Source organism: Cheilinus undulatus, linkage group 17 (assembly GCF_018320785.1).
Source record: "Cheilinus undulatus linkage group 17, ASM1832078v1, whole genome shotgun sequence".
Taxonomy (NCBI): domain Eukaryota; kingdom Metazoa; phylum Chordata; class Actinopteri; order Labriformes; family Labridae; genus Cheilinus; species Cheilinus undulatus.
Genome location: NC_054881.1, coordinates 5,715,259 through 5,769,287, shown reverse-complemented (window position 1 = coordinate 5,769,287; position 54,029 = coordinate 5,715,259). Strand labels below are relative to the sequence as shown.

The 54,029-nt window shown below is 38.9% G+C and overlaps 2 protein-coding genes across 2 annotated transcripts; one reads left to right on the top strand and one right to left on the bottom strand.

Annotated features, from left to right (window-relative positions):
* Window positions 1-2,132: 2,132 nt before the first annotated feature.
* On the bottom strand, window positions 2,133-10,375 carry tmed2 (transmembrane p24 trafficking protein 2). Its single transcript, XM_041810816.1, has 4 exons — window positions 10,006-10,375; window positions 5,874-6,066; window positions 2,778-2,885; window positions 2,133-2,692 (listed from the first exon to the last, which is right to left on the bottom strand). Exons 1-4 carry the CDS (start codon window positions 10,183-10,185, stop codon window positions 2,568-2,570), a joined length of 606 nt encoding a protein of 201 aa, XP_041666750.1. The 5' UTR covers window positions 10,186-10,375; the 3' UTR covers window positions 2,133-2,567.
* A 9,419-nt stretch (window positions 10,376-19,794) lies between these two features.
* ptpn11a (protein tyrosine phosphatase non-receptor type 11a) lies at window positions 19,795-53,636 on the top strand. The gene is made up of 16 exons (XM_041810242.1): window positions 19,795-20,041; window positions 24,510-24,632; window positions 31,750-31,944; window positions 32,211-32,403; window positions 34,627-34,746; window positions 34,844-34,957; window positions 35,241-35,337; window positions 35,442-35,539; window positions 36,903-37,061; window positions 37,608-37,739; window positions 40,721-40,875; window positions 40,991-41,058; window positions 43,220-43,371; window positions 43,458-43,576; window positions 43,684-43,789; window positions 46,356-53,636. Exons 1-15 carry the CDS (start codon window positions 20,028-20,030, stop codon window positions 43,751-43,753), a joined length of 1,809 nt encoding a protein of 602 aa, XP_041666176.1. The 5' UTR covers window positions 19,795-20,027; the 3' UTR covers window positions 43,754-43,789; window positions 46,356-53,636.
* Window positions 53,637-54,029: the final 393 nt, after the last annotated feature.

The window sequence follows — 54,029 nt, the reverse complement described above, 5'->3', positions numbered from 1 at the left end:
GTCAACACAACAGCAGAGAGTCTAAAAGACAACCTGATAAACCAAGTCCACCTTTCTCCACATGTTTACGCTGTGCTATGGTCACTGCACAGACATAAACATGTCAGTCAAACCAGCTGTGACTGATAAAGTCTGTTATAAAGGTTAACGTTTAAACATGTCAAAACGATTAAATAAAGTTGGTGTTATGGTTAAAAAAGTGACCATGTAGACTGGTGACTTTCATGCATAGCCGTCTGTATTATAGTGTTAAATCAAATACATATCTGATGAGGATATTTCTACAAAATAATGAAATACTAACACAGTCAACTGAAAGTCACCAGTTAACACAGTCACGAAATAAACCGATACACCCGAGAATGATGGAGAAACAAAGAGCAGAGGGTGCAGATCTAGCAACCAGTTAAAAGTCTAAGGTTATCTGTTCTAGTATTGACTTTTACGGACTTTCATGTCTGCTCTGAGCTCAGAAGATCTCAGCAGCACCTGCCCACTTTTTCAGCATCTCTAGTTCTTGAAGTAAAATTCGCCACTAAAATCCCCCATTTCGCCAAATCCTTACAACACTTTTAACAGCTGAACACTCATGACTGGAAGGAACATTTGATTTGGTGCAAAAACGGCATTCGAAAACAGAGAAGAGAGCAAGACTGTGTACACCTTTCTTTACAAGGATGAAGGAACTACATATCCCACAATCCAGCAATTCACTGCATTCATTAAGGATGGTTTTTCAAGCTTCCAAACTATTTATGCACCTTTTTTCTACACATGCACGTACTGTGGTGTAAATTTTAAACGATAATGTTGTAATATATCACAGTTTGAATATTCATTGCTTCATACTGCAGGGGCATGTACTGTCATCTCAACAACAGCCAACAGACTTAGTTTAACACAACTTTGTAGTTACCAGAGACTCCACCAATCAGAGACATTGCTGAGGCACTCTAGGATTGTGGGTATTGTAGTACTTTTGGCTGAGATCATGAATAACTCATGCTGCTCTTAAAAGAGGTTACAAACTTTTGCCTTCTACAGGAGCATATAGCATCATTTCACATGCCGGGTAGCTTGTGGTAAGCTTAATTTCTGACAATACAGCTGATAATCAAATCTACAATGGAGGAAATGAATGAGAGTTTCACTTCCAGAACCACACTGCTGAGCACTAATATCACCATATCAACTATATCCATGTTTGTAGTTTACATCCCACACAACAGGTAGTTGCAAACAGCCTGAGCTCTCTTGTGTGCCCTCTAGAGGTTTCCTCCAGTATCACATGTCATGTATAATTAAGTATATTTACAGAAAGACTTGTGACGCAGCTGGATGTCTATGCAAGGTGAAACAGAAGTGTCTCTCTTGCCTTTGAGGACAGAAAACCATGGCAGATGAAAGCAAGTGTATAATGTTGAGCTGATAAAGACCTGGCAGCGGTTGATTAAACTGAAGTTATTGCAAAGAAGAACAAAGAGAAGGCATCAGAGGAGATGGAAAGTGCCACCACTGAATCAGCTGATGGATATGGACAAGGATCTGCAATTCAGTATCTTCTTGATGCCATTAAGTAGGTTTGATTAATCGGTTCATCATCTGCAGCCACTGTTCTCTTAACTAGAGCAAACACAGCATGCTTGTCGACATACTGGCAGTCACCTGGTGCTGCCTAATCACTTGCAGTCTGCATCATTTGGAAACAGCATTCTGGAGAAGGTGCACATCAGGTGACGTGCACAAGCTTCTGTATAAGTTTAGGGCTATGCAAACCTAGCGCCTAGGCTTCGCTGCAGAAGTATAAACCAGGCTTAAGCCAACTTGTGTATTCAAAAGTAAAGAAATCACTCTTTGCTGCCATTTTTCTGAACTACGTAGGGAGTCGCATTGCTTCCCTGCAAATTAAGTTCACTGAAGCACCCCGTGGATCACTATGAATTAACAGACAAAGCCAGAAGCTAAAGTTTCCCTTAAAAACCAGCTGCAGAGGAAATCCTTCAGGTATCTAGACGTATTCATCAGGAGTGCAATTTGTTAGAAAGCATTGACAAAATGTGCAGATATCAACAATACCTGCCAATTCATTCTCTGACTTGGCTTAGACGAACAAAAACCTCCTGCTTCTCACATAAGATTGAATGATTTTCTTTTATTGTAGGAAAAAGGGTCCCATTTATATCTTATTGAGGGCTACATTCTCCCGTGGTTACTCCACACATGCCTATCCAAAGTCTTTGTATCTGACTGCCTCGACGCCTTACACAGCCAAAACTGCACTGGCAGGAGATTATCAAATTATATTCCACAAAAAAAATGTGATAAAACAAAACAGAATCCTAATGAAAACTGACATCTATCCCCGAATCTTTTGGCCATTTGCTCCAAACAAACACTAATTACAATTTTTAAAGAAGGAACCAAATAGGTAACAGGAGAACAAAACCATCTGAGATCCAATCGCAAGTACTCGAAAAACTGCCAGTCTCATATCCAGAGTGTAAATATCTGTCTCGGTGTTGGAGAAAAACAGTGGAGGACACAGAGGGATCGTCTCGTCGATCGCACTACACCACTCGTCGTACTTCGAAAAATCTCTTCAGGTAATAAATCTGTCCGAGTGTCATTGCCACCAGAACCAGAGCTTCGAAGAACGACCACAGCACCACTCTGCTGTTTGTGTTGTCGTTGACTAGAAGAGAAGAACAGAGGTTTAATGAGACATCCCGTTCAAACATTACAAGAAAAAGAACAACTCTAATTGGACGGTGACTCACTCGCTCTGTGTATCCTCTCCCGAACCTCCATGTACTCCTGCTCATGCTTTACAGCTGTCATGGCGGTTGCCAGCTCATTGATCATCTCCTCCAGCTTGTTTTGGTGAGCTGAAACAGACAGACGAGATCCTCAGTGACAGGACGCAATGTGCTGATTCTGAACAAAAACATGCATTATGTATGCAATTCATGCAGAAGACTTTTGTGACTCATGTCTCTGGTGATGCCTTCACATCAGCTTCGACCCCGTTTACACCTTGCATCTATATCCATGCTGGATGATCAGACATCGAGTGGTAATCCTAGCTGTGAGAAGATCTCAATACTCGATCATAGTTTGATATCTGGTAGCTCAGACTGCATATGGAGGTGGTCTGGGATGCTTTAGATAGAACTGGTTTGGTACCAGCTGACTGTAATGACATTGTATTCAAATGCATGTACTTTAAAATGGAGTTGGCCCCCGCTTTGCAGCTCTAACAACCTCCACTCTTCTTGAAGGCTTTCCAGAAAATCTTGGTGTTTCTGTGGGAATTTGTGCCCATTCATTCTGTAGAGCATTTATGAGGTCAGGCACTAATGTTGGACCAGAAGGCCTTGCTCCCAATCTCTGTTCTAGTTCACCCCAAAGGAGCTTGATGGGGTTGAGGGAAGGGCCCAAGTTCTTCCAAACAAAACTCAAACCATGTCTTTATAGTCCTTCTTTGTGCACTGAGGCACAGTCATGTTGGAATAGAAAAGGGCCTTCTCCAAACTGTTGCCACACAGTTGGAAGCATAGCATTGTCCAAAATGGCTTGGTATGCTGAAGCATAAGACTGGCCTTCACTGGAGATAAGGGGCCTAACCTAAACCCTGAAAAACAGCCCCATACATTATCCCTCCTCCACTAAACTTCACAGTTGGCACAATGCGATCAGGCTGGTATTGCGCACCCGACATCCGCCAAACCCAGACCCTCTCATCTGACTACTAATCAGAGAAGTGCCGCTTACCATCAGATGTGATTTGAGGCTTGCATGCAGCTGCCTAGTCAAGGTAAATGGTGTGGACAAAAAAAAATCTATACAGTGTTTATAACCATTTTTTAAGAGCATGTTTATGACAAAATGAAGGAGAAAAGCTGTTAAAGAGGCACTGCTGGCCTCTTAGCTGCAGCCACATTGCACCGACTCATTACAAGCCACTACACTGCAAAATAGCATGCTGGGATACCTGGCCAAGAGGCTAGTGGTGAATCTTTTAAAGGAAACCCTGCATATTAAGACACACTGAAGTTATCAGATTTACATTTTATACATCTTCTGTACAAGGAAACACAGCAGATGCCTACATTTTAGAGGATGTGTAATAAGAGACTTACATTTAGGCTGCCATTTTTGTGTTTTTGTGCAATGCACTCTGGGTAATGACATATACATTTTTCTTCTTCCTGCTTCTTGATTGAACTTGCCTGGACCTGCATTACCATTACTTTCTCCTTATTGTCCTCTTTATGAGAAAACTCACAAGATAAAATTTATGAAAAGTTGACACTGCATAGGAAGAAGGCAATACAGCCACATGACATCACTACCCAGAGTGCATTGCACAAAAATAGCAGCATACAGGTGAACCTATTTTTAAAGTTTTCTCCAACCTGTAGAACTCTAGTGTGTTTCTTTGTACATCAAGCATACCAAAGGTTACTGTAATGAAGTTAACATGTCCTTGTATGCAGAGCACCTTTAAAAAAGCTGTTGTCCCGCATTTTGTCAGAAATGTGCCTTTAAAGGTAACAATGATGGACTATTTAGCATATAAACCTTTAGAGGTGTTAGATAGACTGAAATGAGTCCTCAATTCAAGGCAACAATTAACCAGCAAGGCTGGACGGTGAGCCACGGTAAGCCTGAGAGCCTGAGGTCAAGGTAAGACAACCCTCATCACAGATTGTCAATCTTGTTTAGGGATGAGTACTGAAATCAGCGTCTGATACCTCTCACACCAAATCACAACATAGATTTCAGTGCCTCATTTTGGTACCCTGTGTCCTAAGCAATAACTTGCTTATTCCAGGGCAACTTTTCATCTTTGACAGTTCCACTAACTGACTAATGCAGCGCCATCAGGCCTATATGAATTCTGGATGAGCCTTTACCTAACTAAGCGTTTCCTTTTCTTATACCATATTCTATTGGCCTCATTTGTGTATCTTTATATGAAACCCATGAACTTTAAATATCTTGTTCGGCACACGCGAGCAGCAAGATGTTCTTATTGTACAAAAGTAGTTTTGAGAGCGATGCATCATTTTTCAAAACACCAGTTATGATTCCATACAGGAAAATCTGCTCTAGTTTATGCTCTCTATGGATTATATTTGGTTTACATTTATTGCAGAGGGAGAGAGTGAGAGATCATGGATGAGTGAGCTTGTCAACCTGATAGACGAGACAATTTAAAAACGATCAAACTTGCTTTAATAACTTTGAAAGGAGACGTGACTCTCAGTAGAAGCATCAGTCACTGTGGATTCAATCAATGAAGCCAAGCAAAACAACTAACCAAAATTTCCCCAGGTGAATGTTTAGTCCCTTCCCTTCCAGGTTGGCAAATAAGTCTTGATCGCAGAACATCACTGGAGACGTGTCATTAAAGCAAAGAGTAAACACGTCTACTAAAGTGCAGTCAACTTAGACTCTGATTACCCAGCATGGAAGTTAAAACAAAATGTAAACAGGGTCAGAGACATTTGCAGATCCTACACTGTGCAAATAATCAAACCGGTCACAATCATCACATCTACCTGTGTATTGTAGAAATGCAAAAATATTAGTTTATGCTAAAGAAAAAACACAGGTTAGGGAAAATGCTGCAGTGCATCACAAACTCAAAAGTCTACTCAAACAGCTCGTTTGCCCTGAACCCTACCATCCCAGCTGTCACCACCTAAAAGGAGGAGAAAAGGCCCCCAGAAGGAAGTCAAATGAGATACAAAGCAGAAAAATACAGATAGAAAACTGATTTACACTCATGTAAAAGAAGACTGAAGTGTATAAGACATAAAGTGCCTCTTATATGTAGTAATCTGGCCCCACATTCACCCTTTGTGTACCTTCCGTCTCCATGTCTTGGCCTTTGGGGGCCTCTCCGATATCAATGGTGAACATGACGATCTTGGGTGTCATGGTTGACATCTTGTTGCTGAAGCAGAACTTGTAGGTGCCGTCCATGTGTGCTGCGACCGAGTATTTCCCACTGGACTCTCTGTCGCCTTTGTAAATCTGCTTACCGTCAGGCCCTGTTATCTGGAGAGGGCACAGGTAATAAATATCTGCGTTAATAACGGTGCTGCATGAGGACACAACTCTAAATACATGAACAAAGGCTGTAATTGGGCCTGATACTTTGTGATGGTATGTATTTTAAAACCAACATTTAATTGCTTTAAAAATATTCAGGATTATCATTTTTAACCCACAGAGAGAGATTTAGTCTGTCTCTTTGTTAACTACCATAGAGTGAGCTCTATTCACTGTCAAACATTTCATTTGAGTGAAAAATCAAGCCTCACAACAATGCAACAAAAAAACCACTGTGCATGTCATGTTGACTTCTTTCTCTGCTAACAATCCCACAATGCAATGCTGTGTCTTTGGCTTTTGACTTTCTGCAAGGAAAATCTTGGGACACACCCAAAACCCAAGATTATTCACGTATTACAGTGTATAACTGCTTCAAAATGTTCTATACTATGGCATGCTTTGTAATGAAACAGGCTCTATTATTTTAATGATTTGATTGATAGCGTTAAAAAGTCGAGACAATTTGAAAAATTATTCTAGTATTCATTTCTAATACATATCCATCCTCTCCTATAGACCAATCATAAATGGAAAACTTCTACACAGTGTCCATACTGCACCATTAAATCAGCGACAACTCAACTGCAAAACACTGCAAATGCACGTGTGCAATTTAGTCAGTATGCAGGAACCTACTTGCATTTCTCTTTATAACAGGAAATAAGCAAGTTACCAGTATTGGATGACGAAGACTTCTGTTTTTGATGCAATGATAGTAAAACGGTTATCAATGTCAAACCCCTTTGCAGTTTAAAATCAAATAATTACACTGACAAACTCCATTTAATAAATACCTCTTTTTTGTAATTGAATCACTTAAACCCCTTATTTTCTTTGAAAATTAATTCTTTCAACCAAGAAGTTCAGAATTGTTCATTAATTTCATTAATCCCTTCAATTTCTCCATTTTTATTGTCCCTTTTGGTACTAAAATGTTGACAAAGTTTTGCGCAATTTATACAGCCTGCAAGAGCTGACTTGCAATTTTTAATAACTGAAAATTAGGCATGGCTAGCAAACCAATTTTACTGATTATTCCTATTTGTAGAAAATCTAAATACAATCTGATATTCTCTTACGCTTTCTCTCACTTAGGTATAGATGACTAGTTGGGAATGCTTCATCAGAATGAGAAAGATTTGGATCGTTCTCTCACCAGGCTGATCCCTTTACTCTCCCTTCTTAACACGTGGATAAATGCACACATTTATTTGTGCAGGTGTGCAGTGAAGAGGGAAGGCGATTCTCTGACTATGCAGCTCAAAGACTAACTGGGCAGCCAACTCGGTATATCTGCCAACCGTTTGAGCCTTTTTAGTAGGGATGAAAGATATTTGCCCTTTGCTGACATATGCTATCCAGATATTTCCCAACTCATTTTAGCCAATAATGATAGCGATACAGATGTAGACATCTTTTTCTATTGTAAAAAACTCCAAGTGTCTCCAGTGCACAAAGAGGCTAAGTCAACTGGAGCTGAGAGAGAGAAGTGGAGAAGCAGACAGTCTGGTAGTTGTTAAACACACAAGGCTTCATTCAAAATGTTCAGGGCTCACAAAGGGATTCTTAAGGTGTGTGGTGTCCTAGGCTACCACCTGTACCCGATGGTACATTTGTACATTAAGCCAATATTTAAGGCAGAAACATGATTTATACTGCCAATATGTACAGCTGATATGCCAGCTGTAATTATCAGAAGAAATAAGGGTTGTTCCAACAGTGGCAGCAGCAAAGAACAACCAAGGGACCCGATGCAGCAGCAAAGAACGCTGTCTGCATGACAGTTTTTCTCTGAATGTGATTGTTAAAACGCCTTCGTGACCTGTGCTGTCAGATAAGACAAGAAGTGACACGATTTATAAAAAGTTAAATAACTTTTGAACCATAAACCTGCACCTCACTTGTTCTTCCTCTTGAAGCTAGCCGTTGTGCTTTCCCATTGATGCTGGTGATGCCTTTGAATCTTTGCGGCAGCATTTTCAGCAAGCCTGGAACTCGTATGACTTTTGTGGACTTTAATGATTACATCCACACCAGTAAACCCGATATCAAAGGCCTTTTTATTCCTTTTAATCAATTATGATTATTTATTACCGCTAGCTCGAATGCTAACCACCATATTGTATCTCTCTGTAAGTGTCTGTCAGCCAATAGTGATGCTGCACAAAATAGCAGAAAGGAGAGATAGATTTCAATGCACTTGATAATTTATAAAACTCTGCACATTAAGTACATATCTGTATACAACAATTGTTAATATGCAAGTGGTAAGTTTTATATTGTATTTGGAAAAGTGCAATAAAGTTTGTACTTAAAAAAAATTAAGAGATAGAGAGAGCTTGTGATGCGGCCCCCTGAATTATTGTTATTTTAATATTTAGCATTAAAACTCAATAATCAGTAGAGAAACAACTTTAGGCTCACAGAGATGCTGTACATTATGATTCTATTTGTTTAGCCATTTTGAATCAAATATAGGTCTAAAATATTTTGCTAGTCTGAACAGTCAGTCCAGAAAGTTCATGCTGGTATTGGATCAGTCGTCGTTATCGGCTGATACCCAACACCATGGTATCGGAACGATCCATGGGATGAAAAAATTGTATCAGAGCATCCCTAGAAGAAATGTTCATATCTGCTGACCCAGTATCATGCTGATAATATCATGCATCCCTTATTTTTATTTCCTTTATCCACATGAAGATCACATATAAGACAGATCCACAAAACTTTTAAAACAGGTTTTATTTCTAGGTCACTTCGCCCAGCTTTACAAAAATAATAAAATGCCCAAGACTGAATCACCCCTGGGAAATGATAAAAAAAAATGCGTCTAAAAGTTGATGTCTTGTTGCTGTGGTATCAACAAGCATCAATACTGTCTGATTAACACTAATAAGTTTTTCACTCCCTTTCTCCTTTTGAATAATTTTCAGTGCAGAGGTTCCTTCAGGGTGTACACAATTAATGGGCCCTCTTTTGTTGACATTACTTTTACTTTTTCACTTCAAGATTTTCTCAAAAAAGGTAAACACGATTGTCAAAATATTTGATTCTTAAATATTTTAAAACACCATAAATTGTAAGGCATATATATCTTAATAATTACATAGCAATAACATTAAAAAGTAGTAAAGCTTACAACAAAACATCTATTAAAAAACAGGCAGCTAGAAAAGGAATAAATCCATTAAAAACTGCCAAAAAACCTTCAGACTGTATCAGCTTGTAATATTTGGACACTGTGCATGGGTTTCCCTGCAGTTTTGAGTCATCGACACCAAGAAAATACAAAAAACTGGGGCTTCTATTTTTGTAGCTGTGGTGTCAAACTCGTTTGGTTTTTATAAGCATTATATCAACGTGTAATTCAGCTATTTGTACAACCCGAGCTGTAACATATGGTGGCAAATGATGGGTACACAAAAACATCTAAGTGCCCTCTTAATATTTAACAGCAACACTGATGTAAAAACAATGCAATATACAGTTAGTATAATGGCATTTAATGCAGTATAAAGAGACTAAATAGGGTATTTGCTACGAACTCAGCTAGCACAACTTAGCCGGACTTAATGCTAATGCTGCACTTCCTGTATGGGTATGAATTATTTAGGCGTCTCTATGGCACATTTTTACGTGAAACTAGGAAGGCATCTTTTTCAGTAACAATTTAACCCAGAAAGCAGAGTGACTTGTGTTAGCTGACGAATTTATACTCATTAAGTCTGACAGAAACTAGTTTCATTTATCGCTCTGTAGACGGCGCAAGTTAGCTTCCGTTAGCACAGGCCTTCAGTGTCAAAACCAGAGCTACGTTACCAAAACTGAATTTTCCCTCTTGTTAGCTAGCTTTTTGATAGTCTACGTGACTGTTCTCACCTCCACGTCGATGTCCAGAAAGCCTCCTTCGGCCACTTCAAACATGAGGCCCATCTTCGTGCCGGAGTTGACCCGCTCGTAGAAGCACTCCTCGGCATGGGCGTCTATGCTAACGAAGTAGCCGGACGCAGTGGCAGACAGGACGGCCAGCAAGACAACCAGCTCCGACACGGTAAACATGATTAAAATATGTCACAGCCTGGGTCACAACAAACCTGACGACACACAGAGAGTCTCTGCTTCGGTGTATCCTGTAGGAGTGCGGGATGTCAGTTCGTATGAGTGAATAGTTGCGGAGAAGAGCCGCATCAGCCTCAGCTGCTGTGTGCTGCTCTCTGACTGCCACGTACGGGTTTAAACGGCAGCCTGCGAGGGACAAACTTCAGGGAGTGCGCAGCGCTAAGCTGTCAAAATGAAGCAGAGCGACTCTATCATGGGCGTTATAGAGGGGGGAAACGGGGGCCCAATGGTGACAGGAGCCCCTAAATAGATAGTTTTTAACAGTGTTGAAGCATATCACATTATTGTGAGCAGTTTTATCATTTCAAATTTATGCTTGTTATTTATTTATTGATTTATTTATTGATTATCTGTTATTTTAAGGGACAGATCTGGTAAAACATTCATGGGGTGGCGAGAGGGTGGCAGGAGAAACTAGACTAAGATGAACAAAAATAGATCTGTGATGACTAAAACGGACAAAAACTAAGTTTAGTTTTCATCAAGATGACTAAAACTGGACTAAAATGTAATGTAGGTTTCGATGGACATTGAAAACCTATAATATTTCTCCACTGTGGGTAAATCTGTCAAAATACAATGCATCTGTTGCTATTCAGCCTCTCAGCTGTAGAAAGCAGGGACCCCAGGTTTGGCAGAGTGCAGAGAGCACAGTACCATGATTTGGTACCAGATTTAGGCAAGAGAATAAATGCTTGGACTTAAAGTAAAGACTAAAATGTGAGGACTCTTTATGTATTTAAACTAGACTAAAATATTTTAAGTTTTCATCGACTATAACTGGACTAAGCTAAAAAGAAAAGAAATGACTAAAATGGGACTAAAACTAAAATGCATTTCATTTAAAGACTAAAACTAAGACTAAAATGAAAATTAGCTGCCAAAAATTACCGCTGTTATGCAGCAAATTCTAATCAATTACATCCTTTTTATTACATTTCAAAATTCTAATATTTTGTATTCAGAACTGTTTTTTTGTTTGACTTCCTGTTTGGATACAGAGATGCTTTTATTAGTAGATCAGAGATTTAACAGGAACTACAGTCGTGGACTGTAATTGGTCATGATTGATCTTGACAGCCCTAGTTTGAATACAACATGAAATATTTGCTTGTGTCTGCTGTCAGAGCTAACTGTGCTATAAATGTAGCGGCTAACATGTTCACTGTCTGTTCAGTCAGAGGAGCGGATCCGCAAGCAGATGAAAATCCAGCCAATGGAGACCAGAGAGGTCAAGCTGACGTCTCTGGATCAACTTCGGCACAAATGTACCAATTAATGCAAAAATGCATTTTAAAAAAGTCTCCTATTGGTGGTTTTAGTCGCTCTTGTTTCTTGAGTTCATCCCTGACCTTTCTCGCTGTTTCTCCTCCGTGTTCCAGATGCTGCAGTGACAGTCCGGAGGCCATAGACAGATGAATGTTTGTGGATCTGCTCAAAGGGATGCTTCAGCTTGACCCAGCCAAAAGGCTGACACCCCGTCAGGTGCTGGAGCATCCCTTTATTACCATGAGCCACATCGCCTGCATGGCCAGTTCAAGCTCATAGTAAGTCAGAACTCTGATTTAAGAGCATGATGAGTTTTCAACTAAAGATCCACTCCAATGGGAACAGAGAAATCCAGATCTAGCAGTCTAATTCTCTGAGACCAAATAACTAATATTTACCATTTATAAGTCAATATAATTTCCTCTTTCTCATATATATAGTGCTTAACAAATTTATTAGACCACCACCCAAAGTAAGGTTTATGCCACAGCTGCCCTAAATCAACAGCATTTTTTATGTTTCTGCAATGTTTAATACACCAATATGTAGAAGCTCTTTAACCCAGATGATATTTTTAATGCTAAAATATAATTACTATTGTTATCCATGAATTTTCAAATTTACTGATTCACAAAACAAATTTAAAAAAATAGTAAAGGACATTAATATTTCTTGATTCCTGAACAGAAAAATGAGTTTTAGTGCTTGAATGTTATGCTTGATTCATTTCTGACTTCTCAGAGAAGCCCAGTGAGCCGGCTCAAATTTGGGTATAAAAAGGTGAATTCAGTTTGAAATTCCTCATTCCTGTTCAAAATGGTAAAACGTGGAGAGCTCACTGAAAATGAAAGAGTCCGCATTAAAGCACTTCATGATACAGCTGTGGCATAAACCTTACTTTGGGTGGTGGTCTAATAAATTTGTTAAGCACTGTATGTGAGTAGATAGAGTCTTCAATCTATCAGTGTTTAAAAGGGAATAACTAAAACACTATTATTGTGTTATTAAATGGTTCCATTTGTAAGTTGATTTAAACTTTCTGCAAGATTTTGGGCAAGTAAACTGCAACTGAACCATTCTTAAATTGATTGATTGATTGAAAGTGGGTGCTTAAAATACATCTCTACTGCAGCAAATGTTCTGATAATGCAGTCACACTGTTGATAAGGTAGACTAACGTAATGATTTCTTGTTTTGCAGCGTCCAGTCTTGTTATGAGACTATGGCTGTGTGCCAGAGCCCCTTGGACTCTCAAGACTTGAATGCTGGGGGCTCCTTCTCTACAGAGGCTCACTCTGGCCAGCAGAGCTCTCACCGTCCTCCTGCAGCTGACCACAGAGATCAGCTGCAGAGTGTCAGCCCTCCCTGCACTTCCACACAGAGTGTCAGAGTGTCAGGGAGAAAAAGGAAGGCAGATGAAGACTTAGTCGACTCCCCTCATCTGTCAACGATAAAAAAGACTTGAGCACAGGTAGGACAACCTACACCAGCTATTTTATTATCAATAAGTTTGCGGACTAAAGCCGATTTTTGTTGCAGTTTTTTTTCCAAGAAGTAACTGTTGTGTTGTCAAATCACAGCAGGTCAAGCAGCAGCCAGGCTATGCCTGCTCTGACAGACCATCCTGCCAAAAACCCAGACCGGCATGCCAGTGTTGATCCCCTCCAAAGCAGCAAAACCCTCTTTCACACCAAGGCAGGAGTCAAGAGAAGGCTGGAGGATGATGGGGACAGCAGATCACCACCAAACAGTGGTGGAAGAAAGAGGCTCTGCATGGCCAGTGAGGCCCCTCAAAGTCAACGGCCTGTAGCTGCAGAAAAAGCAGCTCAGGACCGTTGCAAAGAGGACGAGGCCTCTTCAGGATGGCTGTAGAGAAACACCACAGTGACAAAGAGCACCATGAGGTCCGTCAGGATCCATTTATGTGCATTTTCATGTGTTTTGATATTTAAATCAAGTGTTGAAACGTTCCCCTGGTATCCACTGCATTTGTCATAGACTTTAAAACCAATCAAGATCAAATTTTCCATGTTTTGTTTTTTATCTAGAGTTGGCTAAGCTAAGCATGCTGACTGGAAAAAATAAAAATTTGCTGACATGAAGTGTGATTTCATGGGGTGCTTCACAACTCAGAAGTGTTACCTTTTAACAGCTTTTCTTCTTTACAAGGTCATTCTCATATATTCAAAGAAAACAACAGTAAATTTTGTAGAGGGCTGGTTTGATTGAAAAGACTCATCAATGAAAGATCAGTGGAGCAGGACGTGTATACTAATAACCCATTTTTGGCACTTTTTGCTATTTTATAACTCTTTAACCCACTTTCCTGCCATTTCACTACTTTGCCATTGGCTATTTTTGCACCTTTTTGCAACTTTTAACCCATTTTTTATACTTTTTGCCCATTTTTGCCTCTTTAACCCAATTATTTGCCATTCTTTAACTCCTTTAAACCACTTTTCTTGCCTGTCTTATCCTTCCTTTTTCCATTTTTGCCCCTTTTTGTCTATTTTTGCCATTTTCATTACTTTTTTCACAATTCTTGCCACTTTTTAACCATTTTTGATCTACTTTTTGCCCTTTTTTCCTTTTATACTCACGGTTTGCCACATTTTAACCTCTTCTCACCACTTTTCTGCAAGTGTTTGTCCCTTTGTGCCACTCTGCAACCCGTTTGGATCTCCACTCTCTCACCCCTTTTCACCACTTTATCTGGCCATTTTTGCCAGTTTTAACAAAAATATTTACTAATAATGGCTGACAAGTGAATTTCAGTTAAAACAGATCAAATGTGAAGTCATTGTAAAACTATTAGAATATCAATTTCTTTTGGGGTGGATTTAACAGCTGTAGACATTTAAAGCCAAATGATACTCTTAAAGTCACACTAAAAACACACTAATATATATATTTACCCAGTCACTTATTTCACATCACATATTTCTATGTAATTGACATTACTTAGTAGAAATCTGTTTTCACTTTGACATTAAAATACTTTTTTTTCCATACTCTTTTCGTCAAAAAGCCAAATTGTATGGACCAGGACTGATTTATGAAGTAAATAAAAGGGTGAAAGGGAAAGTAGCAATAATAGTGTTTATGATGTATTGTTGTGTCATTTTCAGTGGTGCTCACTTGATTTCACAGCACTTTTATCTACTGCTGCTGAGAGCAGTTTTTCTGATTCCTGCTGCAGGACGATGTCAGACATGCAGCGACATCTTGCGTCTTTTTCGCTCTGCCCTCCTGCATCAGTGTAGCCTCAGACCGTGGCAGCTGTCAGACAGTGAAAGTGCTACAGCAGCACGTCAGAGGAGCCTGGCACTGTCTGCATTTTCAGACGGCATCATCAGAACATTAGACGGCTAACCTGACATCTACGGCTGTGTGGATGTGTTATGAAGGCATTCTGTGATCCTTTTTCATGAAGCAGTAAGTGGAGCTGCAACGTTTCTGACCAGTTGAAAGCACTGAAGGCATACAGAAGTCCAAACATGACAAGGATGACAGAGATGAAAAATACTGAATTTCAGAGATTATTTGGAGCTTTCTTTACTTGAATACTGACGAAAAGTTTAGACTAACACTTCAGTTCCTGACAGCAGGTTTGATATTTCGTGATGCAGATCCAGGATTGCTGGTTACAATGCTGGAAGAATTGGGCAATACTGACAAGTTCATTTCTGTTTCATCATCATTTAGTTTGAAGAAGTTCTAAGATGTTCAGTAGTTAACGGAGGCCAGTGTATGTTTATCTAGACCAATGGTTCTCAACCTTGGGGTCGGGACCCCCTTTGGGGTCCCCAGATTCCCTTGAGATACTAAGAATATGTTTAGCATTACACTGTTGCCACTTTTCACCAATTTTAACCCATTTTCATCAATTTTCCCATCAATTCTAACACATTTTTGCCATTTAACACCTATTTTTGTCCATTTTAAAACCCTTTCCACCACTTTTTCTGCCTGTTTTTGCCACTTACAAACCAAATCTTGCCACTTAAACCTAATTTTGCCGCTGTTGACCCATTATTGCCACTATTAACCCCTTTTTGCTGCTTTTTACACCACATTTATCCCATTTTACCCGCATTTCACTATCTGATATAACCATTCTTGCTTGTTTAACCAATTTCTGCCACTGTCTGCCTATTTTCTCTTTCTCAGTTAACACTTTTTGCAAGTTTATATCATTTTCTCATTCCATTTCACCAAATTTACATGCATTTTTGCACATTTACAGCCATTTCGGCCACTTTTTAAACTCCCTTTTACCCCTGTTTATGCCCATTTTTGCCATGGATGGGTTTTTTTTTTGACATTTTTATTTAATTGTTGCCACTTCTAACCCATTTCTGCTACTTTTAAAATCTGACCTTTTCCATTCAACAATAATAAACTGGCACATTCAATTCAATTAGTAACAGGTGTGGCCAAATACTTTAGTCCATATGTTGTACGTGAAATATTTCTTTCAGTTTCAGTAGTTTTTGTAGATTATTTGCCTTATGTAGCCCTGCCACTTTAACTCCTGAAACATTTGACATCGCTGTAGCGTCTCTTCATTCAGTTTTTACGACATCCTCACACAGAACAATCAGGAAGTACAGGCCCCGTGTGTTTTATATGGAGAATAAGGTGATGAAGCCTGTAAAAGACCCAACTCTGACTTTATGATCAGCTTTTAAAAAATCACAATTAGATATTTGAATGATGTTTATTTACTTTTTTATACTTTATATCAGTGGTTCTCAACCTTTTCAGCCCACAACCCCCAAAATAAAGGTGCCAGTGGCCGGGGACCCCCACTGTACCTGACGGTGGCTGAATGCAGCCATGCACATTCAAAAATAGTCATGTGCAGACAAGGCCACCCATTAGGGGGGATGGGAGGGCTTTATGGGGCCAGCAAAATCATGGTGCACTGTGAAGTTATGCTGGGGTATTTTATATTTAACCTGAATAATAACCACTCTTATCAAAGAAACATGTTTTAATTCATTTGTGCAGGAAGTAGCCCTCTCAAAAACGTAAATCCTTTAGTTAAAAATTGAATTAAGATATGTTGAACATAGCTAAAATGGGTTAATAATGGCAAAAAAATGGTGGGAAAGGTGGTGAAATTAGATTTTGAAAGTAGCAGAAATGGGTTAGAAATGCCAAAAATTAGATAAAAATAAACAGAAAAAGGCAAAATTAGGCTTAATAAGTGGTAAAAGGGGATTCAGACGTGGCTGAAATGGTGTTAAAGTGGAAAAATAGGTGGAAACTTGGTGAAATGGGATAAAGATTGATAGAAACTGGCAAAAAAAGAGGGTTAACTGAGGAAGAAATAGTCAGAAACTGGCAAAAATGGGCTTTTCAAATTGTGAAATGTGGCTTAGAAAGTGGTCAAAGGGGTTAATAGTGGTAATAATGTGTCCACATTTCCAACAATAGGCAGAGAGTGGCAAGATTCTGTTTAGAAGTGGCAAAAGCAGGTAGAAAAAAAGTGGGGGAAAGGATTTCAACTGACAAAAAAAAATAGGTTTTAAGTTGCAGAAATATGTAAAAAATTAGCAAAATTGGTGGGAAAAAGTGATGAAAATGGGTTACAATTAGGCAAAATTGGAGTAAAGTGGCAACAGTGTAATTCAAAAATGTTCTTAGTTTTTTTTTTAAGGCATCTGGAGACCCTCTCTCAGTGTCTCAGGACCCCAAATGGGGTCCAGACCCCATCATTGAGAACCCCTGCTTTATATTACTTTTTGAATAAGCTTTATTATAACAATATAATTTTTGAATCTGTCTACTTCATGGAACGACAAAGACTACTGGTACTTATTGTAAGATAATAGCAGAGGTCTAAGAGAATGGTTTATTGACTTGGTTTATATTGGTGGGGACGTTTAATGATTAACTTCCTCCAGGGTGTGGTTAAATAAATTTGTTCTTCTTCCCACTCCTTTTCGGATATATAAACCAAATAATTGTTTTGTATGTGTATTTGTCATGCCTGTTCACTAGTACTGTTGTTGGTTTTTTTTCTCTCTTTCTTCATGTTCAAAACCAGGCATCAATATTAACTAATTACAAATCATAATTAATTAAATGCGAGTGGACTGATTTTATTTTGTCACCAAACTACTCCTATAAAAATGCCAACCTCTTTAAACTCATCAGATTTAGAGTTAACACTTTCATTTTAATTAAACATCATAGAAATCTACCTCTACTTTGTGTTGTTGTAAATACGTGATGACGTCAAACGTGCGGTCTCCGCGGTGGGCTCCGGAATGTTTCAGTTTGACGCTCGCGCGGCGTCGACTAGTCAATTCTGCTCCGCTTACTGCTTGTGCTGTTGGATTCATGAATACGGCCTTAAATAACACATCAGACTTTCCCGTCATTGTAGCACAGTTTGCCGGACCGTCCAGGCTCTGAAGGGGCAAAGCGGCTGTGGAGGGAGGTTAAAAAAAAAAGCTGGTAAAGTCCACGAGCAGTGGTGGGAATTTCATTTAATTTCAGTGACACTGATTTTTTGTCCAACTCAAAAAAGAGAGCTGACACTTATGGGAACCTATAAAGGTGAAAATAAATATTTTCAGTGCTTGCTTACGGTGGCCCTAAAGGTCAACTTTGACAACAGTTATTGGATGAAAAAACATTTATGAAAATGGAAAACCTCTCATTAAACAGAACATTTTATAAAATGCTGATGTATTTCATGAATGCAGAAAAGGGAAATTAAATGCAAAATAAAATTTTATGAGATAATGAGATACAAAATGCAAATCCAATTTGGACAAACTTAGAGCAGACAAATCCTTGCTGAGCTCTTTGGCGACCCCAAGGCATCAGGAATGCAAATATTTGAAACTAAATTTTTCTGAGACGTCATGGAATTCGGGTGATTTCTTGAGGAATTTCTCCATTATCATGGGAAAACCAGTTTTATTTTACAGGGAAAACAACATGAATAAGTTAAAATCTTGAGAAAAGACCAAAATTAACTTGTTCTCATGAGTAAACCTATAAAATTATTTATTTACCTGGCATATATTTGCAACCCACAGGAAACAGTTTTGCAACCCATTTTTGGGTCCTGGACCCCATATTGGGAACCAAATGCTCTAATGATTATAAAAATGAAGAATTTCTTTGCTTTGAAAATGGCTGGAATGAGGAAATCTAAGTATTTGACTAAATATTATACAACGTATGTTTAGTCATCTTTATTAACCTCCTGAGACCTGAGCTTTTGTTTGGAGAGCATTTTTATTTTCTCCCACTTATTTGGGATAAATATGGTCTGATGAGTTAAAATATCTGTCTTGTCGTTGAACAGGAATTTCTTGGGAATTTTTCTTTCCAAAACCCCAAAACTTCCATAATTAAGTGGAATGTCTGAACATTTTTAAACACATTTTTAAAACATCCCATGAAAAGTACCCAAATATTTATTTAGATAGTCCTCAAATCTTTACTTAAATTCCTAATAAAGCCTGAAAATTCCATTTAAAAATTCCCAAAAAATTCCATGCAAATTCCTGAACATTTTCAAGCAAATTCCCCAAATATTAAAGTAAATTTCCTCTTAAACTTCTTGGCAAATTCTAGAAATTTTCAAAAACAGACTCAAAAATTCCATGAAAATGATGGAAAAATCCCAAACCCCTTAGAAAAGGGGGTTTGAGATTTTTCTTCGTTTTCTAAAAAAAAAATCCTGAAAAATTCAACGGACAATCCTGAACCCCAAATTCCCAATCCGATTCCCCGAAGATCTGGTAATAATTTCTCTATATACCCATGAAAATGCATTTAAAAAATTAAAAGCCATGAAACCCTCCCAAAATATACAAACATATCCTCCTAATTTCCATAAAAATACTTTGATAACTTCCAAGCAAATTCCTTAAAATATCCAAACAGCAAATTAGCCCAGCATTTCAAGGAAATACCTTAAACTTGAACGGACATTTTGTCCAATTAATACATCAATTCTACTACCAAAAATTATTACTATAATGTAGGAGAGCCAAAAATGTTGTGTCCTCAAATGTGGATGCAGGGTCTTAGGAGGTTAATTTAGACAGTGCAAAAATATCATACCTTTAACGAAAGGTTTGTACCATCAACCATTTAATTTGCCTTGTGTCAGTTCAACCCCATGAAAAGGGAAATAACCGTCTAAAAGAACCGTCTCCCCTCGTTCTCACTGAGGAATCGGTTCGAAGATCCGACTCGTACTTGGACAGCCCATCTCTACCGCGCACCCTCTGTTTGTCGCATGTTTGGTGACGTCCAACAATCGACTCGCTCTGAAGTCTCTCGGGCCGAGGCCTACGGAGTTTTTTTGTAACGCCCGCTCCTAAAATTCGGTCTCGATGCCTAGATTTCGGTGCCCGTTTTGACCGGGACTGAGCCGATGAAGCACTTTCTCCTGTGAACGAAGCAGAAACGGTCGGAAACGTTAGCCAGCTAATTGTAGCTAAAGCTAACTGCCAGCGAGGAAGTGAGGAACGAAAAAAATGACATCTCGGAGGTAAGAAAACAATGTCTGCTGATTGTGTTAGCTGAGCTAGCTAACTTTAACTAAACTCAGCTGTTTGGGGATGATGGTGTGCCTGTAAACAAGCGCTGAGTGAGCCGAAGTTTCGGGGGAAAAATATCTGATGCTAGTGGAAAAGCTAGCTTCATTTAGCATAGACCGGCAACTTAACGTTTGAGCTCGGACAGAAGATGTTTGGGTTTAGTAAACACCGTAAACACTGGGACACGGAAAGCTCCTCTAATGTCTCATAAACATCTCAGAAAATAGCTGCAGCAGTGCAGGCTATATTTAGAGGAACATAAAGACAATATGGAGGATGAAGGTCTGACTGAAGCTTTTCATTGAATGGAAAAGAGAAAAGTGCCAAAAATAGCTGATGGTGCAGCTCAGAGGAGCCTCCATACTTCAGTGTGATACAGACAGAAAACAAACGATTTCAGTGCCAGCTCTTTTCTATGGCAGCTAAAATAGAAGTCTAACCCCATGATGGTTCATTGGTTGTTTATAATGAATAAGAAATAACGATCAAACTGCTGCTCTCTGTCTGGTTTGCACGAATGAGTTGGCAACGTTTGGGACGGGACAAATGGACAGCATCAGCCTTTTAAACTTTGATCCCCTTTGATTGCACTGCAATAAAAATTAGAAACCATGTATCATACCGTCAGGAATTTCTTCGGAAAATATGCAAGACAACTTTTGCACATTTCTGAAATTGCACCAGACTTAGTGAGTCACTAATTTCCATCTGTTGTCCCACATAAAACTGACACAAAACACACATAAAAGTCCCAGTAACAATGGCAGACACCTGACATATGACATACTATATATATATTATATTCACTCTTCGAAAGCCTAGAGCTCTTAAACATCAACAAGGCATGGTCTGTTGTATTAGCTACTGCAGGGATCTGCAAAAAAATATGCAAGCATCTCAAAAAACTGCTCAAACCCCAAAACAACCACAACAAACAATAGCCTTAGTTGGCTGCCATTTTTTTCACAAAATAAAGTTAGAAGGAATCCAAAGTCAATAGCCCATCATATAACAGAGAGCAGGCCTCATTAAAAATAAAAAAACACTCACAATATCATGACGGTAGATATTGTTGTGCAGTGCAGAGTAAGACGTGTTAGTCTCTTTGTTAAATGCCAACATCAGATCAACTAAATCCCCTGTGATCGACCAAATTCTTAACGACCAATTAATCGATCATCGATTAATTGTTCCCATCCCTGGGCCTAATACACTAGATAAGTAAAACCATGAATAGACCCTGTTCTATGACATATATGAAGTGCAGAGCATTATCATAAAATCACCATGGTACAATATTATCAATATAGAAATACAGGAAGGCAATTGATATGTCATGACCATTACACATTAGCAACATTCAGTAGTGCCTAAAATGCTACACTGAAGTAAAAGAGTAACCAAAATTCATCAGTAGCATTATGAGCTACCAAGCTTTAGAAGCTACATTATAAAAAATAACGAAGATGCAAAAGCAGCAATATAAAAATACGGAAAGGCAGTAGATATGTCATGACCAATACACAACAGCAGCATTAAATAGTGCCTAAAATACGACAGTTAAATGAAAGAGTAACCCAAATTCATCAGTAGCATTATTAGCTACTAAGATTTACAAGCTACATTATAAAATGACCATGATACAGTAGCAGCACAGGTTGCATGATGGGGTTTTCTGTTCTAATTTAGGGTTGCTGTGATACTAAAATTAGAATTTTTAAATCATACTTATAAAATCAGATAACATCCACACCCGTGAATACCCCCAGCAACAATAACAGAAGTTCAAGACACTCAGTCCAACCAAAATATGTATGCAAACTTTTGCCAATTTCCTAAATTGCACATAAACACTGGAAATGCAAGTCTTCAACACTGCTTTGTCTGTTTTGGTTTAGAATATGATTGAAGAGCTGAAATTGTGAAAGTCTTTGTATTTTGTATCACTATCGATCAGTAAAATAATAGAGGTTGCATTAATCAAACATGATTTCAGATTGTGATAACCACAGACATAGAAAATCATACGATAAGGGAAAAAAGCAATGTCCCAGTAATAGCTCAAAGACGGTGCAACTCAGAGTCTCCATGATCAGGACAAAAAACGCAGATAGAGACATTTTGGATTTTCCGTTCTAATTAGGGCTGTTTTGACACTAGAATTTAAACTTTGAAATTATATCTAGAATCATCACATAATATGCATAACTGTTTTGATACCAAGACAACAAAACTGAAGTTAAGACACCAAATTTCCAGTGTGTTGAAGTTTGCTTACAGTTTTAATGGATTCATTCATTTCCTCTGCATTGGTCTCAGGAAACAAAGGTGTCATTTTCAGCACTTTTTAACGGGTTTGTTCATAAAAACTACATACTACATTTTTCCAGACCAAGTATGAGTGCAAATCTTACATTTGGGTACTCAGCGATATAAATATGACTGCTTAATAAAACCATGACCGCTCTTAAAAGTATTCTCTAAGTGTGTTTATTTTTATCTGATGTTCTTCATCCCTCCTCTTGACAGTTTACTGGTGCATAGTTTCCATTCTCCTCTTCTTTTTTTATCCTCATTTATTTAAAAAAAAATCAACAAACTCCAGACATGTCTTCAACTTTAACTACCTGCTCTCATAAAGAGAGGCTAGCATCATGCTTTAAAATGGGACCAAGTGAAGTATCCGTAATGTTTTAATGGCCCTGATCATAACAGTGGAGAAAGTGTCATTTAAAACATTAGCCTTAAAAAAAGAAAAAGTATCCAAATATAGACAATCAAACTTTCCTGCATTGAGGAAAATACATGATATGAAATGGAAAGGTAAAATATAAAGGTCCCAAAAATAACTGAAAGGTCATGCAGCTCAAAGCAGCTTCTATACTAAAAAGAAGAAGAATATAAACCTTATTAATCCCTAAGAGGAAAAACAGTGTTTACACTGATATTGAACATGATACATGCACACAGGTGAAGAACACACTCTAATGTCTGAACACGCTCCAGCAGAGAAATGTCTGTGAGAGCTGTTCATGAAAGAACGCCTGAGGAGTTGGAGGTTCCATGTTTTTCTCAAGAGCTTCTTGGAAAGTTGGACCCAGAACGTGAACTATCACCTCTGCAGCAACCAGACGGAATGGCTGCAAGGCAGAAATATGGAGAAAATATAATATATCAGAAAAATAGTCAAATTCAGACTTTCGTAAGATTTTAGAACAAATCAGAATAACACTGATACATGTCTTTATTGGATCAAAAAGATCACATAGGTACCCAGTATTCAGTAAATTCATGCATTTAATGATCAATAATTGCAAAGAAACTCTTGCATCTGTCTAAATCCCACAAGCATCCTAACTAGGGCTGAACGGTTTGGGAAAATAATCTAATTGTGTTTTTTTTTACCCAATATTGCAATTTAATATGCGATTATCTATTAAGTTCTTCATCTCGTGTATTTTCCAATAAAAAAAAATCATTCTGAACTATAGCCAACACAATATTAGATTAAACTAGGGCTGAACATTTTTGAAAAAATAACTAATTGTGATGATTTTGACTCATTATGCAAATTGGATATGAATTGTATTAAAAAGAATGATGATTTTATATTGTTCTCATATTTATCAATAATACAAAAATGAGGAAAATATAATTTTTTTGTACAGTATTCCAAAAATATGCCTCAAGAATGATTGCATGATATGTAATGCATAACTTCTCTGCTGCAAATGAAGTGTTAAACCAGTATTTTTACACAAATTTCAGGCTAAAAAAACTATTGCACCTTCTGCGATTTGAAAATTGCAGCCGGCCATATTGCGATTTAATGTAATTTGCAATTAATTTGGAATTTCAACAGTGCGCAGGAGTTTGCTTACTTGATGGATTCAGTTCTCTCCGAAGCACGTCTCTGATAAAGTAGAGGACTTTTTTGTTCATTTTGTCCTAAAGCAATACTGCTGCTCATTAAAACAACAGAGAACTTGTTGTTTACAATGTGCATCAAAGTGTTGAACATCTTACATCCTCGCTGTAAAATTAAATCAACTATTTTTGGTGTCATGTCTAGTTTCGAGTATGATCAGTGTTTGTCAGGAACACTAAAGACACAGCGCTGCATTGTAGGATGGCTGTAGATGAACTTGCCATGTACAGTGCTTTCTTGTTGCTCTGCTATGAGTCTCTATGTTGTGTTGAACTGTGAATAGAGCTCATTATATAGTCAAGAAACAGAGCGAGGATGCACTCAGATAAAGAGGTTAAAGTAAATGCTTTACCCCATATAAGTAGGGCTGGGCAATTCATCAAAAACTAGATAAAATCTATCATTTACAGTTCTAGTTACTACTGAATGTATTAAACAGGGACGCTTTGCTCTCCTCAGTGAGGTTAATAATGTGTTTTTCTTTCTTTCAGGTGGTTCCACCCCAACATCACAGGTGTGGAGGCTGAAAACCTCCTGCTGACTCGTGGGGTGGATGGGAGCTTTTTGGCCAGACCCAGTAAGAGTAACCCGGGAGACTTCACGCTCTCAGTACGGTGAGTGAACATACGGGGCCGTGGTAGACCACTCACAACGATAGATACAGCATAAACATTTTTAACCACCTGTTTACTCGTATGAAAGGTTGGCTGGTTTTATAAAACCAGTGATAGCAGCTGCTGTTACTGCCACAAGTGCAGGTGCCACCACGATTCACTGCCTCATTTTCACTAACGAAATGCTTCCTATATGAATTTGACTGTCCTCTAATCAGAGTGTATGTTGCATCTTTATATATGGGTTGCAGGAGTGCAAAATTGCTCAGCAAGCCTTTTCAATGAAGAAACTAATGAGTGTTAAAAGTTTAAATCACGATACAGGAAAAATCCCATGAATCAGCTAGCAAAGTGCTGTTTATTCCTTCTGTTTAAAAGCAGACTAGCTTGGCAGCATTAAACTGATGTGAAACACATACAAATTGTCTGCTGACATCAGTGCATGCCACAGGCTGATGTTTAATGTTTGTTTACATCGATAAACGCTGCTAGCATTGCATTCAAACAGCTGATCTATTAGCTGTGAACCAGACAAATTAAATGTTCCTTTCATAACTCGATTATTACTTTCTGTCTCACAACAACAATCCTTGTGTACTTATAGTCAGGCAGGGAAAGCTTTAGGGCTTTCATTCATCACTTTTGAACAAAAACACAACTAATGATCATGGGCTTTCGTCTGCTGGATGTGTTCAACACTTATTTCAAATGACAACTTTATGAGGTGGAGAGAAGTTGAATTTAACTGCTAGACACGTTGACAATCACATCATTTTTGGGGAAAATAAGAAAGATAATCTTTTCAGCTTCCAGCTCTTTATATATAAAGACTTCTTTCTTCCTCTGTGGTAATGCTCCAGTTCCAAAAAAGTTGGGTTGCTGTGTAAAATGTCAATAGAAACAGAATGCAATGATTTGGAATTTTTATAAAACCGTATTTTATTCACAATAGAACATAAACAACATATCCAACGTTTGAACTTATACATTTTTACCATTTCATGATGTGGCAGGCAGCAGCACATTCCATAAAAGTTGGGACAGGGCTATGTTTACTATTGTGTAGCATCCCCTCTTCTTTTAACAACTCCTGGGAAGTGAGGAAACCAGTTGCTGGAGTTTTTGGTGAGGATTGTTGTCCCGCTCTTGTCTGATGCAAGGTTATTATACTTAACTAAAACTAACTAAATAACTAACATTTGAAATTCGTTGTAGTTAACTGAAACTAAATAAAAACTAAGCTTTACCAAAAATAAAAAGAAAACTAACTTAAACTGCATACTGCGCAAACAAAACTAACTAAAATAAAATAGAAATGGAGGCAAAATATCCTTAGTTTTAGTCTTTGACACAACCAGACTGACTGGCACCTAAACTCAAGTTTGGGGAGAGTAAAATTGCCTGATCTGATTGGACAAGAGTTCACACAGTGGTAGTTCTATGTCTGGAGTTGTATTCAAACATCATCTTTAAATGAATGAAATGATAAGTGATGAGAAGCCTGTTTTATTATTTACTCAGCCCTGTCATGTATCTGAAAAAAAACTAACACTAAAACTAATAAAAACCAAACCAAAACGAAGCATTTTTGCAAAATAAAAACTAAACAAAACTAACAAAGGAGCAGTAAAGACTAATTAAAACTAAACTGAAATCGAACACATAAAGTGAAAACGAAATAGAAATAAAAAACTATTGAAAAATCCAAAACTGTTATAACCTTGGTCTGATGTAGGACTTTAGCTGCTCAACCGTCTTGGGTCTTTGACTGTGAAGCCATGCTGTTGTGATATTATGGTTTAGCATCGTAAAGGTGAAATATGCATGGCCTTCTCTGAAGGCGACATTGTCTGGATAGGAGCATATATTGCTGTTAAACCTCTATCTAGCAGTTAATTTCAACTAAAACTATGACTAAAACTATTTGTTGACAGCCTTTTTTCCATGACAAAAACTAGACTAAAACTAACAAAAATAGATCTGTGATGACTAAAACGGACAAAAAGTTAGTTTAGTTTTCGTCAAGATGACTAAAACTAGACTAAAATGTAATGTAGTTTTCGTTGGACATTCAAAATCCGCGATATTTTTCCACTGTGGGTAAATCTGTCAAAAACAATGCATCTGTAGCTATTCTGCCTCTCGGCTGTAGAAAGCAGGGACCCCAGGTTTGGCAGGGTGCAGAGAGCACAGTACCATGATTTGGTACCAGATTTAGGCAAGAAAATAAAAGCTTGGACTAAAATTAAAGACTAAGATATGAGGACTTTTATGGACTAAAACTAGACTAAAACTAAAAAGGATAGAAATTTTTAAAATGTGACTAAAACTAAAAGGCATTTCATCTAAGACTAAATCAAAAATAGCTGCCAAATGAACACTGCTATCTCCTTCTCAACATTGATAGTTCCTTTCCAGGTGTCAAAGCTTCCTAATGCAACCCCATACCATGAAAGAGGCAGGCTTTAGAACTGAGCCAGTATAACAAGCTGGATGCTCCCTGTCCTCTTTAGTGCACATGTCATGGTGTGTGTTGTTTTGGAAAAAGAATTTCAAATTTGGATCCATGTGACTACAGAACAGTTTTCCATGTTTCCTCAATCCATTTTAAATGAGCTTTAACCCAGAGAAAAATGGCGATGTTTCTGGATATTGTTCACATATGGCTTCTTCTTTGCATAAACAGCTTTAACTGTCATTTGTGGATGGCACAGCCAACTGTGTTGTACCTCGTATACCCGGTTCCAAGCCTGTCCCTAGTTTTTTGACACGTGTTGCTGCCTTCAAATTTGAGTTGTGCTAATATGTTTCATAAAATGTTAAAATGTTTCAGTTTCAAAATCTGATGTTAATGTTTTATGGTCAATTAAATATGGGTTATGAGATTTGACAATCATTTAACACGGTGCCCCAACTTTTTTGGAACTGGAGTTGTATTTATAAAGACGTTTACAGCCACCGTCTATGTACTTCCACATTTATCATGTAGACACTTCAATAATCAGCTCATCCTGAAACTGAACTAACAGTGACTTGAATCTTTGGTCGCTGCTCTAACTCAACCTGTCAGGGTTTTTTTAGCCTGCTCTGCTTCCCTCAGAGAGCCTGAAAAATCAATGACTGCTGCTTTAAATGTGCTGAAATATTCACACTACTTATCGATGCTGGAATAATGATGCTAAAAATAGATCCCCTCATTGCATTCTGCTCCATCTTCAGCCTGAATGTGTGTTCAAAGATGGTGGGATACCAGCATCCAAACAAGCTTTTACTATTAGAAAAAAGTGAGTGGTTTTATCTCAGGCCTGTCGAGTCATAAATTTTTCAGATGAAGTATCATTAACTCTGTTCAGCTGATGTTATTTTGGTAACAGACATATTTTTAAGCCGTGCAGCCTCTCATCTGGCACCGTATTTACTTCCTATGGAAACAAAACAAGTCATGCTCCTCATGTGGAGACATTTCCACCAGAGACTCGTCTCTGTCTGCCAGGTCAAAGCGGCCCTCGTCTGTCTCTCTCTGAGCTCTCTCTGCTCAGCTTTTACAGAAGTCATTCAAAGTTACTGAGCTCCACATTGCCCGCAAGTTCTCCTTTTTTTTCTGTTTTCCGAAGTAATGGTGGTCACCATGATGACTCAACACAGCTTTACTGCCGATGTGCTCTGTGTCACATAAACGTCCCGCTGTCTAAGTTTCACATTCGCAGACACTTCATGTCAGAGCTGCTACTTCTCAAATATATTCATCTCTTTTGTCTCCCACCTCTGTGCTAATAATAGAGATGACAGCCAAGTTCTCCATGGTGCATGTGACTCTTCGCTATACTCATTTAAATCATGCAGTCAGCATCAGAAGGGCTGGAGCATGGAAGACATGATGGTGGTTTAATAAAGGTGAAAGTTTGATGTACTTGGGATTTTGGAGACTGGCCCTACAAGGGGGGGAAGTTCATAACTTAGTAATATCAAAGCTAATAAAACAAAATTATCTAAACAAAAAAAGACATATTCTAGTAAATTATCAGTGTGATCGCAAGCATTGATTTTCAGGACTATATATGATGTCAAATAAAATTCCAAATGACTGTTAATGAGAAAACAAACATTCAAACAAGTTTTATTAGCTGATATTGATCAGGAATATCCTCAGAATAAAAAGTGAAAGCTTTACCCCAACTTGATCTGAAATTTGGTGATTATTATTCAGTGTTTCCTCTTAGTATTTTCCTGCTGAATTGTCTTATTTTAGGATATTATTTTGTCTAAAAGAGGGTCAAGAACCAAATATTATTAAATGGTTTCCCCTGTCATTCATCCTTAAGAGCATCTGTTACACATTTAGCTTCCATAAACAACGTCTCTGCTCTTTTCCTGAGGACAGGTTTACATCTTTACACTGTCACACTGTCTAACAAATATCATTTATGTTTGTCGATGTGGCGCCAGGATGTCAGTTTTGGCTGAGCCTTTTACCAAAAGAAGTTATTTTGGTCAGGAACACTCCTCATACAATATACCATTTCATTGCAAAATGGATATATAGTTTTTCTTAGCAGAGAAAGCTCTGCTCAAAAGATGCTACCTGGGTCAGTCAAGCAGAATGCTTTGACTTTCCAGGGAGTGCATGGCTAGAAACTAGGGATGCACGATATTAACGGCTAGATATCGGTATCGGCAGATATAAAAAATGTTGCAGATATTTACATCTGATGTTTTGGCCATGCATAACAGCATGTATCAACTGTAAAATCTGGCCATAAATACTAATGAAGTAGTGGAGTTTTAGGCTGAACCAACAGACCTATGTCAGTTGAGATCTTTTTCTTTATTAATTCTCATTCTTTAAACTTTAACCCCCTAAAGTCTGTTGTATCATATTTGATACATACTTTTATGATACTTCTATCTAATCAATATGATCATAAATTACAAAAAAAAAAAAACCTTCTGAATACAATCTGATAAATGATAAAAACGCCCTCAAGTGGATTATCAGTTACCAAAAACACCTAATGTATCAAATGAGATATAAAAATATATATGTAAAATTTTATGGACGTGGATTTTTTGGGTTTCAGTAGAAAGTGAAATAAACATTTCAGTTCTAAAAAAATAGAATTTTCTGGCTATAATTTGTGTTTTCAGACTTTAATGGGTTAAAGTGTGTTTTAAGAAAATAAAGTTTCTTTCTTTTTTCGTCCTCAAACCTAAAATTGTGTTAAATTTTGTTATGTAGAACATATTTAAACATCGGTATAGATAATCGGTATTAGCTAAAATGAATCTATAAATATCGGCATATCAGATATCGGCAAAAATCCAATATCCTGCATCCCTACTAGAAACCCCCATATAGATAGATACATTTATTGCAATACGCACTGAATACACTAATAGTTAAAAAACAATGAATCCATAGTAGCGTGAATCTAAATGTAAGGGTGCAACAAGGTTTATGCCATTAAGGAGGAGGCTGGGGTGGAGGAGGTTACGCTTTGCTAGTCGCAGCAGCATAGTTCATCAGCATTAATGCAAGCAGGGATTACTGAGAAAAATGTCGTATTTTAATTCGCCGCTGCGTTGAGAGAAAGAGCTGTGATTGGCTGTGGGAGTTGGGAGGTGATAATTGGGATCAGCTGGCTGTATGACTACTGTGCCCTGCATGATCCAATGTTAAGCTTCATAAATGACTGACTGCTTTTGCACAGGAGACACTTGGTGTTCTTTACAATTTAAAAGGTGCGTATTAGGGCTGGGCAATTAATTACTGCAATTTTCAAATCCCAGAAGTTGCAGTGGTTCTTTAACTTGAAATGTGTCAAAATGCCAGTTTAATAAATTATTTTTTGCAGCAGCAGAGATTTTATGCACATGATACAAACATTCAAGTCTCAATTTTTTAATAATGGTTTACAAAAATCCTCCTTTTTTGTGTTTTATGTATGTTTTTCTTAATCAAAATGAGTGACATAAAAATGATAATGCCCTTAAACAAAGCAAATGACATCACACTTGCAATACAAGCAAAAATAGTTAGCTCATTCTATTTAAAACTGATGAAGCCTAGCGTTATTTCACAAAAGTTAAACCCAGCTGGTAGCCAGCCTCACCTCCTCCACCCCAGCCACCTCCTTTATAGCGTAAAGCTTGTTGCAACCCCATATTCAGATTCATGCTACTATGGAGTAATTGCTTTGGAAATAATTTCATTGTTTTTAATACACATGTTCTTATTTATGGAATTATTTATTGCTTGAATTTGTTGAAAAATACATAAGATTAACCCAATCACAATCGCATATTAAATCACAATCGCAGTATTTGGGAAAACAAATCACATTTAGATTATTTTTGCAAACCATTCAGCCCTAGTGTGTATTAGTGTTGGTATAAACTAAGTTTGGAAAGATTGAGTTTTTAAAAAAATCCAAAATCCAGCATCCCTAATCTGGATTATTATAGCAGAGGAAGTGATGGATTGCTTTGCTAACTGTGCAATCTCTGTGCAGTTGATGAAGGGAAGATGGTCACATATTTTGGTTCCTGCAAATATTGGTGCCATTAGCCTCTGTTGATTTAAGTTAGCAATGCCCTATCAAACAGGAGAAGCTAGGCTATACAGCATAGCAGATAAGTAGTTTCTCTGCATAGTTTAAGGTAAAAATGGGCCCAAAAAAATGCTGGCTCAATTGTACATTGTATTGAAAACTTTTAAGCATTTTATTTTTCTTAAAAATAAATATCTTAAAGTGTATATAGACTAAATTTTCACAGTTGTAGCTACAGTTGAAGAGGACATGTTTTATATTTGGTATCTTGGGGCTACTTCTGTCAGCATTGCTAGCCAAACTTCAAAGCAACGCAATGCGTTGTAGGTAGACTGTTGCTAGGCTACACATAGTGTTGCATTCATGGTCTGAAATACTGTGGGAATTTATAAAAACTTGCATAACAGGTTGCCCTCTACATCCCTGGCGTGACCACAGGCTGGGCCACTTGGGGGTTGGTTCTGGGCTGCATGTGGCCCCCGGGCCGCTAATTAAATAGGCCTGTCCTATTGTATCGTGATGACACAGGTGATTTACAGCCGTTATAACTTATTGTTTTGTCTTTGCAGGCGAAATGGAGCGGTCACCCACATCAAGATCCAGAACACAGGAGATTACTACGACCTGTACGGCGGGGAGAAGTTTGCCACTCTGGCTGAGCTGGTGCAGTATTACATGGAGCATCACGGGCAACTGAAAGAGAAAAATGGAGACGTTATCGAGCTCAAGTATCCGCTCAACTGTGCAGACCCCACCTCTGAGAGGTGAGGGACCAAGCTGGACTTTTAAAAACTTTTTTAAAAAATCTTAAATGTCAGCTTGCAAACTTTTGAGACATTTCCAGTTTCTCTTTAACTGATTTTCCAAATTTCTGCATTACATCTACATGACTTGGTGTGAAATTTTCTTTTTAAAAAAGAGGAAGTGTGCTACCATATGCTTCTGCAGCAGTTATCAACGTTTCCTTTCCCAGGAAAAATAATAGTCATCATCTTGAAAGGTCTTAAATTCTGCCGTATTTTTCCTCCAGGTGGTTCCACGGTCACTTGTCGGGCAGGGAGGCTGAGAAGCTGCTGACAGAGAAAGGGAAGAACGGTAGCTTCCTGGTGAGAGAGAGTCAGAGTCACCCGGGGGATTTTGTGCTGTCGGTGCGTACGGGAGATGACAAGACGGACAGCAGCGACAGCAAACCTAAAGTCACCCACGTCATGATCCGCTGCCAGGTAAACAGACATCTTAATCTCTGCGTGTCTCCACCCTTATACAAAACAACCTTGCTGCCACATCAGTTTTCTTATGCTCCTATCTCTGTGATGCAGACTAATACTGATGTAAAGACCAGCTGTGGCACCCACTAAGCTTCAGGACCCACAATGGTTTATTCCTTTCCCTTTGTGTTTAATAAGGAGGAATGTTCTGGATATGCATCATGGGAAAGAATGACAGCAGCATAAATGTCCCAGTTGTCATTCAGGTTTTGTAGCTGCCACGTGACAATGTGACTGACATTGATTTTCTTTCATGTTAAAACATAATGACTTTTAAACATCAGTATCATTAAATTAATGGAAGCAGGAGGTCGACAGGCTGGCAGCAGACCAGCTCCTGTACGACTGAATGGATCATACTCTCCATCTGCTCTGCACCGTCAGATCTTTGATTGACTCCCTCCTGAATCAGGAGACAGAGGTGTTGAGAGAATCGACTTTCTGGTGCTTTTTAATTATTTTCCTTCAAAAAATTTAGTGTAAATCTCAGTTTAATTATCAGGGCTTTTCTTAAAACTTCTGAACATTTAATAATAATTACGCTTTTCTAGTGTTGTATGTGTACACGTCTATTAATAGGCTATGGTTGCTGCTGCCAGAAGAAGTGCGAAGGCCAAAAGGCACAGTGAGACCTCTCCTGCAGGTGTTGCACCACCATTTAACCCGCAATTTCTACATTGGACAACTGCGCCGCGCACCGAAGTGACGCAGGTTTGCTCCGATTGAAGGCAAGCGACCTTGCCCACTGGAAGCGAGTCTAGAGCGCTGTGCCATGGCACACAGCCCTTATCAGTGGGCAGAGATCACCGGAGAACTTTGAGTTCACACAGCAGTAATATGTCAACAGCAGACTATTTTACCTTTTGGGGCTAATTTATCATCCTTTCTGGTATAAGTCCAAAATACTATCGCTTCCACCATTGGGTGAGTACATTAGGAAGTGAAAAGGTTAATGTTTGCTTAAAGGATCTGTGGTTTTATGTAAAATTCTTTGGCTAAATATAGATGGTGCCGTTGTAGCTCTGTGACCCACTGACCTTTCGGTGACCCTTTGCTCTCGTTGCAGGATGAGACGTAAAGTTGATATAGTAATGATTTGCGACCGGGAGTCTGTGTTCCGTGTTGTTTTTTGAAAGAACCAGATATTCTCCGCTTGTGACTTCCTTTTTTGGAGCTTTCGACGGGGACTGACGTGGTTTTGCAGTGGCCAGTGCTGAAAATAGACCTGCAGCCTATCTCAAACAAAGCGGAGCGGAGTGGCGCTCCAGAGACACGCCACTGCAGGTCTGGAGCGTCAGAGGTCTGGATAGACTAGAGAGGGAGCGATGTGCTCCACAGTACGATTTGCCGGCGGATTGCGGCGCGGTCGCTGTGCGTGGAAATTGGAGGTTGGAAATAAAGTGAAGGACAAAACCACAAGGGACTTTTTGGGTGAACTTTCAGCTCATCAGCTCTCTAGCAGACTCCAACCTTTCAGCGCGATTTGCATACACCTGTTCCTCAGTCTCGAGACTTTGGGTGATCGATGATAACTCCTATCGGTGAACAAACCAGTTATGGGTTGTAACTACTTGTTGGTGGAAAGGAAGGCCCTCTACAAAAGAGGTAGATAGAAGCCGTTGAGTACTACCCAAGGGCTAGAAAAAGTCTGCCAGACCCACGCTGGTACTCGTTCACTGAGGATAGCGACTCCGGTGGGACTTTGCCAGTAACACTTCTGGAGTAATCTCACACACTTCCGAAGATGGGATCGGCCTTAGAGATAGGGTGAGGACTTCAGATTTGGAGGAAACTAAGAGTAGAGCCGCTGCTCCTTTGAATCAGAAGGAGCCACTTGAGGTGGTTCGGGCATCTGATCAGGATGCCTCCCTTCTGAGGCTTTCCGGGCACGCTCGGCTGGGAGGACACCTCGGGGAAGACCCTTAGTGCACTGGAGGGATTATGTATCCTGTCTGGTCTGTGAAGGCCCCAGCAGGAGTTGGAAAGAAGGCTTGATGAATAAATCAAGAGACAACATTATGCAATCTAATATTACAACACACTACAGTTACCAAGCCGTTATAGGGCATGTAGAAGCATCCTGTGATTCATCCTCTGGTGTCTTGTGGACATAAAATATTAGTTTTTCTCACAGTTGTTACTGATCTTACACCTAAATGTCCTGATCTTCATCCTCAGCATGACCTGAAGTACGATGTGGGTGGAGGGGAGAAGTTCGACTCCCTCACAGACCTGGTGGAGCACTACAAGAAGAACCCCATGGTGGAGACTCTGGGAACTGTGCTGCAGCTCAAACAGGTAGCTCTACTGCAAAGATCCTTCCTTAATAGAGAGAAAGAGAGAGAGTGTTCTGTGATTGTGATCTCTGTGCTGACTGCTTCTTTCCTCCCTCCAGCCGCTCAACACTACTCGTATTAACGCTGCAGAGATCGAGAGTCGAGTTCGGGAGCTCAGCAAACTAGCCGAGGCCACAGATAAGGTCAAACAGGGCTTCTGGGAGGAATTTGAGGTAAGTTTGATTTCATAGGATACTTGTCATGGGGTCTACTACAACACAAGATAGCACGCATGAGACAACCTTACTCAAGACTGTGGTCACAAACAATGGGAGAAAGCACCAAATATGTATCAATGATTTGCTAAAAATGTATACGTTTTCAGTTAAATTGTGCTTTTATTTTTTACAGAATAATTTACAGACCCCTTGCTTGTGTTTGTTATTCTCTTAAACAGTGTGTAGAGCTGATTGGAAGTGTTAAAATCTGACTTTCTCTCTCCTTCTTTTCATCCAGACGTTGCAGCAGCAAGAATGCAAACTGCTCTACAGCCGTAAAGAGGGTCAGAGGGCAGAGAACAAGAACAAGAACAGATACAAGAACATTCTGCCTTGTGAGAACCGTCTTTCACCTTTACATACTTTCAGGTTAACAGCACCAGCTTCACCTGCGCAGATTTGAAAACGCGGATTTAACTGTTTGTTTTTGTGTTTGCAGTCGACCACACTCGTGTGGTGCTGAATGACAGGGACCCCAATGAGCCCGGCTCTGACTACATCAACGCCAATATCATCATGGTAGTATCCGCTGTCATGGTAAACTCACTTCATATTCAGGGACACACACAAAAATATTTTTATAAACTGTGGAATATTTTAATGCTATACCAAGTCATTAAATTAATACTGTTTAATATTTGCATCATAAAACTGGGCAACTAATGCATCTCACAAGTAAAATTTTCTTGTCCCATTGGAGGAATTTACTGATTTAAACCACTCCAAACTTCATTTGTTGAAATGAGATGATTATCCAGATTTGTCATGAGAATGTGGCTTATTTTAACTGATACTTTAGACTAGAAATTTTCTTAGATTAGAGTTTTTGTGGTGTGTATGGTAAATTTAGGTCAACCCCAATGTCTGTGTGTCGCCTTTGTCATGCATTAAACATTTTGGCATTGCAGCCATAATTGTGCACCTTTCCTTGTTGAGATGAGAATGTCATGTAAATCAGTGGTTCCCAACCCCCCACACTCATATCTAAGAAAAACCAAGACCCACTTAGAAAAATTAAACATCATTTTTATTTTTTTTCCATGGAAAAATATAATAATATATAAAAATAAATTATATAATATTAATAATAATCATAATAATAATAATAATAATAATAATGAGAAGAAGAAGAAGAACCTAATAGACCTACATGCATTTGTTCATTACAAAATATCTATGTATAAACTCCATTATTATGGATCTGTTAATTTTTGAGAAAAAACTCAAAATTCTTAAGTCAAAATGTTAGCATTTACAAGAAAAAACATATTTTTTTTAACTTAAAAAGTTGTAATTGTGCTTTCGAGACTATAAATACGAAAACCCGACCACTGTTTTCAGCGACCTAGTTTCTTTTTTTTCTATATTTCATTGTTTTAAATTTTAGGTTTTCTTTTTTTTTTTTTTTTTTGGGGGGGGGGGGGTAAATTTAAGTCTTATTAAACTTGGAAATTCTACGTTGTTTTTTTTTCTTTTTAATTTTCAATTTTTTGAACCTTGAAATTCTGAGTTTGATTCCCTGTAAAAATAAGACTTTAAAATCTCTAAAATCTAGTTTTTTCTCAAAAATGTTTTTGTTTTTGCACAAAAATCAGCAGATTGTCTTTATTTTTTCATCTTTAAGTTACGCGTAATACATCGTATTTCTAACCATTGTTTCAAAAATGTATGTGTGCACCTGATTTAGATACCCCCTGAGATCTTTGGTGGACCCCTAGGGGTGCCCAGACCCCAGGCTGGGAACCACTGATGTGTACATGATATCATTAGAGTCATTCTGCTGCTTGTTAGCATGCCTAAAGTCTCGTTATGTCCGTCTCCATGTACTGCATTTGTTTCTGTTCTCAGTGAGTGTTCAGCCAACTGTCACAGCTGTGTTTCTGTCCGTCTGTGTGTTTAGCCGGAGCTGGACTCAAAGTGTAACAGCACCAAGGTGAAGAAGAGCTACATTGCCACTCAGGGCTGTCTGCAGAACACCATCAGCGACTTCTGGAGGATGGTGTTTCAGGAGAACTCTCGGGTCATCGTCATGACAACCAAGGAGGTGGAGAGAGGGAAGGTATGTAGAAGGCTGTGTCTGATCATTACTTTCACTATTTTTTTTTTTAACTTAAGTTTAGTCTGAAGTAAGGCGAGTAAGCTGCCTGAGGGCACCATTGGGTGTGAAGAAGGACTTACAAAACCCTGGTCATGCTCTGGATGTCCTTGCACATTACCAGGGGTGTGGGGAAATAATCTATTGAAAAAAATATTTAAGTCCACACCTTTAGGGCTGAGTAAGGGGTGGATGTGGGAAGTCAGCACAACTGCTCAGGTGGGTAGTCGGGTTGCCACGACCCCCTGGTTGTGCTGTGAATGTCCCCAGGTCCTGAACACTGCTGATGCTCTCAAGGCAGAGCATAAAAGTTCCTGCCAAACTTGACCTTGGCTCCCAAGTCATGTGTGTCGACATGAGTCAAACTCTACACTGAAGGCTCAGTCTGTATCTGTATTGGACGAAGGACATAAATGAGCCTTTGAACAGAGTATCACAGAAAAGAAGTCTTTAAAAATGTTTGCATGATATTTTCAACCAAAGTGAATGTTTCTCTTTGTTTCTGATCAGAGTAAGTGTGTGAAGTACTGGCCTGACATGTCAGCTCTGAAGGAGTATGGAGCGATGCGTGTTCGAAACGTCAAAGAGACGGCAGCACACGACTACATCCTACGAGAACTCAAACTATCCAAAGTGGGGCAGGTAAGCTGCTTTATTTTGTGTAATCATATAGAGGAGTGGAGTTGGAACTCATGGGCAATCAGTCTGATATAAAAGGATCCAACTGTCTGGATTACTTGCTAATCGGTAAAATTAATTCTGTAGACTTTTCTGCTGCTTTGTCCACAAGGGGCGCAAAAATTCACACCAACGAAAAGTTATGTGATAGGGGCTGTGAGAGGGATGTATCATTAAAACAAAAAAAAACAAAAACAAAAGACAACATAACTGACTCTACTTGGGCTTTAAATGTTGTGTTACACCATCTAGGATTCTCTTAATACTTGGATTTTAACTTCAGTATGAAACTAGTAAAAATCACAACAACACCAATACCTTCTAAGTTACTATTGCAACCAAAGCAGACATCCTAGACACCAAATATTTGGTCATTTCTGTTTTTTAGTAAACAAAACTTGCAGGCAGGCTCCTGTACACAATCTAATTTGCATTAATAAATAAGCAGTGTTTCTGCTCCTAAGTGTTACTACTGTATTTCTGCAATTCAAAGAGTGTAAATCAGTTTGCCTGCAGCTTTTGATGTATTAATTGCTCTCCTGTGTATCTGTCTAATGAAATGTAGTTTTTTGCAGTTCTTGTAAAGAATAAAACCAGCAGTGCAGATACACTGTATTCATAAGTATTGTGCATGCATTTAGATAGAATTAGAATAGAATGAAAAGCCTTTTTGGATTGTAAACAGAGTTCAACAAGATTAGAATATTCTGTATGTCAAGACCAAAAATTTTCAGTGCAAGAAGACTGTCATAGAACGTTGCAGGGGGCGGTTTCAGCTCTGAGAACTGCTCCATTGCCAATCCAGTGATGTCAGCTGACAGTTAGTCAAGTCACCAACAGCTGGTTTTCCAATTTTAGGCATTTTGTGTGATTCAGCAGCTAATCAGAGCCCTGGAGCCCAAAGAGGAAGTCAACCGTTCAGGCTAGTTTCAGGCTAGAGAGTTTCAAAAGTTCTCATTAGCCATCCCCTCAGTGAAACACAGTCTCAGTTGTTTGTGATTTGAGGGTTCATCAGTTGCTCTAAAGCAGTGGTATCCAACAGTTTTTTGTGCCATGGTTCGGTTTCATTAAAGACAACATCTTTATAGAGTGGCCATCAATGTTTGGGGGATATATATGCTGAAATAAAACAGCATAAATGCAAACACAGTGCAGAAAACATAGATAATGCTGAATCAGTGGGCCCGTGAGAATCACCTGTCACAATACACCTGCATTCTAAGTGCGACTCCTGCTATTTTCTTTTAATGCAGCTTTCTTCTTCGTAGAAGTCATAGGCCTGCCCATTTACAAAGCAGCTCCCAACATTTGTTTTTTATTCATTTTAGCTAGCGTCTTGACATGTGTCAAGAGGACAAAAGGCAGAGACAGATGACATAACGGAAGAGAATCTGGTTATTTTTTGAATTTAAAATAAGTGATTTATTCCTTCTGTGCGTCCTGGTACCAAATGACCCACAGACCTGTACCAGCTCATGGCCTGGTGGTTTGGGACCACTGCTCTAAAGCCTTGGTTCCTGAGTCTGAGATCTCCCTAGGGGGCCACCAGAGATCTCAAGGAGGGCGCGAGGCTCTGTCTGTCCTGAGGTTGTTAAAACTCGATTTGCACATATTAACAGAAATCATGATATAACACTTGATACAGTGGTTGTTGGGTAGAAGAATTTGTGTTTAGGGCTACTTGGTTTGGATTTCCACACACAAAAAAATCAAATTTTTGTTAATTCTGGCCACAAAGTATCCCTATTTTATTTATTTTTTCCTGTGTTGGTCCTGAAGGGGCTCAAGTTTTCTCAGATACAAGTAGTGGAGGCTCAAAGGACAAAGGTTGGGACCCACTGCTCTAAAGGATGAAAATGCTCCAGGAATGACCAGCATAAATTGTCATGAAATCCCTTTTATATTATATTGAAATATCCACAGCCAGCCTTAAAGTCTAGATTCATTTGTGTTTTTTTATGTTTTCACTGTTTTGACACTACAAGTTATAAGCAGAAATCAAGAAATGCATTGAAAGCACAAGTGGAAACTGAAGCACAAAGGCTCAGTGCGATGAAAACAGTACACTGTCTCCTTCAGATGCAGTAGTGTGAGACTACAGGCTTTCAAAACGTTGCAGAGCGGCCCAGTACAGTCAGTTTTACCTGATCCTGTTGGGAATATTTGGTCTATTTTGGGCTTTAAGGTGCAAAACATTTATTTCATCACAGTGACACAAAGACACACCTTCAAAAAAACAAGAAACATTTCCAATGTATCAAAGAGCATTGTATAGATAATCATTGGCTTCAGCCAGAAGAATATAGAATACATTTGCACAGGTATGAAAGAGACATTGCAGTGAAAAAATGCATTACACTGGCAGAAAATATGTTTCACAGGTACAGATGCCTGATATAAAGCCTGATTTTACATTTACCTAGTGCTAGAGAGTTCTATCTTTGTCCAAAAACTGTAAAAATCCGATCAGTAACCCACACTGCTTCACTGGCTGACACCTCTCTTTATGAAGATGAATGATGGTGATGTTTAATTTAGTCTCCGTCCCACACAAACCCTCCTGCTGCTGGAAATAGGCTCAAAAGGATCAGATCTGGATTCATCTGTAACTCAAAATACCCCTCCAACAAACGGTCTATTTATACCGGTCTGAGTCATATTTTAAAAAGCTGCAGAAGTGACTGAGCATTTTTTAAAAATGACATATGCAGGGACTATTTTTAAACATTTTTGTCATCAGCAGGAGCCAATCGGCTTTAAGGCAGGGAGCTAAACACAGATGAGGAAATAGGGAAAGTATTTAAAAAAGGAAAAACACATGTTTGGTTTTGGTGTCTTCATGCAACAAAAAATAAAATATTAAAGAAGCACCAGGCAGGATTTTGGGAAGGTTTTCCTGTAATTGAACTGTTTTCCACAAATGTTTTTGTGTTTTTTTTTCTCAGGGTAACACAGAACGCACAGTGTGGCAGTACCACTTCAGGGCCTGGCCCGACCACGGAGTCCCCACTGACCCCGGCGGTGTGCTCGACTTCCTGGAGGAGGTCAACCTGAAGCAGGAGAGTATCCTGGACGCTGGACCGATAGCGGTACACTGCAGGTAAACACACAAATCAAACCATGAAAATACACAAACAAGCCTTAAAACCTCTAAAGATGTCGCTTTATCTGGCACATAGGGTGTTAACTCACAGAGTGTCTCTCATGTCTTTCAGTGCAGGGATCGGGCGAACAGGAACGTTTATAGTGATCGACATCCTGATAGATGTGATCAGAGAAAAGGGTGAGTCTGTCTAGTCCTGTTTACACTAGCTCAGTGGGTCTTGTATCAAGGTAGAAAGTAGTGGTGGATGAATGTCTAAAGCTTTCTATCATAGTTCATGTCTTCTGCCAAGGCCTAAAAATCCTGCCCCACCTCTCTGCATGGAATGGAAGAAAAATAAGAAAAACATCCTTCAAGACAGAATAAAACTCCTGCATGTAGACAGTGATACTGATCAAACACAGCAGAATCTTGATAGATTAAAGAAGGTTTTATAAATATTTACCCAGAGGGTTTTTAATGTTTCTTCCTTGTTCCCCTCTTACCAGCATACTTACATAGCCCTACTTCAGCTCTGTATACTTTTGAAGGGAGCTGGCACAAAACTAAAAAGCTAACTAAGAAGAGAAGGTGTAGTAAGCTGAGGCTCATGCCTAAACCTTTTAGTCCTGCTTTTTTCTTGTCTATCTTAAAAAAAATTAAACTTAATATTTATTATTATTATTCTACCAGTGTAATTGGGTTGTTTGTGTTAGAAATGACCAAAATAAACCAAACCAAACACAAATAAATTATAACTAGGGCTGAACCATACCAGAGAGAGTGCATGGATTTTTTTATATTAATAAAGGAAAATAAACCAGATAAATGTATTGCCTTTTTAATATACTTTTTATAACTTTTAATATATGGCAGTTATTTACATTTTACTGCATGTTAAAGAGTGTTGTAACAGTTGAAAATGAAGTAATACGAAAAGGGAGGAACTTTATGCTAGATTCTTAGTGAAAAAAGGTGAAATTATGCTGATAACCACATGACTGTGAAGTACTATTTCTCAGCTCTCAGAAATGGAAATTTTCCGATAACACAAACAGTCTTGTAATTATAGTAATGCAAATTGTGCTTCAACAGCGCTTCATCAGCGGCACGTTAGGTTTTAAAGGGTTAAATGTACCATATGTTGGTGAGCACCAGGACGAGGTTCCCCCTAATAACGGGAAAACACTCATTTAACCCTCTGAGACCAGAGTTGTCACATAAGACTTACTAGACAGACTTTATTACCATTCAGTGTGCAGCAGGTGTACGCAGAACAAGATTTCATTTGCATAGGCTTCAGGTAACACTTCAAGTATAGTGCAAATATATATGCAAAAAAAAAAAAACACAGGACAGGAAGTGACAGGTTATAAAAGCTGAATAACTTTTGAACCGTAAATCTTAGCCACTTGTTTTCCTCTTGAAGCTCACCATTTTCCCAGTCTAATGCCACTATCCGTGCTTTTGTAGTGCTTTTCTAGTGAGCCTGGAATGTGGGCGACTTTCTGGGGTCTTTAAAGATTTTTTTATCCATTTTAAATTGTTTCTACTGCTAGCAGCTAATGCCATTTCCTTTCCTATATTTTGTGGCGGCTCAGGCAACCAATGGCAGAAAAGAAAGAGAGAGCCTGTGATGTGGCCCTCTTTGTCACTGCAGACAGGAACTGCTTTGAGTAATGGCAGAAGTAGACCGAATACAAAGAAGTATAAGGACTTTTTGTGTACATGTGTCAGTATTTTGTAGATTTTTTTGTCACAGAATGATTCTTTACTTTGTGCCACACACAAGTTTTAATTTCTGTTTAGATTTTTCTTTTGTCTTTTTAGTCCCATAACTTTTTAAAAATTCCAGTCACATTTGGTTGTCCAGGTTGTCCCGACAGATGATGTTTAGCGCTTAACTTTGCACCACAGGGTTGATGTTTTACATGCTTTTTAATGCAATAAATCCATGGGAGACAAAATGGTTAAAAAATAGACTAGAGCTTGAAAGGTTAAGAGTGACCTAATAATTGAGTGTCTGCCTCGAGCATCATGCCAGTCTATCTGTGACAGCAGCAGTGTCGCCTGCAGGCTGAATCTACATAGAGGAGACAGACTACCTATGCACGGTGCTCAGTTCTCTGACTCCTGATGGTTATATTAGCCAGACTTTAATGTAAATTAGTCGGCAAAATGGCAAACCTTGGTTTTGTTTTTTATCCAGCAACACAGAATGGTAACCTTGTATGCTTTGAATAATGTGACTATGCATGCACACATCACCATCACAGTCGTTCGGTACCATTTCACTATAATTGAAGGGTTATATTTCCAGTATTTAGTACACATCAGCATAATTACTGTCTTGATTTTGCAGGAGTGGACTGCGACATCGACGTGCCAAAGACCATCCAGATGGTCCGCTCTCAGCGTTCAGGGATGGTGCAGACAGAGGCTCAGTACAGGTTCATCTACATGGCTGTGCAGCATTACATAGAAACACTGCAGAGACGCATAGAAGAGGAACAGGTGTGCAGCACATAACAACTTCTGTTTCTTTTCTTTGTCTTCCTGATCCTCTCTCTAACCTCCCTGTCTTCCCTTCTTCTCTGCAGAAAAGTAAGATTAAAGGACGCGAGTACACCAACATTAAATACTCTTTGTCCGACCTGACCGGAGGAGAGCAGAGCCCTTTGCCTCCCTGCACTCCTATTCCCACTCCCACCTGCACAGAGTAAGTCACACTGGTATTGTTAGAGATACTGAACATTTTCCATTCTGATCCTTGTTAAATAAAGTTTGTCAGTAGTTTTTATTAAAGTGTCTGTTGTGTTTCTCCAGGATGAGGGATGACAGCTCCAGAGTTTATGAGAACGTTGGCCTGATGCAGCAGCAGAAGAGCTACAGATGAGATTCACCTTTGATCCCAGTGCTCAGTCACTTCCAGGTAAAGTAGAAAAGCTGCTCACTGAAACTACACAGGGTTTCTGCAAGTCCTTGAAAAGTCTTGCATTTTATATTTGAAATTTAAGAGCATAAAAAGTCTTTAAAGTCTAATTTTGACCAATGAGAGGTCTTAAATGTTAGAAAGCAGCTTGACTAAGACATAACCTTGTCCAATCTTTGTTCTCTAGCCAACCTTATATGATTTTAATCATCTTCCACCACAAATTACTGCAGAAGTATTCCCATAATGTACAGAACTTGGTGTTAAATGTTCTAAATTTCTTGGGGAGGACTCCAGACCCCTCTCTGATTTTTATTTGACTCACTGTGATTCAATAAACTCAGCACTGTTGTGAAACTCTTGTCCAGTTCTCTAACATCTTGGCCACAAGGTTGTCCACTTAAAAATCAATGCAGCCCACTCTTATTTTAACAGATTTTTCCTGAAAAGCATTGTTCTACTCTTAATAGTTAAACTAATTAGAATCAGCTCAACACGGCTGAAAATCTGTTATGATATTTTTTTTTTATTTTTCTTTAACCTTTATTTAACCAGGAGAACACCCTCATTGAGATTAAAAATCTCTTTTTCAAGAGTGCCCTGGCCAAGACAGCAGCAGCACAGTCAAAGTTACAGACAAACAACCAGTAAACATACAAGTAAAATGTCAAACAACAGCACACTGAAGGAGAAAGCAGCAAGTAATTGTTAAAACTAGTTATGATCAAACACATCATTCAAAACATTTGCAGACAGATCTGACTGCCTCCAAGTCAACCAACCTCCTCTTAAAAGCTTCCAATGAGACCAGTTCACTAAATTTTAGGTCTTTAAGTCATTCCAGGCAAAGGGGGCAGCAAATTTAAAGTCTTTTTTTCCCAGTTCAGTTCTGACAAATAACGCTGATAAATCTGATAAATATCGCTGTCAGACATTTTAATGGAATAGAAGCATTAAATGTGCGACAAATCATCAAATTTGGGCATTTATGACCCAAAAATACCATTTACCTTTTATTAACATTTTTTAAATCAGAAAATTCAGAGTTACAAAAGTTTTTACTTGTTTTAGGTTTTTAAAAAGGTCTTACATTTTATTTTTGAAAGAATGTAGCAACTCTGGTAAAAATGATATAACTAAAGGTGTTAAAAGGGTTAGAATCATCAAAAAACGGATCAGTCATGTGTTAATTTCAGCATTCTTTGCACTTTAAAAGTAACTACCATAATAGCTAGATCATTGTGCTCCTCTTATTGTAACCCAAGGTTAGGTTCATAAGCATCTACCATGTCTCACATTATTTTTTTTTAATCTGTGACCCTCCTTATTTCCCAGGCAGCAGCTCTTTAAACCAACAATACAGAAGCTGTAAAACATATAACTGCTGCCCTCTAGTGGCTAAAAGATGAATAACATGCAGTTGAAATTAAGAAAATAGTTCCTTTAATGTCAGTTTTTATTGGTTCTGCTGTCTTTATTTTTTTGGCAGCTTAACATAATAATCATATTAACAGACAGATGACTGTGCATCATCTGTGAATGGGTTTTAAAGTTTCTTGAGTTTGACTCTGTGTGCAAAAATATGAAACTCAGAGTAAATTTAGGGCACTAGGTCTGTACATGTACATTTAAAAAGGTTGCTAAAATAATTTATAGCATTTTTATATCTCTAGTTAAGATGCTGTGGTCCAACATCAATCATCATCATCATCATCATCATTTATGTAAACCACAATAAAAAAAATTGAGACTTGAATGTTTGCATCATGTGCATAAAATCTCTGCTGCAAAAAAAGGTTTATTAAACTGGTATTTTAACACATTTCAGGTGAAAGAAATATTGCAACTTTTGCGATTTGAAAATTGCAGAAGGCCATATTGCGATTTAATCTGATTTGCAATTAATTGCCCTGCCCTGCTATCAGAGCAGCCTGGGCTTATATCACCTCAGCAGTGCCACAGGCTGATTGTGTCCATGCCATGTTGCAATGATGCAGTAATTTATGCAAAATATTAAGAGTCTTGACCGTACAGAGTGCAGAGATTAACATATTATTCAATAGGTTGACATCTCTATATTAACACCCCTTTTGTTTGAGCGCTTTTATTGTAATATTTTGATAAATAAATGTTTCGATACTCAAATTAAATTACAGGTAAAGTTAACTCTTCTGCTGTTTTCTGAATTTTGGGGGGTTTTTTTGCCTAAGAGGAAATAGGAAAAAAACCTATGCATACAAACATGGGACTATCTCAGTCACGCACAAGTCTGAAAGGTGTCAGAACAAAAACACACTGCCAAAGGCATGAGAGAAAATAACGTATAAAGTTTGAGTAGATCTCAGCTTAGGAGGAACACAACCATCTGTCTACAAACAAAGAATCTAGCAGCAGAATTGTTCTATTTATCCATCAATGCTTTAAAATGCACAAAGAAGAAAACAGAGAAAATGCAAACAATAAAAACGTTCAGTTTAGAAACACATGAAGTTGACAGACTAAAGAATGGCAGAAACATCCTCCATGTATTTCAGGTATTAAGTATTTGTCTTTGTGTCTCCTTCAGGATCTCGATACCTGACAGTTTTTGCCAGCCACACCTTGACGCCTGAGACTTGAGACCGCAATGACATGGATCAACAGAAAAAAACCCACAAATCCCCCCCCACCCACCCACAAAAACTGAGAGAGACCAGACTCCAGGGTCCTTGTGTACCCACCCGTTCGCCCTCTAGATGAATTTTAAACCACTGTGATCGTCAGAAGAGCCTTTGAGAAGCTAACACCCCGATGATACTAAAACACACGTTAGGTTTAGCTCTTCATCCCAACAAGGGCTGCTAACAGCGAGCACTCTCCTCAGAGGGAAAAACCTAGCTAACTTTTGCTCATCTCTCATTTTTTTCTATTTCTTTTTTATTAACCAAAGGAAAATTATGTAGGTTGTTTGTTTGTAGGCCTGTGCCAAACCACGAATGATTGAATCCACATCTTCTCAGCCATTTAAAAGTCTCTAATCGGCCGTTAAAGCAGAGGGAGACGAGACCTTATTTGTGGACTAAGTGGGGCAAAATTTCCAGTGATGATTGCCTAGTTTTCACTGTGTTATATAGAATAATGTTTCTGAATGAAGAACTATTGGCATTGTAGTGTAATAACCATATTTACTAATGATTTGTAAACTTAAAACATGAATTCCTTACGTTTTTTTTTTTTTTTTGTGCCTCGTAGAGAAACTTTATTTCAGGCTGTTCGGCACGTGAATTAACTTTTTCGTTGTTCAGTGTTTGTCAGTTAACCATTCCTGAGCTCAAGCCGAATGCCCTTACTGCTGCACTTTGATTTGGCAGCGCTAACAGCTACAGTCGAGCCTTGATTCCCACGGGTGGATTTCACATACTGATCTAATCTGGGAGGAGTTCGGTAAGCCTGCACTTCTACGTCTAAGTCAGGGGAGTCAGTTGTGGTTCTCAGACCCCGTTAATACCTTGCATTAACATCCGTTTTGAGCAAGTGGGAATGCTTGCTGCTTTGTGTGAATGCATCTCAACATGGAGATGACTTGATAGCTCAGACTGCAAATAGAGGCGGCCTTGGAAACCTTCAGTTGGATTTGTTCAGTCTTGTAGAAGCTGCACAGACTGTCGTATCATCTGCCTTTCTCTGCAGTAGTCTGTTTTTGGCCCAGATCCAGGATTATTTAGTCTGCGTGAATACAGTTTTAGTGTACTCAGATACCAGTTCATGTGGACTTGAGCGCAGGGCATGGCAGATGTTAACTAAACCATGCTGGAGTACAAGGTACTTGCCAGCAGAAAGAGTTGAAAACGGCACAGGTGTGTTTCATCCTCTAAGATGCACAGCAGATATGTGCAAGTGGGACGATGGTTCTTCTTGGCATCTTAGAAGTAATGAAAACATCCATAGCAGCCTGCAGGATGGACTCCACTCCTGCACAGAGCATAGACAAATGTCAAAGTTAGTGGATGCAATGGTTGTCTCTTCTTTTTTCTTCTTCTTGGCAGATTTGCAAAGCAGCTGTGTGCGTACAGTCCGTGCACTCGTGCGAGTCTGTTCAAGAACAGAATAATGCTGCTCAAGTGAAAGCAGACCACACTCTGGCATGGTTCAAGACAGTCATGCCAAGTGTGTAAATCCCTTGCTTATGTCTGTCCCTCTCACTGGTCGTGAAGGGAAAGTAGTCTGGTTTTTAGAGAACTGGATCATCTGGCAAGGCTTAGTGATTAGGGCTGGTCTTCATTTGGCACCATTTTGGCGAGTATTATGTCTGTTAAAGCAGTGATTCTCAGCTGGTCGGCCATCATGACCCATCACAACCTCTTTAAGAGAAATTCCGACCCAATTTTTTGGAAAATGTTCAGCCAATCCATTCATCAATGTTCTATACCGCTTATTCCGTTAGGGGTGACGGGCGAACTGAAGCCTATCCCAGCTGTCATTGGGTAAGACGCGGGGTACACCCTGGACTGGTCGCCAGTCAATCACAGGGCTGGCACATAGAGACAGACAACCAGGCATGCTCACATTCACATCTACGGCCAATTTAGAGTCACCAATTAACCTAATAAGCATGTCTTTGGTGGTGGGAAGAAGCTGGAGTACCCGGTGAGAACTCACACAAGCATGGCCAGCCAGTCCAATCCATTTACTTGCAAAATGCTGCAGTTCTGCACCTAAACTAAACAAAAACATTAACAAAAAGGAGCTGAAACTAATTTGTTCTTAAAAAGTATACCATTGCAGAAAGACATGCATGCATGCATCTTATTTTATTTTTTCAAGACAGCATTCAATTTTGGTTATTTCGTGAGTAATTTTCTTATTATTTTGGGATAAACAAGAAAAAAACACATAGAAAATTACTGTATGTCCACTTAGGGCTTCGAAAATTAGAGTTTTTACTGCATTTTTTCCTGGCAAAACACTGGAAAAAGCTTTGTGACCCACTTTAGGGTCCCGACCCATCAGTTGAGAAACACTGTTAGAAAAAAAATGTAGACAAGGAGTGCAGATTTCTGTCACACATATGTTAGTTCTTACAATCAGCTTGCTTCAACATAACAAGCATCCCACAAGGCTAATGTGCAAAATAGCGTACTACTGTTTACTTTGAAATAAAATGAAATGAGGGGGAAAATCTGTTAAAAAGGTGCTACTAGCCTCTTAGCTCATGGCTAACTTGCTCCCATTCACTAGAATCGCCAGCAGCTTCACTGCACACAGCATGCTACAAGCTACGAGGATAGTGCTGCCTTTTTAACAGCTTTTCTCCCTCATATTATCCTAAACATGCTTTTAATGGAAATGGCGATAAACCATTTGTGAAATAAACCTGTCAGAGTGCCACATTACACCTGAGAGCCACGAAATCATTGTACGGGCTACATAAGAGGCAGGAGACTGGGGTCTGATTGCAGATCACCATCGACGATGCATCGTTCATTTGGATGCACATACTAAAGTGTAGTCAATTTAGTATCTGAGAGCCCAAAATGGGTGTTAATGCAAGGTGTAAACAGGGTCTCAACTGCAGGCATCGCCACAGATGCACGGCTGCCAAAAAAACGTTTAAGTTTTTTTTAAGTGCATATTACTTTTTCTGTCTTTTTTTTCTTTCTTTTCCTTAAAGAGGATTGCCTTTTGTGTATTGCCATTAACTATTTTCTGCACCACATGAACTTAATGTTAAGAGTTTTAAGAAGCAATCACACATTTCCCAGCTTTGGCAATATAGAGAGGCGCTGTTGTGGTTGTTCAGCTGGACGCTCACGTTCACACTAAGCTCTACAGGTTTTCTTTCTCAGAGTATTAGTATGTCTTTTACTGTTGCTGTTCATCAAACTCAGCCATTTAAAGGGATTGTTTGACATTCTGGGAAATTTGCAAACTGTGAGCTAAATATGGAGCTGCACACAAAGAGAGGGAACAGGGGGATGGAGCTAGCTTAGCTCAGCATAGCATGATTACAAGACTCAGGGAAGTGATGAATCCTGGGATAAGAAATATGGTTGTTCCCAAAAGTAGGGGTGCACTGATGCCACTTTTTTCAGATCAAGTCTAATTACTTATTTAGGCTCTCCCCAATAGTGAGTACAGATATAAATACTTCATATTGCTATTGCAGTCCTTCAGTTTTGCCAGATATCCCTCATGCCTACTCTTGATGATTTAGCAATGCATAATTTGCGGTTTACTCTGCTTTTGTCATCTTAATTTATGTTGAAATATCACCTAGCTGCAGACACATCGCCAACTTTGTCTTGCTGCTCAGTTACTCAGAGGTGCCCTATCTCCAGGCTTTATGAGTACGAGTTCTTGGCTAAGTATCAGTGCATCCCTATCTATAAAAATACTGCCTGATAAAACAACATCTTCATGTTTTAAAACAAAATCTGCTCTTTTCTTCAGGTTTATTTCAGTGGTACTGCTGATTGGCTTAGCCTAACACAGAGACTAGACACAGAAGAACTGAAAGTTGGCATGGCTCTGTCCAAAACAAAGGCAAGAAAGTTCAGAAATAGTTCCAGCATGAAGCTTCATAGCTATAACATTAACTGTGTAATGAGGAGACTAATAGCACCCATGTGTTTATGTGCAAATTTGAGACTACTACCTGCAACTACTCGGCTTAACTTGGCATAGGTGGAAACTAGGGTTGTTATGATACCAGAATTGTAATCTTTGGTGTCATCCTTTAAAAGCAATCAAAAAAAAGTTGGGTTCACCCAATATAGGGCAGTTTCATGTTTTCAGTTCTCATAAATAGCTGTCAAACTCTGACATTCTGTCCAAATTACAATAACAAGTTGGTAAAGTTTTGATACTGAAGCATTGCCATATCATTGGTGCAATTTAGGCAAGAATTAAAATAGGGCTGGCAAGCATTAAAGGTCCACAATTAAAGCACTAATGTATAAGCACCCTCTGGTTGAGCCTCAGTGATATTAAACAAGCCCACCACTGCTTCTTATTGTCTCATTTGACTTAAAAACTCACAGACAGCTCAGCGGACAAGTCAAAAATCAACTGCACCATGTGTTATCAAACATTTGCATTTTTACTGTTCCGTTTCTTAGCTTTTCAATCTATAACAAGTTCATTTTTCCATGTGTAGGCTCATATTAAAATCTTACTTAAAGAAGCAGATCTGTATCCACTCAGGTAGTCCTTTGTTTAAGACTCTGGAACAATCCAAGATGCTAAAAAACCTTTTTAAATGCAAAATAGTGGACTTAGAATGTGATAGGAAGGACGAAGTTAATGGTGATTAAAACTGTACTCTCTTGGCAGAATAAAACACTTTGACAACTGAAGTGCAAACAGTAATGCTTGCTATAGAAGGCTAACTTTCTACAGGAAGAAAATCGTGCTAAATATGATGCTGTTGCCCTCAGTTGATTAGCCTAGCTTAGCGTCAAGTCTGGAAATATCTAACATTCCTCTGCTAAACGCTAACAGCCACACTCCAACTTAATGTGCTTGAATCTAAAAGCTGGTAATAAGGACTAAAAACCTACTTGTGAGGAAGGAGATGAAACCTCTGTTAGGTTGTTGTGCTAAATATGAAGCTACAATAAGCAGCTGATTAGCCTACATGGTATTGTTGAAGCAGGGCTGTATAACATCAGTTATTGTGGCTCCTTTAAGACTGGAGATAAACTTGCTCATTCACCCTACATTCACGGATGCGTTGTAGATATACTTGCCTGTATATTACGAGTGTTACTGGAGGAAACCTCTAGAGGGCACATGTGAGCTCAGCCCATATACGAGTACTGTGTAATATGTGAGATGTAAACTACAAACATGGTAAAACTGGTTAATTCTGAGATCCTAATTCACTTTGTAGGAACATCAATTAACAAAAGTAGCATTTCCTCCATGCACTGACTTAACGCTCCCAGTTCATTGATTTAATTAGTGACCGTGCTAACGGGCGACTCTACACAGTCACTGTTTGAACTGAAACATCCATCTTTTTTTCCTTATTTTAGCAGGTTTGAACATCAATCTAAGGACAGGCTTTCTCTGTAGCTAGCTGGTTTGTCAGACTTGTTTGTCTCCGTGCAGAAAGAAAGACGTAGAGAATTGCTGACTCGGCGCATCAGTTCATCTTTAAACTTTCTCCAGTGGTGTCTCTTCTGCTGTGTTGTCTGTCACGCCTCACGAATGTACTGCATCTTGCATCAGTGCCACATTAATTTTTCAAGGCATGCATAGCCGATGCATCAAACATGCAGGGTGCATGATAGTTCTGCACGATTTGGTAACGTGCAACTGTGATTCTGCTGAGCAGTATTGCAATTTGCAGTTACACAATCATGTAGGAATGCTATCATGAGTCTAATGGCTTGGTTATCAGGGAAAATGCAGGGAATAACAATGGTTTTTAAGTGTGTTTCTCAACTCAAAGCATACAAAGTCTTTCTGCAGGACAGGAATTCAACCTTTCTTGTACTACTTAATACAAAAATAGTTGCAGTCTTTTATGCTTGAAATTGCAATTGCAGTTATATCAGTGGTGCAGCACTAGTATGCATGGTAGCCATCATGCCTCCATGTAGTTAAAAAGTGAGTACATCTCCAGACTAAGGAGAGACCACCTGGTGTGCCTGTGTAAAAGCTTTACAGCTATGCAGACAGAATCCTTTGTTAGCTATGTTTAAAATGTTCTTGTGTCTTTAGTTATAGTGCGAGATGTTCAAATACATGGGTGTAAGCCATCTTTTCTTGCACCCTCTGCTCTCAAAGCAATTTCCAAAAATGTCAGACAATCCCTCGAACTTCCTCCCTACATTCAGCTGCAGTATTTATAGAAGTCTGATGTTTTTCTTTTGATTCTGGACACTCTTTTCAAACATGTGGCCTATGAATTAATTTCGTGAAGCCTTTCCATCTTCTGCACATTTGCTTACATCACTACGCCTTGAGGAACTGCGGTCTTGCGATTGAACTTGCTGACTCAGACTCTACCAGAAAAAGGAAGAAGCAGGTTTCCTCTTTGCCTTGAGGGACATTCATCAACAACCACTGATCCAGGACTGAAGCTCTTCTTCTTCATAGCATTAAAAATCATGAATCCAGTGTTTTTTGTTTTTTGTTTTTTTCCTTTGTTTTCGGGGCTGCTTCCTCCCCACCAGTGGACTCTTGTTCAAACCCGGCTGCTGCTTTACGGCAAGTGTTCTTTGAAACGATTCGTCTCCTCCCGGGTGAACGCCATCCATTGACTGAGTTCTGAGACCTTCTGTACTTTGTCGTACTGTATGCAGTTTTATCGTCACACGGATGTTTCGTGGAGTGCTTGTTTGTGCTGTTCTGTGTCCTGTATGTGAGCGAGGATGTTTGTACGTCTTCTACTCTTTCTTTTTCGTTTTCTTTCCTGATGATAAAACTGCTTTCCATTAATCATGTAAGCAATTTAGATGCATAGACGTGCCTTCTATGCATATGCCTATGTGTATGTGATAGCTATTAATAAAACACAGTGCTCTTTAGTTCCACCGCCATTCAAGAACCTGTAACACTTTAATGTGAATAATTTCAACCTGAACAAAAAAAGGAAAAACGGTGATCGCAATGCAAACAAACTCTATTTTTTAACATGTATATTGTACATGAGTACCTGGTAGAGGAGAATGTACTTACTAAAACATATCTACTTGCCAATAAGATATACTGTATGTATATTCCTACAGCTTTCTCTCTGTGACACAGAGAGGGACCTCTCACAAAGCTTCAGAGGTTTATTGTATGACTTTCAATGCAGTTAACCATGTTAACTAAACTCAATAACAATAAATGGCAACACGTGCCACATGAAAACACATTTCTGTCTGTGTATTTTCTGTTTGCTGCATTCTGTCTACAAGTGGATGTGAAACCCAGTGCTGTCTGTATGATCTGTTGGATGTTACCATGGGTGTAGTAATGGAGACAAAAAGGCAAAAAGCATCAAATACCAGTAGACCAATGCCTTGGACAGTGAAAACATTAGATACTTCAGGAAAGCTTGAGCATGATTATCGTACTGTGAAGACATTTGTGGCTTTAGGATCCTCCAGAGGCTTGCAGTCGTGTATAAACCTACTATTCAGCGCCCCCTAACCAATGCTCACAAGCAGAAACGGTTGCAGTGGGCCCAGAAATACATGAAGACTCATTTTCAAACTGCCTTGTTTACTGATGAGTGCCGTGCAACACTGGATGGTCCAGATGGAGG

Excerpts from the sequence above, each read along its gene's own strand:
- tmed2 (XM_041810816.1), bottom strand. The coding sequence starts at position 10,185 with ATGTTTACCGTGTCGGAGCTGGTTGTCTTGCTGGCCGTCCTGTCTGCC. Across the intron at positions 6,067-10,005 it reads TTCTGGACATCGACGTGGAG|ATAACAGGGCCTGACGGTAA; the intron begins GTGAGAACAGTC and ends TGCCCTCTCCAG. Across the intron at positions 2,886-5,873 it reads CCAAGACATGGAGACGGAAG|CTCACCAAAACAAGCTGGAG; the intron begins GTACACAAAGGG and ends TGTCTGTTTCAG.
- ptpn11a (XM_041810242.1), top strand. Across the intron at positions 34,958-35,240 it reads GCTTCTGGGAGGAATTTGAG|ACGTTGCAGCAGCAAGAATG; the intron begins GTAAGTTTGATT and ends CTTTTCATCCAG. Across the intron at positions 40,876-40,990 it reads CCGATAGCGGTACACTGCAG|TGCAGGGATCGGGCGAACAG; the intron begins GTAAACACACAA and ends CATGTCTTTCAG.